The sequence below is a fragment of the Drosophila bipectinata genome, chromosome XR (genome assembly GCF_030179905.1).
Source record: "Drosophila bipectinata strain 14024-0381.07 chromosome XR, DbipHiC1v2, whole genome shotgun sequence".
Classification (NCBI taxonomy): domain Eukaryota; kingdom Metazoa; phylum Arthropoda; class Insecta; order Diptera; family Drosophilidae; genus Drosophila; species Drosophila bipectinata.
The window spans coordinates 7679557-7751645 of NC_091735.1; the positions used below are offsets into that span (position 1 = coordinate 7679557).

A 72089-nucleotide genomic window follows, 5' to 3' on the forward strand; every position below is an offset into this window, starting at 1 on the left:
AAGCGATAAGGCTAAAGTTAAAACTAAAGTTTCTCAAAATTCGATTCTCAATTAAGTAAACACCGCTTTACGGCAATATTTATCATAAACGCAGTGCGCACAAAAAACCACGACCGTTCGCTTAAGAGGAAGTGAGAGAAGTTGAAGCTACTTTAGGTAACGTAGCCGACGCGCAGTGGCTCCAAAATGCTGGATTAAGCCTAGCCCAGCAGAAGACGGAAGCGGTGCTAGTCAGCAGCCGCAAGGTGCTGAAATCGGCGACGAACCAGGTCGCCGGAAAGGCCACAACCTCCCAGCGGACCATAAAATACCTGGGCGTGATGATTGACGCCCGGCTCTTCTTCCGTGAGCACCAGAAGAAGTAATCCTCCGCGAGCCTTGCCAAGGCCATCATTGCTGTGGGCAAGGTTAAGTTTGGGTGGACAGTATGGCATATGAAGAAGAAGGATGTCGTTGCTCGCTGCTACAGGTGCCTAGGACAGGAGCGGCTGTTGCTTCCGCTGCGGAGAAAAGGACCATACGGCGGCCACCTGTAAAGGGACCATCGGTGCTTCTCATGTGAAGATACGGGCCGGAAGGACTTCAGACAAAGACTGGAAGTAGAAGCTGCCCAATGTCAGTGAAAGAAGGTGCACCAAGGATGATAGGATGCTAGTGCTTCATATGAACCTGAACCACTGTAGGGCGGCTCAAGATGTGCTGGCTCAAACTGTGCGGGAGGTGAAGGCGGACAAAGCGCTCATAAGCAAGCCACTTGGGTCTGGCCCTGACAACCGCTGGGCAGTAGACGTATCAGCCATTTGGAGCTGCGGCGCAACCGTCGCGACAATGCACTCAGTGCACAGTGCGGAGGGATACGTCAGGGCTCGGATAAGCGGGGCATTGCTTTACAGCTGCTATCTGGCACCTAGCTTAACCAGCAGTGAATTCATGCGCATTATGGACTGCCTGGGAAATGACACCAGAGGCCGTTCTGATGTCCTTGTAGCTGGGAACTTCAATGCGTGGGCGCAGGACTGGGGCTGCCCGAGGACGAATGTGAGAAGAAGAGTGGTGAGAGAAACCTTGATTGATTCTATTCGCGCGGAGCGAGCGAGAGGCAGCGACAACTTCGAGAAGCGGCACATAGCCTTCAAGGACCGTCGTAGAGCATTGAAGCAGGCCATCCGGAATAGCAAAAGGAAATGCTTCCTGAAGCTATGTGACACGGCGGAGGAAAACCCATGCGGCAACGCATATAGGATGGTGGTGAAGAGGCTGCGCGCAGGAGGCCAGTCCCCCACGGACCCGAACGCACTGAGGACAATAGTGCGAGCGCTGTTCCCAGCCGGCAGAGAGGATTAGCTCCAAACAACGCACCGGGCCCGGATTCGGTTCCTAACCGAGCTCTGAAGCTGGCTCTGGCGCTGCAGCCGGGTAGTTTTACGGAGCTGTACAACAAATGTATCCGCGGCACTTTTCCCACCAGATGGAAGGTGCAGAAGCTCCTGCTGCTTCTCAAACTAGGAAAACCACGAGAGGAGGCGTCGTCCTACAGATAAATCTGCCTGCTGGACACAACGGGCAAGGTCTTCGAGAGGGTGTTTGCGGCGAGGCTCGAAGCTGCCATAGAGGAGCCTGGAGGGCTGTCTTCTAAGCAGTACGGGTTCCGGAAAGGAAGGTCGACAGTGGATGCCATAGCAGCGGTGGTTGGTTCGCAGCGCAATAGCGGGAACCAGGTGGAAGCGTGGCTCCAAGCAGTTTAGCCTAATAGTAACCCTGGCCATCAGAAACGCCTTTAACACGGCGGCAAAACACTGGCAGCCCTAAGGCGGTTCAACGTTCCCAGAGCCATAATGAACGTTGTCAGTAGTTAATTTAGCTGCCGAGTGCTACTTGTCGACAGGGACATGCGCACGGAGTCCTACGACGTTACGGCGAGAGCGCCCCAAGGATCCTAGGACTGTTGCTGTGGGACGTCATGTGCGACGGGATCCTGAGATTGCAGCTTCCAGCGGGATGCGACGTAGGCAAAAGCCGACGACGTAGCGTAAGTGGTTGTGCCCAAGCATAGAGAGGAAGCGGAGAGAGCGGCAAACAAGGCGATTGAAGCAATGGAGCAGTGGCTCCAAAATGCTGTATTCAGCATAGCCAGGTCGGTGGAATGGCCATACCCTCCCAGCGGGCCATAAAATACCTGGGCGTGATGATCGACGCCCGGCTCTTCTTCCGCGAGCACCTGGAGTACATCCAGGGCAAGGCTGCAGCCACCAACAGGGGCCTCGCTAGGATCCTTATCAACACCAGAAGCCCGAGACAGAGAAGAAGAAGGTTTCTCGTCAGGGTTGCCTCGGCGCAAATTTTGTACGCCGCCCCCATCAGGGCAGAGTCGATGAATACGCCCAGCTACATGAGAACAGTAAATGCAGCGTACAGGCGGGGAGCCATAAGGGTAGCGTCCGGTTTTAGAACGGTTTCCGATGAGGCCATCCTGGTCATTGCGGAGATGGCCCCTCTGAAAGAGCGCGCTCGCGAGCTCAAGGAGCTACATGACGCTCGCGCCCGTTATGAAGGTGCTGGCGGCGTCCTCGATACAACCACAAGGGCAGAAGCCAAGGAGATGTCGCTCACAGCCTGGCAGGAGTTCTGAGACACATCGAAAAAGGACGCTGGACGTACACCCTCATTCCCAACCTTAGGAGGTGGGTGCTTCGAAGCCACGGGCAAGTTGATTTTTATCAAACCCAGGTCCTGAGTGGGCATTGCTGCTTCCGACAATACCTGAAGCGTTTCGGCCACGAGTAGGAAAACTGGACGTCCAGATTGGACTACATCCAAGCCAGCCGCAACTGTCATATCGACGCATTTCCGCAAAAGTATCGTAAATCGCTCTTTTTCGAAATTGAGATTTTAATGCAAAATTGTTAGGCACCTATTGTCTCACTACCCTGTGAAATATTATAACTAAAAACCCTATAGTACCGATAAAAATTAAGTTTCAATTTTATCGTATGTTACAGTGATTTTCAATGTGCGCGCGAAATTATCGTATGTCCATACGCAAATTTTTTGCATGGAAATACTTCAAACGCACAAAAATAAAGAAATACAATAACCGCTTTCTAATCGCTTAAACATCTTATGATTTTTCTTATTGTTTGCAAGAGATTAAATAAAAAAAAGCTTTTCCTGTAACATTGGATTTTTCAACATACGACACTTTTGCGGAAATGCGTCGATATGCCAAAATTAGCTTTCTTTTTATTTTTTTATTATGTCAGAAATAGAGTTTTAGATGCAGCTCCCGGGACATAAATTGGCGTTATTTTTTTTATTTGACGAAAAAAATCGAAATCGAGGTTGCCGAATGTAGATGGTGGACGACAATGCCAAGGGTAGAAAGCATGCAGCACTGCTCAGGTAATGGTTAAGCAGGTTAAAACGAGGTAATGTTTACGCACCAAGTGAGCAGTTAAACGAGAAGTTATTTGAACAACGTACAAGGCGTAATGGAGCAGCTACGGTTCCGATATGGACGACGTTGAGCTATTGCTTTGGAGTCAAATAGAGAGCGGTAAAAAGCCGCAGTCAATTTAGGAGCTGATCGCAAAATTGCCTAAGTATAAGTTTGGAGTGGGATAGAACCGCAGATAGAACCGTATCCAAAGGAAGTGAAGATAAGTGAGTACAATAAAGACCCAAAGCGAAAGTGGCTACGGGAAGACATGAAACAGAAAGAGTAGAATTACCACCCCAGTGGTTGTCTCATGTGAAAGGGAAACACGGTGTTAAGGATTGGAAGAAAGAGTTCAATCACGCCACTTTCAAAAAGCGGATGGCGTTCAACACATAACGACGGATATTTTTTACATGCGTTGAAACCGGGCACATGGCATGGCAAGAGAAGCCGTACGAACTTACGTCTACGAATGGTAAAGGAAGCATCAATACTTGCTGCATGACGAAACCGGTAGTCCCAGACAAACAACTGTTCGACGGTGGCCATAAGAGGGAGCTATTAAGCAGCCAGGTACAAGAGTTGCACGAGCTCCCCAGCCAAAATAAGCGCATGCCGCAGTCAGCGGCATCAGCGGTTACAGGAAGTAACACTTCCATGTCTCATGCATCACGCCTAAAAGGGGAAGGGCGCTTGGATAATTAGAGTCAATGTAGGTCGCCCGCTATTACCGGTTCTGCCCGAGACGCTGTTAGGGGCATGTATTCACTACTCGACGAGGGATCTTCTGTAACACTCACAAAGTTCCACACTCATGGAACCCAACGGGTGGCTATTTAAGGCTAGTAGCATTTTGGTATTGCGAAAAGATCGCATTAAGAAAGAGTAGGTGAAATAGTTTACGAGGGTATCAGTTTTATCAAAAGGGTCATCTACTAGGACATGGTCCATGATTTATCTATTGATTTCTGCATCATCGCCACGAGATCCTTCATCAGACGGCGGAAACCGGAGGTCAAGATGAGAAGCGATAAAGAAAAAAACTTCATTGAAGCCAATCGAGAGGTCCGACTCTCAATAACATGCTGAAAGGAGCACCCAATCAACCAGATCCACCCGGAGGCAATGGGCAGCCGGTAGAGAGGTGTGCCACAAATAAGCAGTGGCGACTATCCAGAATGATAGGAGATCGCTTTTGGAAGCGATGGGTGCACGTTTATTTTCCCACTTTTGTACGCAAGGAGAAATGGTGCGAGCCCATCGAGCCCCTGCATAGAGAAAACTTGGTATTCATCTGCGATCCAGCAATACCACGCGGCTTTGGAAAAGAGATATCTCGTCGGAAGTGTTTACTAGAGTTGATAGAGTGCCCAGACGAGCGGCGTCCCGCTTCGATGCTAGCTGTTCTGGCTCTCTTCTGGGTAGTCTTAATAATTGGCTTTGGGTTGTTTGTTGCCCTTGTCACCCTAAGGGTCTTTAGGTTCGCTCGTTGAGTATACTCCTTTAGGTCACTGATCCTGGCGGTCCTTCGTTTACACCTGATGTTAAATTCGGACAATATTCGGGGATACAAGTTTCATTCCTTGCGTACTGCGGCTCGCAGTCGGAATGTTCCGGGGGTGTTCTTTTTACGTTGCCACGATGACGATGCTGTCGTACAAATATGCAAAGGCGTATAGGGTCTTGACGGTCCGATGACCCTGTCAGGACATCATCGAAGTCAGAGTCAGGTCCGATGACCTAAGGCTCGCTGAAACGTCGCGGAAGCAAGGTGAAGTCAAAATGGCTTGACTTTCTAGTGGAAGAGTCCCCGCCCTAATACCGTGAATAGGGTACACTCCTGGCTATCCCGGGTCATAGGTATGTCCCAGTATCTATTTTTCAGATTCAGCAAAGATATGTAAATTTCATTCGGAAGGCGCTCCAAGATATGTTTGAGTTTACATTTAACTGTCTATAGTCCACGCACATTCACATCTGTCCGTTCTTCTTGCTAACAAGTACTACCAGCGCACTAGAAGATTTGGAAGAATTTGGAAGATTTTCTCGATCCGGTAATATCGTAGTAATTCATATACTTGGCCGTTGAAAATCTCGTGCATGGCTGATTAATATCCTTAAGACATCTTCGATATCTTTTGCAGAGTGTAAAACGTCACTTATAAAGGCCCTTTTGCAGTCACTTGGGCAGTCGTCTAACTTCAATCCCACAGAAAATATTTTGTCCAAAGTCAAGGAATTTGTTTTTGAGTCTATTCTTACTACCTTTAAAATCATTTTGAGAACTTACTTTAAATTTGTCGCTCAAAATATCCATATACAAGAAAGGAAAGCTAACTTCGGGCGGAGCCGATGTTGATATACCCTTGCAGTTAAAACCGGATATATATCGCAAACATCGGATATAGTTGTCCGATCCTTATGAGAAAATCATATTATAACCAATTCATTACAATAAAAAATCTAAAAAAAAACCAAAAGCTATCTTCAAAAATAGCAAAGTTGGTACTTCTACCAAAAACCATTTCCAATCGTTCAGTTTTATGGCAGCTATAAGATATAGTCGGCTGATCGTTTTGAAATTGGGCATGTCGAATTCTTTTGTTTTTCTTGTGTTTTTAACTCTATAACTTTAAAAACACTACAGTTATACCATTTCCAATCAATCAGTTATATAGCAGCTATAGGATATAGTCGCCCGATCCCGGCCGTTCCGACCTATATACTGCGTGCAAAAGAAAGAAGGGTGTGTGCAAAGTTTCAAGACGACAGCTTTAAAACTGAGAGACTAGTTCGCGTAGAGACAGACGGAAATGCTCATATCAACTCAGGAGGTGATCCTGATCAAGAATATATATACTTTATAGGGTCGGAGATGTCTCCTTTACTGCGTTGCACACTTTTGACCAAAGTTATAATACCCTCTGCAAGGGTATAAAAATTACCAGTACATTGCTGTCTTGTCGCGCATGTGTTTTTGGCATTTAACGACTCGCTACTAAAAATTAATTAATGCATGTGGTCTTAGTTTTGGGTATTTATATTGTTGAATGAAAAAGTTGTTTCTGATTCGTAATTTCTCTGGTTCGGACCTCTTTCGCCAATTTTGCGACCTTTCCCTACACTTCTCGAAAATGTTTTTAAATTTGTATAAAGTAATGAAAAATGTTTTATTTTTACTTTTAAAAAGTTTTAACATTCTTAAAATGTATTAGTCTATGTATCTCTTAAGTTAAAAGTATGAGTGCGCTGACCATTTAAACATTTCCTGTGCTAGTAGTGATATTTTTTTTTGCAGCTGTATATACACAGGGTACAATGGATTTTAATCTATGTTGAAGATTTTCTTATAGCTTGCTAGAGAAATGATGACCTGATGCATTAAAGGCAAAGATTAATACGCGACGACAAGATCGGTGGGATACTGATAAACCAGAAGACATATATAATACATTGGACATGTTAAAAAGACACCATTAGAACCGGGTTTCCAGGTGACGATGGTACACTGGAGGCTCCAGAGATGCATCTACTAATAATTGGCGAATGACTGTGGCTTGCGCTGTTATCGAGGCTAGATATCTATCATTCAGTTATGAAATTGGCACATAGGAATAAGGAGCCTCATCGTGAACATATGATCGCTGTGAAGCATGTGTGGCGGTATTCACAGCAACTTTGGACAGGAGACAGGATATGCGGATGACTGTGCTGGCCGATTTCCAGGCAGTCTAAGATATAAAACTGCGTGACACCACTAACCATACAGCATATGGACAACCCATTTCATACAACGAAAATGGACGCAAAAATTTCTTGCGACAGGCTCCGCAGGCCCCAGAGAGAATCTTACTCCGTATTGATATGTTATATAAATTGTTGTAATGTTACTGTGCCACTATTGAAGCACTAGTTGTGAAAAAAGTCAGACGACCTCGAAAGAATAAAGTTTGCATCTAAGTTTTCGTTTCCATAAAATATGGGCTGTTCCTATTTTTATTTAACTTCTGCTCCTACGCCACCTACTTTCCAAGCTACTTTCACTTCCACACAAAAATATATACATATTTTACACATTATTAACTTTCCGTACCAATTTTATTTTCTGCAAAAAATTTTACTAAGTTATGGTTTTTAATTTTGTTTTGAGAAAAAAAAACGGCTTGGCATTCGATAAGTTGGCTATAGCTATTCGCATTCAAATGCCATTACTTTGTCTTTCGTCGTTTCAATGTTGTGCGAGTGAGTCAAACGCTCGTTCCCTCACTCACTCTAAGCGAAACGGATACGCAGTCAATTCATATTGTATAGAGTCAATTCGAATGTTGTTTTTTGGCACTCATGCAGATGTCTAATATATACCGAATACCCACTGAATGGTTATGTCCACTTATTTTTAGCTAACAAGAGGTCATTGCAAGAGAGGTTCCCAGGCAAAGAAAACACCAAATAAATAAAATTAAAAACTCTATAATTATCCCAGCGGACCAATACGCGAACGTTGGCGAAGGGGTCGTTACAAAATTCGCTTGCGGATCCGAAAACGCACTACAGATGAATGAAATGTGAATTTGCACGAAATAATAGTAGAATATTCACCTACTTTTCGCTAGTGAATTCAAAACCGGACCCCAAATTATACAGAAAGTGCGATGATACGCAATGTCTTAACTTGCGGTTCTCTCCTATAGCTCTCCTAATACGATAGCAAACCACAAATGATGCAAAAGTTAACTCTTACGAAGCCTTCGAATACCAAATTTTCGCTAATGAATTCGAATACGATTTACGAAGACATATTTATACTTCAAAACGACAAAAAACATAGCGAAGTGCGTGCCGTTTATTTGGAAAATGTAATAACAAGAACTCTTGTAAAGTTGTGACTCTTGTCGCGTCTTTTTTCGTTGTTCTTCACTTTTTCTTTCACTTCTTTGAAGACAATACGCGATTTTAATTTTCAAACGTGTGAAGTGCTTTATTAAAAGATATAATTTATGTGTTATGTGTGTTAAATAATAGTAGAAATCGACTTTCATGTGCTTGTATTATATAAAACAAACAAAAACAAGAATGGAAACCTAACTTCGGGCGGAGCCGAAGTTGATATACCCTTGCAGTTAAAACCAGATATATATCGCTAATATCGAATAAAGTTGGACAATCCTTATGAGAATATCGGGCCGTCAGCCAACGGGTACAACAGGGGGACCTACGCGCAAGCAATTGCGTGCCGTAACTGTGTACACCGCTGGTAGTGCGACTATACTTTCCACGTGAGGCCGGCTGGTAACAGGTCCCGGTAAGGTCATGTCTCTGCCGAGGATGCTGGCTAATGGTAGTCGGGCGGGGAGAAGAACACTCCCTTCCTTAAATCACCCCAATCCAAGGTGGAACAGCATATGCCGAAGGATGCGTGTCCGAGAGGGGGCTCGGACGCTAATATGCGAACTCTGGGGGACAGGCCGACCTCCCAGTTTTAACCAGGCTTATTGTGACAAGCGGGCTATGTCTTGATGGACGAACCCCTTCCCGCCTACTCGTGGGGCCAAAATATGAATTCTACCAAAATAACCAAAAACCAAAGTGGAAAACGGAACTCCCTAAAAAAGACCGGAAATGGGGTCAATGGCCCGTCAAACTCCAAGGCCCTCAAAAGCCAAGGAGTTGCTGAGATGGAAACCCCCCCACAGAGGGGCAACATCTGGAGGCGGGACGCGCCGGTGCGGAGGAGGTTCCCAAGGCAACTTCTTCCAAAGCGGGGCTAGCTATGGGACCACCGAACGGTGTGGAGAGGAAGACCCCAGGGTCAACCTCTAAACCAACCGGCGGTGCCCCTAAGGCGAACCCTGGTCCGGAAGCGCCTCACTCGAAGCAGCGTAAAGGCTCCTACAAGGACAGAAGAAGAGAAGCCTTCATTCTGATGAGGGCGGACCCATCGGCCGAAGCCAACCCGGACCAGGCCGAGATTATTAAGTGGACAAGGGAGATCCTGCCCGATTTTAATCCGGAAAAGGCGCAAGTGAGGCTGGATCCAAACAAACATACTGGGTCAGACCCTGCCAAGGAGGCCGCGCAGAGCGCGAAAAGGCAGAGGTTCACAGAGGGAGAAGCCCCCCAGGCCAAGAAGAGGAAAGCCCAGTCGCAGCCGTCCAACCGCTCGTTCGCCGAAGTAACGAAGGGAAGAACCTTAATTGGAGTCCTGGACAAGGGCTCCAAGAATGGGCTCATCCCCAAGGAACTTTGGCGACGAGTGGTAAACGAGTTGCATGGGCGCTTCGTGGAGGAGATGCAGCGATGCGGAGGACCCCCACTAGAGTGTGAAGACGCAGGATGGTATCAGGGTAGCGTCAAGGTAATTGCCTGCCAAGACGCGCGATCGGTAGAGACCTACAAGCGTATGGTAGCATCGCTTGGAGAGGTCTACCCTGGAGCTAAGCTAGTGGCGGTTGACTGGGAGGAGATCCCAAGCAAACCGAGGGCGCGAGTGTGGCTCACAGAAAAGCCAGCCGACCCGAAAACCATTCTAACAATGCTTAGGATGTGCAATCCGACGCTCCCCACGGCGGACTGGAGAGTCGCCAAGGTCGAGGAGGCGGTGGGACTGCGGAGGCAGGTCGTCCTCACACTAAACGAGGAGACCGTTAAAGCCCTGGAGAGGACGGAGCACCGGCTGAAGTACGGATTCGAGCATGTTTCAGTCCGTATCTACAAATCCGATGCGAAGGCCAAGCCAGGAGGTATCGGTCTGGGGGCAGACACACAAGAGCCAGACTTGGAGGAGCCGACCGAAGAGGGGCATCCGGAAGGAATGTCGAATGAGGAGGAGGACATCCTGGAAGGGTACACCTCGGAGGAAAGCGACTTGGCAAGGGCACTTGGTGGAGTCGGAATGGAGGACGACTCTCTGCTGGGCTCCGAGACGGAGGCAGAAATAACTGTGGTGGAGATTTGTAAGGATGTCCCTGACGATATTGCCAATAAACCTCCACCACAGTAAAGCGGCGTCAGCTGCCTCCTACTCCACCTCGCCGAGAGTGGAGCTGATGTGGCCCTCATCCATGAACCCTGGATCCTAGGAGACAGGATTCTTGGGTTGGGGGCGTCGGAGTTCAGGCTCTGCAAAGCCGATACTACAGGTAAAAGGCGAGCCTGCATCCTCGCAAAAAAGAACCTTAACCTCTTTTTGCTACCCGATTTCAGCAATGAAGACCACGTAGCCGCAGCCATAGAGAGCCCAAATGGCCCTCTAAGGATATGTTCGGCGTATATGGGCCACGACCAGGAGGCCCTCCCTCCGCACCCGCTACTCAAACAGCTGGTGGAAGACAGCAGGAAGCACAAGATCGACCTGATCATAGGTTGCGATGCTAACGCCCATCATCATCAGTGGGGAAGCACTGACACGAACGAGAGGGGTGAGTCAATCTTCGATTTTATCCTAGGCTCCAATCTTTTGGTGGGTAACAGGGGTACAGAACCCACTTTCATAGTCAAGAACAGAAGGGAAGTACTTGACGTCACTCTTTTTACTCTGAATACCTAGTAGACAGGATTGTTAGATGGGGAGTCCTAGAGAAACACTCCTTCTCAGACCATCGATACATAGAATTAGTGGTCAATTTTGAGAACTTTATTCGACTAAAGGTACGCAACCCGAGGAAAGCAAACTGGGAGTTATAAAGGAAAAAACTAGAAATTTCCTTGGGGAAACCTCCAACAAGGGACGTTGACAGTAGAAAAGCCCTGGATGGGCATGGTGGACACGCTTACGGCAGCGTGTGCCAGGGCATTCAATAAAGCTTGTCCCAAAAGCAGATCAGACAATAACATGTCAAAGAAACCACCATGGTGGTCGCAAACACTTGCGCCCTTTAAAACCAAGGCCCGCAAGGCCTTTAATTTTGCCAGCAAGACAAACTCGGAGACAGCCTGGGAGACGTATAAAGCGATATAACAAAGAACTTCGCAAGGCAAAAAGGAATGCCTGGGCCAAGTTCTATACGAACATTCAGCAAAAGTCAGAGGCCTCCCGACTCAGGAAGGTCCTCGCAACTACTGCACCAAATGTAGGATGCATTAAAACCTCAGAAGGTAACTGGACATCGTCCAGCAAAGAAACCCTAGAGGCTCTCACAGAGGCACATTTCCCGGGATGCTCTCTAGAAGAAACAACCCTGGAAATGCAGAGACAGGAGGATAGCCCCTCCCTCCCTAACCAACTTGAATACCTATTGAGTGATAGGTATCTCAGCTGGGCAATAAATAGCTTCAAGCCCTTCAAATCCCCGGGCCCAGATGGCATTGTCCCGGCTCAACTAATTAAAGCCGGTCCCAACCTGAGATCTTGGAACAAGAAAGCTTTCTCAGTAATTTTCAGGATAGGCATCGTACCCGCAATGTGGTTGCGGACGAAAGTCGTATTTATACCCAAGGCGGGAAAACCATCTCACTGCACCCCCAAGGACTTCAGACCAATAAGCCTGTCGTCCTTCCTTCTCAAGACAATGGAGAGACTAATCAGCCTCCATATTAATCTTACTATAAATCCAGATGATATGTCGGTATCACAGCATGCGTATAGGAAGGGCCGATCCACGGAAACGGCACTCCACGAAACCACTACTACTGTCGAGGCACTTAGTGATAAGAAATACGCACTCATTGCTTTTCTAGACATAGAAGGTGCGTTCAACAACATCCTACCAAGCTCGATAATCAATGCGCTGACAGGACTAGGAATAGACGATCAATCCATACGCCTTATAGAGCAGATCCTGGAAAACAGGACTGTTGAGGCGTCACTAGGGGGAGAATCTATTCATAGATACGTCAGAAGAGGCACCCCGCAGGGAGGTGTACTCTCACCCTTACTCTGGAACGTGGCGGTTAATAGCCTACTGCGATCCCTAGAAGGGGGTGGTTGCAAAGTTATCGCTTACGCGGATGATGTCGCAATTGCCTTCTCAGGAAAATTTCCCCAGACTCTATGCGACCGCATGACGGACAAACTTAGGGTCCTCTCAACGTGGGCAGTTAGAAATGGACTAGGTGTGAACCCATCCAAAACAGAGCTCGTCCTCTTCACCAGGAAGTACAAAATACCAAACTTAAGGCTTCCAAAACTATTAGGAGAATCGCTATCCCTTAGCGATAGCGCCAAGTACCTAGGGATTATGCTAGACAGGAAACTGGACTGGAAGTCAAACGCTATGGATAGAGCTAACAAGGCAACAATCACGCTCTATACTTGCAGAAAAGCTATTGGCCTTAAATGGGGAATGTCCCCAAAAATAGTAAGATGGCTTTATACAGCGGTCATAAGACCCATCCTTTTCTACGGGGTGGTGGTCTGGTGGCCTGCTCTCACCAACTCCACAATCAGGGAGAAACTTAGGAAAACCCAAAGGATGGCGGAGGTCTGTATCACAGGCACCCTACGTACCACACCGACGGATGCCCAAGACTTCATACTCGACCTATTAACGGTAGAGATAATGGGGGTCAAGATAGCCACGCTATCGGCAATCAGGCTACGCGAGACGGGCACATGGAAATGGACTGACTACGGACATACCAAGTGAGATCTACACCACTGCACGCCAACGGGGTCTACAGACTACTGCGTACCTGTCGATAATCCCACCTTAAAATACAAGGTCTACATTCCAACAAGGGAGGAATGGGCCACACAAATCCCGGGACCAGCTGGTTGCCTCCACATCTACACCGACGGTTCAAAATTGAATGGCCAGGTGGGAGGCGGTTTCCATTGCGAACAGCTGTGTTTAAATGAGTCCTTCAGACTCCCCGACCACTGTAGTGTTTTCCAAGCAGAAGTAATAGCTATCGGAGAAGCACTCAGAACCCCAAAATTTATTGGAAATCAGGACACAATCTGTATCTTTTCAGACAGTAAAGCGGCACTCAAAGCCCTTGACGGTCTTTCATCCAACTCCAGGACAGTGAATGACTGTCGCAGATCTCTTAACGAAATGGCAGAGCAGCATGACATACACCTCATATGGGTACCCGGGCATAGGGACCACGAGGGTAATTGCGCCGCCGACGAACTAGCAAGAGCAGGTACTACCAATCCTCTCCTACCGGAGAAGGAACCAGTAGGTATCCCCTTAGCTACGTGTAGGCTAAAATGCAGGGATCACTTTGACCGCGCATCACTGAGGAAATGGAGAAATCTCCAAAACTGCAGGAACTCCCGCATGATATGGCCCATCCGATCTAGGAAGAGGTCAATGATGCTTATTGCCCTGAATAGGCAGGACTGTAGTCTGGCGATCAAGGCCATTACGGGACATTGGTTAATAGGAGCACACGCGGCTAGACTAGCGGTGCCACATTATGACTACTGCAGGAGCTGTGGAGACGAAGAAGAGGAAGAGCCAGTTGCACACCTCCTGTGTCAATGCCCTGCGCTGGGGCGCATCCGACTCAAATTCTTGGGCGCAGCAATACTTACAGACCTTACAGACCTCGCGGAGGTCGCTCCACACAGACTCGTAGCTTTCATCCGTAAATCTGGATGGGACCGCGACCCGTTTCAGGAAGGATAGAGCACCCTTGGGCACATAATTAGTAGGAAGGGAGAGGTCCTTTTGTAGGATCCTTGCCTGTGCGGTACCACAAGGAGCCCCAGCGGCTCAAGTGAATGGGGGTCAGAACCCTCATCGACTCCTCAACCTAACCTAACCTATGAGAATATCATAGTAAAATCAATTAATTACAATAAAATATCTAAAGAAAAAGTTCCAAGTTTCTATTTTCAAAAATACAAAAGTTGATATATCTACCAAAAACCATTTCCGATCGTTCAGTTATACGGCATCTATAAGACATAGTCGGCCGATCGTTATGAAATTTGGTAGGTCGGGTCAACTAACCAAAAATAGAATCTTTACCAAGTTCCAGCTTTCTATCTTCAAAAACACAAAAGTTGCGTCATTTCCGATCGTTCAGTTATATGGCAGCTATAGGATATAGTCGGCCGATCCTTATGTCCTTGATCCTTAAATTTGGCTTGTCGTATTATTTTGCCAAAAATAGCTCTCATGTAAAATTTGAACTCTCTAACTCTAAAAACACCAAAGTTAAGTGTACCATTTCCAATCAATCAGCAGATATAGGATATAGTCGGCCGATCCCGGTCGTTCCGACTTATATACTGCATGCAAAGGAGAGAAGGGTGTGTGCAAAGTTTCAAGTCGATAGCTTTAAAACTGAGAGACTAGTTCGCGTAGAAACAGACAGACAGACAGACGGATAGACCGACATGCTCATATCAACTCAGGAGGTGATCCTGATCAAGAATATATATACATTATAGGGTCGGAGATGTCTCCTTCACTGCGTTGCACACTTTTGACCAAAATTATAATACCCCCTGCAAGGGTATAACAACCTCATTCATGCTTCTAATAAATAAATTAGGAACAGAGTATAAAAAGTGTATCAGAGGATTCCTCTTAATTTTTAAAATGAGAAGCTTAACAAAACCAATTTATGATTTTAAATATTGTATTTCATATATGAAACAAATTTCTCAAGTGTGTCACAACAATTTGGAATGGAGGACGAGTTCGACCGAGTTGCGAAGAGGTTTATATGCATATTAAAGATGTTCAACATATACACTGCTGGTCTTGGGTTATAGCAAAGATTATAAAGTACATATATGGGACATCAGGGCCCAAAACGGTCAACTTTTTTTCGTCGAGCTTGTTGGTGAGGGGGGAACGCACATGCATACCACTCTATTTTTAGAACTCTTTACATGTATCCGTCAACAAAAATGTGAACCTTGGTATGTATGAGTGACTGCTCCCACGACGGTGTAAAAATGTTTTGGCTTACAAATTTCAATTTCAATTTCTCGTTTCTGTTTTCAATGCGCCGATGTGGTAGTTGGTAGAACAAATAGTATTTTTAATCGCCGCAAATTGAGAGAGGATGGTAGCGTAATGCATAGAGTAGTTACTCTATGTATAATTTTTCTGTGTTCAAATCCTCGTAAGGCCTTGAACATGTTCTTTCTTTTAAAATTTTTTTTTTTTTATTTTTCTTTAATTTTATTATTTTTCTTAAATTTTACAATTGTTAAATTGTTTAATTTCTCATTATCTCCGGCTAATAAAATTTCAAGGGAGTCCATCCGGCATTTTGTCATCCGACACGTCCGTCACTTATTTTTACATAAATTTTAATAAAATGCAATTAAAAATAATATTCATAAAGTGATTATAAAAAGTGAAAAAAATAATAAATAAGTAATAGTAAATATAAAAATACTGAGAAAACTAAAGCTTTCTAAAAATTGAAACAACCGCCCGCTAACGAAAACGAACCCAGGACCCCAAGAATGAGGAGCGCGCACTCTTCATCTAGGCTACCATCAAAGCTGATCTAATGATACTTAAAATTGATTTTAAGTAAGCGCTAGAATCCATACCAAAAACTGAGCTGAAGAGGAAGGATTATAGAAGATATTTCTGATCTCTTTGCTTTCACACTGGTTAGATTTGAACATTTCAAACTTTCATCGTTCCAAAGATGTTACGATCTAAAAATAGAATTCTCTCTTTCCCTCTCTCATCTGCCAGCCGTTTGTCGTGGAACCCGCTCTCAAATGTTTTCATTTTTTCCGTCGTGGAACCCGCTGTAAAAATGAAAACATTTGAGAAAACCGCTGTTAAAATGAAAAAATTTGAGAGCGGGTTCCACGACGCGGCCTGCCAAAATGCCGTAGAACCCGCACTTATAGACATTTTTACAGCGGGTTCCACTACGAAATGAGACAATATTAAGGTGACTTTACAATTTTTTATTTTTTTTATTGGATTATAAATTTAGGAAAACACATTAAAAGAATAAAAATATAATTGAAATATCAGTACCACTTCAACCTCCGAAGAGACAAGTCGTATTAGAACACTATCGATCCCGCGTTCGCAAAAAACCCATTGAGCTTATCAGCAAAAGTTGAAAAACAAATATTAAACACAAAACAAAACTAAAAAGACAACAACAAAAAACACACCATTTCTTACCACTCGGGCGCAAGCCCTTTACAAACAACCATGCACGAACCACCAGACATAGCCAAATACACTACGAGACCGTATCAACTAGGAGAACCCAAATTTATTGTCATCAAAAGCAAAAATGAATCCTCATTTAAAAATGTTTCACCTTTCATCATCGAGAAATCTGTGGATTTCGCCTGCGGAGGAAGAGTTGATTCTGTGAAAAAACCAGAGACGGCGGACTTTTGATAAAAACAAAAAACAACACACAAGCCACAAAACTCCTAAAACTTACCAAAATCGCAGATATGGATGTAACAGCTACCGAACACAAGACACTTAATTTTTCAAAAGGCGTTATCTACTGTAATGACCTTAGATACATAAACGAAGAAACAATCCTCCGAGAACTAAAACCACAGAAAGTAATTGAAGTCAAAAAAATAAAGAAGCGACAAAACACCAACAATAACGCCAACACCAACAACTACAGCAACACCATCAACAACAAAAACACCAACAACAACAACCACCCCAACAACAACAACAACCTAATAGAAACCGGACTCATAATAATTACATTCGAAACCCATCAACTCCCTGAAATACTGCGAGTCGGCTATGAAACTGTTCGCGTACGCAACTATATCCCTCTGCCACTCCGTTGCAGAAAGTGCCTCCGCTATGGACATCCTACAACCATATGCAAGAGCACCGAAAAATGTTTAAACTGCTCAGATGAAAAACACACCAGCGAAGGAGAACTCTGCAAAAACGAAAAAAAATGCCTAAATTGCGTAAACAATCCTGAAATCGACCCCCAACACAGCCCTTTGGACCGCAAATGCCCCACATTCCTCAAACAACAAGAACTCACTGCCATAAAAACCACCGATAAAGTCGATCATAAAACTGCTCTGAGTATCTACTTTGAGCGACACGGATACAAAACAAAAAACTCTTATGCAAACACACTTACAAACACCACAACCACAATAAGAACTCGAGCTCCAAATACGCCCACATCAACATCTGCAAATGCACAAACTACATCCACATCCTGCGATCACAACCAATCAAACACACCTTCAACCTCATCTGCATCAACCAAAACAACACCGGCACCGGAAAAAATACTCCAAAAACACAACCAACACGACCAGGACGACACCGAAGCCATGGAAACGGACAACATGAACCCCACCAGAATAACAACCTCATACGGATCTCAACTCGCAAAGGACCTTAAACTAAAAATTTTCCCTAAAGAAAAGTCAAACCCTTTGTGTACTAACTTCAAACCACCCAAATCAAAAGCCAAATCCTCTAACAAAAACAAACATTCCACTAACAGCGACAGCGAATCGGTTTAAAAGCCACAGATCTCCTATACTTTAAGGTTCAACCCTAGAACTTTTTACACTACCAGTATGTCACTAATTTTAATTCAATGGAACATTCAAGGATATACAAATAACTATAATAATCTCCTTATCCTGATTAAAAAATACTCTCCGCATATCATTACACTTCAAAAAACTCACATACAATATACTAACAATATACCAATCCCAATAAAATACACTCTACTAACAAACATAGCCACCAATAGATTTGGCGGCGTAGCGCTATTAGTCCACAAGTCAATCCAATATTCCATAGTAAACATTCCAAACGACCTTGAATCTCTAGCAATACACATTAAGTCCCAGAAGAACATGCACATAAAAACAACATACATTGCCCCAAACAGAACTGTCACAAACAAAATGCTTGAAGACACTTTGTATAATAACCAAACACCATCACTAATTCTAGGAGACTTTAACGGATGGCACCCTGCCTGGGGTTCCCCGAAAGCTAACTCTCGAGGAAAATCAATACAACAATTTATTGACAACACACAGCTTACCTTACTAAATGACAAATCCCCCACACATTTCACAACACACAACACATACACGCATATCGACCTTTCACTTTGCTCAGCAACACTAGCCCCACACGCCAAGTGGGAAATACTTAATGATCTCCATGGCAGCGACCATTTTCCGATAGTTATCTCTTTATTCCCTCCAAACACTATAAACAAATTCTCAAAACCATTTTTTATATTAAAAAAAGCAAACTGGGAGCAATACGAGACTCTCACACACAAAAATAACGAAATTTTCCCCACTTCACCAAACGTCAACAAAGAAGCCGCACAAATTAACAAAATTATATTACATAGCGCAAACATTTCCATCCCACAAACCTCAGTAAATACAAAGCCCTACAAGGTCCCCTGGTGGAACAAAAAACTGGCACAACTAAAAAAAGAAAAACAATTAGCTTGGAAAGCACTTAATCGCAACATAAACCTTACAAATATTATAAACTACAGACGCTTAAACGCCAAGTACAAGTTCGAAATCAAAAAAAGTAAAATCGAAGCTTCCAGATCCTTTACATCCACCATACAACCAGAAACCCCTTCATCTAAAATATGGAGCAACATAATACGCTTCTGCGGTCTTAACCCAAGCAAACAAATCCACGCCATACATAACCCCAAAAACAACACTACAACAACAGATACTCTCGAAATAGCCAACTCCCTCTCGCAACACTTCTCAGAGCTCTCAAGCGACCTAAACTTCTCAGACGAATTCCGAAATAACAAATATAAAATCAACACAACCAATTATACACCGACCTCAACAGCCAAAACTATCGAGGAAAACATAAGTCACCTTGAATTAATTGCAGCACTACAAACTCTTAAAGGATCCACTCCAGGATTAAACAGAATTTCGTACGAAATGATACGCAACAGCTCCCTTACCACTAAAAACAGAATTAAAAACCTCTTTAATCAAATTTTCGACAGCCACATACCTCAAGCCTACAAAATAAGCTTAATCATACCAATACTCAAACCAAAAACCGACAAAACAAACATCTCCTCGTACAGACCCATTTCCCTCAATTGCTGTTTAGCAAAAACACTGGACAAAATCATAGCTAAAAGACTTTGGTGGTTTGTGACCCACAACAAACTTTTAAATGCAAACCAATTCGGCTTCAAAAAAGGCAAATCGACTTCGGATAGTCTCCTATACGTAGACCATCTCATAACGAAGTCGAAAAGGCACACCTCCCTCGTCACTCTTGACTTTTCAAGAGCCTTTGATCAGTAGGTGTGCACACTATAATTGATCAACTCCAGGAATGGAAAACAGGCCCTAAAATAATCAATTATGTAAAAATTTTTGAAATGCTCAAACGTAAAATAATAGTCAGAGTCGGTCCGCACTTGTCAAATTCACTCCCATTATCCAACGGTATCCCACAAGGATCACCTATATCGGTAATCCTATTTCTCATCGCATACAATAAACTCTCAAACTTAATATCTCTACACAAAGAAATTAAATTTAACGCTTACGCCGACGACTTTTTCCTTATTATAAACTTCAGAAACAACAAACACCTCAATTTTAACCTAGACAACCTTTTACATGACATAAGCAGCTGGTGCTCATATTCAGGGGCATCTCTATCCTTAGCTAAATGCCAACACCTCCATATATGCCAAAAACAAAATTGCATTAGCCATAAGCTGTAGCAATACACCAATAAAACAAGTAACAGCACTCAAAATCTTAGGGATTACCATAAATAGTAAATACAAATGGGACACACACATAAAATCACTTCTTCCATCACTAAATCAAAAATTGAATATCATAAAATGCCTTTCCAATCTCAAATTCAACTGCAACACTCAAACACTACTCCACGTCGCGAAAGCAACAGTCATAGCAAAAATTGAATATGGCCTGTTTCTATACGGACAGGCTCCGAAAAGCGTGCTTAACAAACTAAAAACCCCCTTTAACACCGCAATCCGTCTAGCCCTTGGCGCCTACCGAACTACACCCATAAATAACTTGCTACACGAAGCCAACATCCTCCCATTAGAGCAAAAACGAGACCTTCAAACAGCCAAACTCACAAAAAACCTTATATTTTCCAAAGATACACCAACACACAAACTTGTCAAACAAAGAAAATCAAAAAAGAATACATCAACCATAGACCGCACAATAAACCTCTGTCAAGCACTAAACCTACCCTACGAACCCGCTAAACTACACAAATACCAGCCACCTTGGGATCTCCCAAACCTCATAGACACAACATTTAGAGCGCACAAGAAACAAACCACAACACCAGATACATACATGAAACTATACAAACATACCAAAGACAGCCATAAAACACACAAATTCATATTTACGGATGGATCAAAAATGAACTCCACTATATCATATGCTATCACAACAGATACTTATATTATTAAATATGGTATCCTACCCCCCCACTCATCAGTACTCTCCGCAGAAATAATAGCCATATTAGTAGCGATCGACCAAGTCAAATGCACAAGGGGAAAGTTCATGATCTGCTCTGACTCTCTCTCAGCAATTGACGCCATAAGAAACACAAATAACAACAATTTTTACCCCAACAAAATTAGATCACTCCTTACAAAACTAGCCCCAAAAATTAAAATATTGTGGATCCCTGGTCATATAGGCATAGCAGGCAATGAGCTAGCCGACCAAACAGCAAAATCGACATGCAGCATGCCCCTTATTTACACCCCAAACATAAATTTAACAGACATAAATAGACACTTAAAACTAGAATTCCTAACAAGAAATGAACTAAACATAGAACATTGCAATCAATGGTATAAAAACATTAACAAAGACAATTCAAACATCGACAATTACTGCAGATCCTTCCATCCCAATTCGAGCAGACTCGATCAAATTAAAATAATACGCCTTAGACTAGGCCACACAAAACTGACACACGAGCACTACTTCAATCAAAACCAAATCTCACCCTGCCCCTTCTGCCAAGGCGACAATACCTTACCCCACCTATTAAATTCATGCCCATCACTCCTTCCTATTAAACTATCTATCTTCAAAAATACAAACCCATTAAATCTCCTTAACGAACTTAACACTGATAATTTAGAAAAAATCTTAATTTTCTTAAAAACTTCAAACCTATACCACAAAATTGAATAACCCATATGTACATAACAAAATTTACCAACTAAGTAGCCTAATTACAACGAACAATATGTAAATAAAATAATAGACTTAAATAGCAGTAACCTTAAAAGCCGAAGGCCTCGCTGCCAGCGCTTTACCAATTAAGTTAGTCTAGTTTTGCAAACTTCTCTATCTTTAATAATAAATAAATAAATAAATAAATAATATAAATAGATTTAAAATTAAAAAAATATGGCTGTCCTGAGTCTGGTTTGAAATCGTTTTACTTTGCAGACCAGCCAAGCACTCTATCACTCGGCTATTTCTCATTCGTTGTCGCGCGAAAAATTTCTCAAAACTTCACTTGTCGCGCAATGGAACCCTCTCGTTCCAGCGGTTTCCACTGCTGGAACCCGCCATTGAAAATGTTTCTCTGTATGAGATGTCCCATCTATGTAATTCATAATCTTTGGTTAGACGCACTCAGTTTTCCCAAAAAAATTGTTATATATTTTTTATTTTACTGATTATTGAAAACAAGAAGGGAAAGCTGACTTCGGGCGGAGCCGAAGTTGATATACCCTTGCAGTTAAAACCGGATATATATCGCAAACATCGGATATTGTTGGCCGATTCTTATGAGAATATGATAATATAACCCAATTTATTATAATACAAAATCTCAAAAAAAGTCCCAAACTTCTATCTTCAAAAATACCAAAGTTGCTATTTCTACCAAAATCCATTTCCGATCGTTCGGAAATATAGTCGGCCAATCGTTATGAAATTTGGTAGGTCGGATTAACTGACCAAAAATATAATCTGTACTAAGTTCCAGATTGGCCGTCCGCCAACGGGTACAACAGGGGGACCTACACGCAATTGCGTGTCGTAACTGTGTACACCGCTGGTAGTGCGACTTTACTCTCTAATGGTAGTCGGGCGGGGAGAAGAACACTCCCTTCCTTAAATCACCCCAATCCAAGGTGGAACAGCATATGCCGAAGGATGCGTGTCCGAGGGAGGGCTCGGACGCTAATATGCGAACTCTGGGTGACCGGTCGACCTCCCAGTTTTAACCAGGCTTATCGTGACAAGCGGGCTATGTCATGATGGACGAACCCCTTCCCGTCTACTCGTGGGACCAAAACATGAATTCGAACTTACCAAATAAAAACCTAAGTGGAGAACGGAACTCCCTAAAAAAGTCCGGAAATGGGGTCAGTGACCCGTCAAACTCCAAGGCCCTCAAAAGCCAAGGAGTTGCTGAGATGGAGAACCCCCCCACAGAGGGGCAACATCTGGAGGCGGGACGCGAGTTTTGTTAACGTTTTATGTTAACATTTAATTCAATATAAACAATGTTCTTTTTATTTGAATTCGTATAATAGTTTTTATTTTACTTTAATGATCTTGTCTTGTTCACATCTTGGTTCATTCTGTGCACGAATGCTTTCCAATCGTCGAGCGAGCTTTTTAATTATTTTATGGAAGCTTTTAATCTTGCACTTTTGAATGCAAGCAAGAAAGAAATGGAGAACAAGAACTTGGACTACATAACTCGCGCCGGTGCGGAGGAGGTTGCCAAGGCTTTTTCTTCCAAAGCGGGGCTAGCCATGGGACCACCGCTCGGCGTGGAGAGGAAGATCCTAGGGTCAACCTCTAAACCAACCGGCGGTGCCCCTAAAGCAAACCGTGGTCCGGGAGCGTCTCACTCAACGCAGCGTAAAGGCTCTTACAAAGATAGGAGAAGAGCAGCCTTCTTTCTGATAAGGGCGGACCCATCGGCCGAAGCCAACCCGGACCAGGCCGAGACCATTAAGTGGGCAAGGGAGATCCTCCCCGATTTTAATCCGGAAAAGGCGCAAGTGAGGCTGGATCCAAACAAACGTACTGGGTCAGACCCTGTCAAGGATCTCGAGCAAAAGCCAGAGGTCCACGGAGGGAGAAGCCCCCCAGGCTAAGAAGAGGAAGGCCCAGCCGCAGCCGTCCAACCGCTCGTTCGCCGAAGTGACGAAGGGAAGAACCTTAATTGGAGTCCTAGACAAGGGCTCCAAGGATGGGCTCATACCATAGGACCTTTGGCGACGAGTGGTAAACGAGTTGCATGGGCGCTTCGTGGAGGAGATGCAGCGATGCGGAGGACCCCCACTAGAGTGTGAAGACGCAGGATGGTATCAGGGTAGCGTCAAGGTAATTGCCTGCCAAGACGCGCGATCGGTAGAGACCTACAAGCGTATGGTAGCATCGCTTGGAGAGGTCTACCCTGGAGCTAAGCTAGTGGCGGTTGACTGGGAGGAGATCCCAAGCAAACCGAGGGCGCGAGTGTGGCTCACTAAAAAGCCAGCCGACCCTAAGACCATCCTAACTATGCTTAGGATGTGCAATCCGACGCTCCCACGGCGGACTGGAGAGTCGCCAAGGTCGAGGAGGCGGTGGGACTGCGGAGGCAGGTCGTCCTCACACTCAACGAGGAGACCGTTAAAGCCCTGGAGAGGACGGAGCACCGGCTGAAGTACGGATTCGAACAGGTTTCAGTCCGTATCTACAAATCCGATGCGAAGCCCAAGCCAGGAGGTATCGGGCTGGAGGCTGACACACAAGAGCCAGACTTGGAGGAGCCGACCGAAGAGGGCACCCGGAAGGAATGTCAGATGAAGAGGAGGACATCCTGGAGGGGTACATCTCGGAGGAAAGCGACTTGGCAAGGGCACTTAGTGGAGTCGGAATGGAGGAGGAATCTCTGCTGAGCTCTGAGACGGAGGCAGAAGTTACTGTGGTGGAGAATTGTAAGAATGTCCCTGACGATCTTGCAAATAAATCTTCATCACAGTAAAGCGGCGTCAGCTGCCCTCCTACTCCACCTCGCCGAGAGTGGAGCTGATGTGGCCCTCATCCAGGAACCCTGGATGCTTGGAGACAGGATTCTTGGGTTGGGGGCGTCGGAGTATAGGCTATGCAAAGCCGAACCTTAACCTCTTTTTGCTACCCAATTTCAGCAATGAAGACCACGTAGCCGCAGCCATAGAGAGCCCAAATGGCCCTCTAAGGATATGTTCGGCGTATATGGGCCACGACCAGGAGGCCCTCCCTCCGCACCCGCTACTCAAACAGCTGGTGGAAGACAGCAGGAAGCACAAGATCGACCTGATCATAGGTTGCGATGCTAACGCCCATCATCATCAGTGGGGAAGCACTGACACGAACGAGAGGGGTGAGTCAATCTTCGATTTTATCCTAGGCTCCAATCTTTTGGTGGGTAACAGGGGTACAGAACCCACTTTCATAGTCAAGAACAGAAGGGAAGTACTTGACGTCACTCTTTTTACTCTGAATACCTAGTAGACAGGATTGTTAGATGGGGAGTCCTAGAGAAACACTCCTTCTCAGACCATCGATACATAGAATTAGTGGTCAATTTTGAGAACTTTATTCGACTAAAGGTACGCAACCCGAGGAAAGCAAACTGGGAGTTATAAAGGAAAAAACTAGAAATTTCCTTGGGGAAACCTCCAACAAGGGACGTTGACAGTAGAAAAGCCCTGGATGGGCATGGTGGACACGCTTACGGCAGCGTGTGCCAGGGCATTCAATAAAGCTTGTCCCAAAAGCAGATCAGACAATAACATGTCAAAGAAACCACCATGGTGGTCGCAAACACTTGCGCCCTTTAAAACCAAGGCCCGCAAGGCCTTTAATTTTGCCAGCAAGACAAACTCGGAGACAGCCTGGGAGACGTATAAAGCGATATAACAAAGAACTTCGCAAGGCAAAAAGGAATGCCTAGACCAAGTTCTCCACGAACATTCAGCAAACATCAGAGGCCTCCCGACTCAGGAAGGTCCTCGCAACTACTGCACCAAATGTAGGATACATTAAAACCTCAGAAGGTAACTGGACATCGTCCAGCAAAGAAACCCTAGAGGCTCTCACAGAGGCACATTTCCCGGGATGCTCTCTAGAAGAAACAACCCTGGAAATGCAGAGACAGGGGGATAGCCCCTCCCTCCCTAACCAACTTGAATACCTATTGAGTGACAGGTATCTCAGCTGGGCGATAAATAGCCTTCAGACCAATAAGCCTGTTGTCCTTTCTTCTCAAGACAATGGAGAGATTAATCAGCCTTAATATTAATCTTACTATCAACCCAGATGATATCTGGGATCACAGCATGCGTATAAGAAGGGCCGACCCACGGAAACGGCACTCCACGAAATCACTACTACTGTCGAAAAGGCACTTAGTGACAAGGAATACGCACTCATTGCTTTTCTAGACATAGAAGGTGCGTTCAACAACATCCTACCAAGCTCGATAATCAATGCGCTGACGGGACAATCAATCCATACGCCTTATAAAGCAGATCCTGGTAAACAGGACTGTTGAGGAGTCACAAAATACCACACTTAAGGCTTCCAAAACTATCAGTAATCCTAATCTAGGGATTACGCTAGATAGGAAACTGGGCTGGAAGTCAAACACTATGGATAAAGCTAACAAGGCAACAATCGCGCTCTATACATGCCGAAAAGCCATTGGCCTTAAGCCATTGGCATTGGGGAATGTCCCCAAAAATAGTAAGATGGCTTTACACAGCGGTCATAAGACCCATCCTTTTCTACGGGGTGGTGATCTGGTGGCCTGCTCTCACTAACTCCACAATTAGAGAGAAACTTAGGAAAACGCAAAGGATGGCGGCGGTCTGTATCACAGGCACCCTACGTACCACACCGACGGATGCCCAAGACTTCATACTCGACCTATTACCGGTAGAGATAATGGGGGTCAGGATAGCCATGCTATCGGCAATCAGGCTACGCGAGACGGGCACATGGAAATGGTCTGACTATGGACATACCAAGTTAGATCTACACGACTTCACGCCAACGGGGGCTACAGACTACTGCGTACCTGTTGATCATCCCACCTTAAAATACTAGGTTTCCATTCCAACAAAGGAGGAATGGGTCACACAAATCCCGGGACCAGCCGGTTCCCTTCATATCTACACCGACGGTTCAAAATTGAATGGCCAGGTGGGCGGTTTCCATTGCGAACGGCTGTGTCTAAATGAGTCCTTCAGACTCTCCGAGCACTGTAGTGTGTACCAAGCAGAAGTAATAGCTATCGGGGAAGCACTTAGATCCCCAGCACTTACTGGCAATCAAGAAACAATCTGTATCTTCTCAGACAGTAAAGCGGCACTCAAAGCCCTTGACGGATTCTCATCCAACTCCAGCACAGTAAATGACTGTCGCAGATCTCTTAACGAGATGGCAGAGCAGCATGACATCCACCTCATATGGGTACCCGGGCATAGGGACCACGAGGGTAATTGCGCCGCTGACGAACTGGCAAGAGCAGGTATTACCAATCCTCTCCTACCGGAGAAGGAACCAGTAGGTTTCCCCTTAGCTACGTGTATTCTAAAATGCAGGGATCACTTTGACCGCGCATCACTGAGGAAATGGAGAAATCTCCAAACCTGCAGGAACTCCCGCATGATATGGCCCATCCGATCTAGGAAGAGGTCAATGATGCTTACCGCCCTAAATAGGCAGGACTATAGTCGGGCGATCAAGGCCATTACGGGACACTGGTTAATAGGAGCACACGCGGCTAGACTAGCGGTGCCACATTATGACTACTGCAAAAGCTGTGGGGATGTAGAAGAGGAAGAGGCAGACACCTCCTGTGTCAATGCCCTGCGCTGGGGCGCAGCCGACTCAAATTCTTGGGTGCAGCAATACTCTCGGACCTAACAGACCTCGCGGAGATCGCTTCACGCAGACTCGTAGCTTTCATCCGTGAATCTGGATAGGACCGCGAGCCGCCGCAGGAAGGATAGAACACTCTTGGGCACATCAGTACATGTGCGGTATCACAAGGAGCCCAAGCGGCTCAAGTGGATGGGGGGTCAGTCACTGGCCACGCATCGGCGCCTCAACCTAACCTAACCTAAGTTAGGATTTCTATCTTCAAAAACACGAAAGTTGAATCATTTCCGATCGTTCAGTTATATGGCAGCTATAGGATATAGTCGTCCGATCCCAGGCGTTCCGACTTATATACTTCGTGCAAAGGAGAGAAGAGTGTGTGCAAAGTTTCAAGGCGATAGCTTTAAAACTGAGAGACTAGTTCGCGTAGAGACAGACGGAAATGCTCATATCAACTCAGGAGGTGATCCTGATCAAGAATATATATACTTTATAGGGTCGGAGATGTCTCCTTCACTGCGTTGCACACTTTTGGACAAAATTATAATACCCTCTGCAAGGGTATAAAAAGATAATATGCATAAAATTGGTTATTTAATAATACTTCAATTACAATATTCAAAATATTATAAAAATATAACATAAGTTGTGTTTTTAAACTTTTTCTTCATGCAACTTAAATGAAGGCACATTTTTCTTGGTCAATAGAATAGACGCACATAGACATATTTTTTTTTTTAAAGTAACTTATTTTAATCTTAAATTTGTAGTTGGTGTTTATATTTGATTTATTAGAAAATAAAAAAAAATTTCAGTAATGAGTGCTTATTCCTTTGTTAGTAATAACTTTATATATCCGGTCCTTCAAAGAATAATACAGGGAATCTATGTATTTCAACGAAATCTCGCTCCAAGCTCGTTTAAAAGCTGCAGTTAATGTTTCCTTATCTTCGTATTGCTTTCCTCCTTCGTATACCTTCCGCGTTAGCCAGCCCCAAACATTTTCAATTACGTTAAGACCTGGAGAGTATGGTGGCCATGATATTAACGTTTTGACTCGAAATAAACGACTTTACTACTCGAGCGTTATGAATAGGAGCATTGTCTTCTTGAATAATCCAAGGAATTGGTCCAAAGAGATCATTTAATTTTGGAATACGGACTCCAACAATGTTTTGAAGCGATCGCCGTTCATCTTTTGATCGATACAAATCAAGTCAATTGTTTCATAAAACGTGATGGCACCCCACACCATTAGTTCACCTTCTCGGCTGTGGTGGCGACTTAAATATATATCTCATCTTTTCGCCAATCGTGATAATAATGTTGAACGCCATCGGGGACATCTAAATTTAAACTTTTTTCATCAGTAAAAACAACAGAACGCCAATCATTACGCCGAGTGTCCGTTTGAACATTCCACGTCATGTATTGTTTCGCGAATTGAAGCCGTTTTTCTTTGCGTGTTGCATTCAGAGAAGGTTTTTTCTTGATTTTTAATCGCTTTAGGTATTCTGCATTTCTGATTATACGCTAAACAGTATAAGGGCTTGCTTTTACTCCGGCTAATTCCTAAATCTTAGCTGCGGACTTAGTCGAATTTGATGTTTTTCCATATGAAGTTTTTTCCATATTCCTCTGGATCTTTTAAATATCTATCAACAATCCTGGAGCTGCCATTTATCTTTTTGGCAATGTTTCGATTAGATAGTCCTTGCGAGTGTAAATTTTGAATATTATAATTGAATTATTATTAAATAACCAAAGTTTTTGCATATTAACTTTTTTTCAATAATCATTAAAAAAAAAATATATAACAAATTTGTTTGGAAAACTGAGTGCGTCTAACCCAAGACCAGCAGTGTAAATACATAAAGTGTATTTTTGTATAAATTTATATATGCACAAATCTAGAGGCAAAACACAATTTTACGCCCGTGCATATATACTCGAATTCTCGAGCTCCCGCTGACCCGCTTAAGCGAGCACAAAAACACATAAACATTTTCATAAATCTTTTCACTAATACATCACAATCATATCAATGTATTGTGTGCCGATCAGTGCTTTATAGAGAAGTGTTTTTCACTGCGATACTTTTGACAAAAAAGGATATAAATCGGCAAAAACGAAAAATATAATTGGGTTTACATTTTTTATTGGAAATTTCGTAAATATTATATCTGCATAGTGAATTTTTCATTATATACAAATTATATGCAAATAAAAGTTACAAATATTTTACATTTATAAAAACTGTTCATTTAAAATATAGTTACACTTGTGCTTTTCAAATTTCAGAGAACGTGGCAAACAAGAAAAATTTTTAAGACACGCATATGCTTGCTCTTCCATAAACAGCTGATCTTTGGTTTTTCCACAAGCTACTTGTGCCCATTTCGGATCAATGATGTTTTCACTTGAGAAGTCACGAGGCTTATGGTATGGTCTGTTTTCTTTTCTGCCTTCATCGAACGGTAAGTCCTGTTCGCTACATAGAGGATCTTTCATAAAGTTGCTAGGCGATGTAAGAATTTTACTAGGAGTTTCTGTTTCAAAGGGTTGTGTTTTTTTGCTATATACCACATTGGAAAGTTGATTTGTAGTCCAAGCTGAAAGTAAAGATTTCCTCGCACGCGTCAGATGTGGAGACCGTACACTTAAGTTTTTTTCTGCATTAAACAAAATATTTTGAGTTATGTTTTGTTTAACGTTGTTGTTATTTTGAGAAGTTTGTGAATCGTTCAGTTGTTCCTCATTGATAATTTCAGCAAGATCTTCCACTAGACTTGACGGACTAGACGGTTCATATCGTCGACCGTGCCTTTTTTTGCGTAGGGCTGCGAGTGCATTTTTAAAGGGCGTTGGAGTCCGTGGTCCAATTTTTCCTATGGGTATAAAATAGATTTGAAATAGATTTTTATTATGAACAAAAAAAAATTTATTTTACATCGGGCGGATCCGAACCTTTATGTTTTGTATTACTTTAGATCAGTGGTACCCATATAAATCCATTCACATGATACATTTACATGTTTACCGATCGATCCCCTAGTAGGAATTGATTTAGTCTTCCATAAGTTCTTTAAAACATATTATTTACAATTTATACCGGTCTTCCATAAGTTCTTATTAACACATAATTTAAAATTTTTATGAGTGAGGGGCAAAATATCATTTAAACATACCTCACACAAATAATTATATGTGCATTTTTGCTTATTTTTCATATTCACAGTTAATTTTTTATGTATTGAGTGTATAATGTTTGTCGTCATAAATGTATAATGTTTTCTTTTGCTATGTGATAAAAATTGCTGCATTATAATCTCTTTTGTAGTACCGTTATTTACAAAATATGTTGGTGCCTCGGGTATTGCATAGTTAATATATATATATATACATATTAGAGTTCTACATTAATAGCTAAAAAACGACATTCAAATGCACAACCTTAAAAATGAATTGAGATAGAATGCTGAGGCGAAAATTAATGAATGAGTGAGTGCGACTGTGTAGGTCTCACTCGCACAACATTGGGGGGATGAAACCCGAATTGAATGAGGTAGAGTTACAGTTCGCATTCGAATTGTTTCGAATGCATTCTAGAATGTACGATAGAACCATGCATATTTTCCTGTATTTTTAGACGCTGTTAATAAAATAATTCAAAAGTGGAAGTAAGTCATTATTTTTTTTCAGAAATATTCATTGTTATGTTGTATATTTTATTTTACATATTATACTTATAAAAATATAAAAATTTATTCAATATTTATTAATAAATATTTTTCCAGCACAATTTTGCCGCTATAAGAAATTTTGTAAAATAATTTAATTTGGAAAAACTTAAGAAAACTTAACAAACAAGAAAGGAAAGCTAACTTCGGGCGGAGCCGAAGTTGATATACCCTTGCAGTTAAAACCGGATATATATCGCAAACATCGGATATTTTTGGCCAATCCAGATGAGAATATGATAATATAATCCAATTTATTATAAAATCAAAATCTAAAAAAATCCCAAACTTCTATCTTCAAAAATACCAAAGTTGGTATTTCTACCAAAACCATAGACGCAAGACGTATTATTTTTCCAAAAATAGCTCTCGTGTCAAATTTGAACTCTCTAACTCTGTAAACACAAAAGTTATACCATTTCCGATCGTTCAGTTATATGGCAGGGTGGATACAGTCGGCCGATCCCGGTCGTTCCGACTTATATACTGCGAGCAAAGGAAAGAAGGGTGTATGCAAAGTTTCAAGACGACAGCTTTAAAACTGAGAGACTAGTTCGCGTAGAAAAAGACAGACAGACAGATGGACAGACGGACATGCTCATATCAACTCAGTAGGTAATCCTGATCAAGAATATATATACTTTATAGGGTCGGAGATGTCTCCTTCACTGCGTTGCACACTTTTGGAAATTATAATACCCTCTTCAAGAGTATAAATATATCACATAAATGTACGATGAAATACCTCACGAGTGGGGGATTTTGAATACCTAACCTTGTTAGCGTGTGGGTTCGAATAGAAAATTTCCTAAACTCGTAATTATTACACAGCTCCGGTAAATTGGTTTATCGCGTACTTTCTGTCATCAATACGCTTTTTAATCGGAATATAAAATAGATTGAAAAAAACAAATATGGAAACCTGAATTCAACACGAGAGAGGGGGGAGAGATCTAAACTGGGGCTCGCATGCATGGAAAAACCAACTTAGAAGTTTCACTTCTGCCGTGCGTGAGTCTGACACACACAGTTTTTTTTATTCTGCTTTCTTAGGGGGTAGTAGGGGGCTTCGGTTGTTTTTTTCCCAAGCGCAAAAGTAACCGCCAAAGTAGTGTGGGAACCGGCCGCGAGATGCGAAGCCAGCATTTACGCTTTTCAGCGTATTTCTCTCTCCCTATATTCTTATATGTAACTAGGTTTAGTTTTGATTTCGGCACTCGAAGCGATTGGAGAGTGGAAACTAAGAACATTGTTAAAAGTATAATTCCGCGTGTAAATTTATGGAAGTGGTGCAGTGTTACATTGGCGACGAGGTAAACTAAATGGAAGTTAAATTAAAATTGCTATAGGTAATCATAACCACTATAAATTTGAACAAAATCGATGAATAAAAATAGGTCACGTACATGAAAGAAAAAATTTAATTTTTTTAAAATTTATTCAATCGAACCCGTTTTTTTTTTTTTTTGCATCGCCTCTTTCGCTTGGTTTTGGTGTTTCAGTTGGGTTAAGAGAATGAGAACACGGATAAGGGGAAGGCGAGGGAGTGATAAACGAAGCTAATGACGATTTTAAGAAAAAGAAAGATAAATATAAACAAAAAAAAAAACAAGAAAGGAAAGCTAACTTCGGGCTCAGCCGACGTTGATATACCCTTGCAGTTAAAACCGGATATATATCGCAAACACCGGATATTGTTGGCCGATCCCTATGAGAATATTGTCACATCATTTATCTTTAAAAATACGAAAGTTGGTATTTCTACCAAAAACCTTTTCCGATCGTTCAGTTATATGGCAGCTATATGATATAGTCGGCCGATCCTTATAAAATTTGGTAGGTTGGATCAACTGACCAAAAATATAATCTACTAAGTTCCAGATTTCTATCTTCAAAAACACAAAAGTTAGGTCATTTCCGTTCATTCAGTTATATGGCAGCTATAGGATATAGTCGGCCGATCTTTATGAAGTTAGGCATGTCGTATTATTTTGCCAAAAAAACTCTTCATGTAAAATTTGAACTCTAACTCTAAAAACACCAAAGTTATACCATTTCCGATCAATCAGTTATATGGCAGCTATAGGATATAGTCGTCCGATCCTGGTCGTTCCGACTTATATACTGCGTGCAAAAGAAAGAAGGGTGTGTGCAAAGTTTCAAGTCGATAGCTTTAAAACTGAGAGACTAGTTTGCGTAGAAAAAGACAGACGGACTGACGGACGGACGGACAGACAGACATGCTCATATCAACTCAGGAGGTGATCTTGATAAAGAATATATATACTCTATAGGGTCTGAGATGACTCCTTCACTGAGTTGCCCACTTTTGGACAAAATTATAATATCCTCTGCAAGGGTATAAAAAAAAAATAAATAAAGGTAACTTCGGGCGGAGCCAAAGTTGATATACCCTTACAGATAAAACCGGAAACATAAAGTTGGTCGATCCTTATAATAATATCATAATATAACCAATTTATTACAATAAAAAATCTAAAAAAAAAAAAAAGTCCCAAACTTCTATCTCCTTCCATCACTGCGTTGCAAACTTTTGACCAAAATTATAATTCCCTCTACAGGGGTATAAAAAAAAAAGCGAACAGTATATTTAACAAAGGTTGAATAAACGAATAATGAATTATCTGACAGTGGTAAGAGGCAGAGTCTCAAACCAAACAAAAAAACAATTTTATGTCAATTTTATGTTATCTCGCAGGACGATTGGATGGATCTACAGTCAAGAAAAGCAACGGTTTTCAATATTCGTATGAGACTCAAAAACAATTTAAATGACAATCACTACTTGGACGGAAAACTGCAACTAAATTAAATATTTTGCGAGTAGGGTTACCGGTAAATCACATTGAAGCAGTCACGTCGTTTCTTAAGTGAGATTAGACTAGTGGGTATTAGCGTAAAACTGTCAATAGATCTACAATGTAGATTCTACATGTTTGAGAATAGATCCGGTGAAACAACCTTCGAGACGCACTCCTGTTGCGTTGAAAGAAAAAGTCAAAGCCAACCTGGAGAAAGTACGCAAGCTGGATATAATCGAACCGTTTAGTGGCCCCAGTCCTTAGATCTCACCCATGGCATTAATAGAAAACGTCGAAGTCCGACTATGTTTGGATATGAGACAGGCCAATCGCGCAATCCGCAGGGAAAATTACCCGTTACGTGCTTTCGAAGCTTTCATGACCAGGGTGAAGGATGCAAAACTGTTTTCACGGTTGCATCTGAAAGACGCGTACCATCAATTAGAATTAGAGGAATCAAGTACACAAATAACAACCTTTATAACACATCGAGGATTATTCAGATGCAAAAGATTCATGTTTGGCATAAACACAGCTACAGAAATTTTTTAAAGACGGTTCGAGGAGATCTTTCCGATATTTTTTAAAAGTACAATGTACTTTTAAACAAAAAAAAGTGTATTTAAAAGACAAAACGAATAAAATTCCTGGATCATATTTTGACAAACAAAGTGATTGAAATAGATCCGGAGAAAATTTTGGCGATTGGTTCATTTCGCGCTCCCAAAGACAAAGAAAAAACGCGTAGTTTCCTGGATTTTGTCACGTACGTGGGGAAGTTTATTCTAGACCTGGAGGATCTAACTGAACCGTTACGGGTGTTGTTAAAGGTGGATCAAAAGTTTCTTTGGGGACCTAATGTTAAAGTTAGCGTTAGCTAAGATTCCAAGTCGCTCATACTTTGACCCTAAAAATAAAACTCGACTGATAGCTGATGCGAGCCCTGTTGCTTTGGGAGCAGTACTGCTTTAATTGAAAAATTGTATAAAACGGGCAAAGCGATTATAGCTGATTGTTTATCCCGTTTCTGTGAAGGAGGACTATCTACTTTTTATGACATTAAAAGCGAACAACATACTGCGAGTTTTTGAGAACGCCGCACCCATACCAATAGCTATGTCCGAAATCGCCGAAAACAGCGCTAAGGATGAAGAAGTCGTCGACGCAATGATGTGCCTTCAACAGATGAACCCTGAGCCTGCAACCTCACATCAACTGTACCATTGGAACCATCATCCTAAGAGGAGTACGCATTGTCATCCCCACGGCACTAAGGCGCATGGTGTTGGTGCTAGCTAGAGGTCTGCCGGTCTACATTCTTATTGCCTCACCCATAGAATACTTCCGGATGGAATAGAATGAATGAGTGGTAGAGATACAACGAATTGAGTGAGCGAGTAAAAGAGCATTTTAACTCATAGGCATTCTCTTGCTTTGAAACCGAGTGAGTTGGGGTGGGAAGTAAGAGTGCTTTTGGAATGAGGAATGCAGCCAAATGTCTCGAATGGTTTTTAACACATTCTACGCATTCATTTATTTTCTTCTGTTGAGCAAAACGCTTCTTTTAATACTTCTTTAATAATGAAGGAATTAACCGAAAGGTGTATTATAATGAAAGTGTTTTTTTACTTATGATTTTTAACTGTTATTATTACTTCCTTTTTTATAGTGTTTTTATACCCTTTTTATAATTGGGTATTATAATTTTGTCCAAAAGTGTGCAACGCAGTGAAGGAGACATCTCCGACCCTATAAAGTATATATATTCTTGATCAGGATCACCTCCTGAGTTGATATGAGCATTTCCGTCTGTCTCTACGCGAACTAGTCTCTCAGTTTTAAAGCTGTCGTCTTGAAACTTTGCATACACCCTTCTTTCCTTTGCACGCAGTATATAAGTCGGAACGACCGGGATCGGCCGACTGTATCCTATAGCTGCCATATAACTGAACGATCGGAAATGGTATAACTTTTGTGTTTACAGAGTTAGAGAGTTCAAATTTGACACGAGAGCTATTTTTGGAAAAATAATACGTCTTGCGTCTATGGTTTTTGGTAGAAATACCAACTTTGGTATTTTTGAAGATAGAAGTTTGGGATTTTTTTAGATTTTGATTTTATAATAAATTGGATTATATTATCATATTCTCATCTGGATTGGCCAAAAATATCCGATGTTTGCGATATATATCCGGTTTTAACTGCAAGGGTATATCAACTTCGGCTCCGCCCGAAGTTAGCTTTCCTTTCTTGTTTGTTAAGTTTTCTTAAGTTTTTCCAAATTAAATTATTTTACAAAATTTCTTATAGCGGCAAAATTGTGCTGGAAAAATATTTATTAATAAATATTGAATAAATTTTTATATTCTTATAAGTATAATATGTAAAATAAAATATACAACATAACAATGAATATTTCTGAAAAAAAATAATGACTTACTTCCACTTTTGAATTATTTTATTAACAGCGTCTAAAAATACAGGAAAATATGCATGGTTCTATCGTACATTCTAGAATGCATTCGAAACAATTCGAATGCGAACTGTAACTCTACCTCATTCAATTCGGGTTTCATCCCCCCAATGTTGTGCGAGTGAGACCTACACAGTCGCACTCACTCATTCATTAATTTTCATTTTCAAGGTTGTCCATTTAAATGTAGTTTTTTAGCTATTCATGCAGCCCTCTAGTGCTTGCCCATGAAGTCCACCGGGCGAATCGGCAATGAAGCGACGACTAAGGTATGGTGGGCCCAAATTGACCGGAACACTTAGAAATTTGTGAAGGATTGTCTAGACTGCATCCTAGTATCCCAAGCGACAAATCTGCCGCCAATGAAGAGAACAGAGTTTCCAGATGGTCCGTGGCCATTTCCGTCAGTCGCAACAGACCTACTAGGGCCACTTTTGAATAATGAATACATACATGTTAGTTCTCATAGACTATTACTCTAGGTCAGTGGTCGGCCCGGCCCTATCCCGCGGGCATACGAAATTTCTCTGCCCGAGCTCTGCCACACACACACACAGTATAAGTGTGTGAAACGTCATGCTTGCATCCTACTTTCTGATTTTCGTTACTAATACTAATGCGTTAAAATCATATCAATATATTGAGTGCCGATCACTGCTCTAGGTACATCACAACCAATTATACAGTGCGACAAAAAAATAAAAGTTGGAGGAACTTTTGAAGAGACCTAGTAGGAATTGTTCATTAGGTCGAGTATAGTATAAAACCATGTTTGAAATTTTTCCTACACCCTCAAATCTTGATTTATTTTGAAAAAAACGGTTTTTCGAAAGTGTTTTGCTCTTAAAAATTCCTGAACGCGCAATTTTAGCCCGTCTTTAAATTTTTTTATGTTTTTCAATAGTTAAATGTTGTAGCTTTTGAAAAAAAAATACATCTTCAATTTATTTAAACAGAAAGGATACAAATTTTACAAAAGAAACTGACTTTTTTGAATTTTTGTCACGTTTTTCAAACTTTGACGCCATTTTTTCGGTACAACTTTCAAGAAATGGTATCATTCTTAACACATATTAATATTGTCTCATTAATCCTGAATAAAACCAGACCAATTTCATTACGAAATTATGAAAATTGTTGAAGTTATTACGCTTTTCCCAAAACAAGTCAATTCAAATTCGAGCGCACCGTAACAGTATGTAAGTACCAGTATGTAAGCTAACAGAAAGATAGAAACTCAATGGAAGATTATTCTTGTCAGTCTTATTTTTATTGATTTCATAGCTTTTATCAATGCTTAAAAATGCTATCAATGTTTAAAAAAAAAATGTTTGCATGATCTTTTGCGTTTATAAGAAGAGTCAATGGGATGCAATATGTCAATTAAAATTCATTTTTTGCATTCTCATTTGGAATTTTTCCCGGACAATCTTGGTAAATTGAGTGACGAACAAGGTGAACGATTTTACCAAGAAATATCAATGATTGAAAAACGGTTCGCAGGAAAAAACCATGTTAGTATGATAGCTAACTACTGCTGGTCACTTAAACGTGAAACTGATGACTCTCAATAATTATTGAAGCATGCAAGGACATTTTAAGTAGGCTGGGCTACCCAAAGGAGTTGCGGACTGATAATGGTAGGGAATACATAAGCGGGGAATTTCGGAACTTTTGCAAATCGTGCGGCATTGAGCAAATCACAACACCACCTTATTGGCCACAGACAAATGGTGAAGTAGAAAATATAAACAAAGCCCTAGTCAAGCTTATTAAGATAGCCCATATGCACAATAAGGACCTAAAATATGAAATCCAAACCTTTACACTCATGTACAATATCACGCCTTATGGGACGACAGGCACGCCTCCAACAGAATTAATGTTCAACAGAATACAAGATTTAGTAAGAGAGTTTGCCGATTCAGCAGAAAGGGATAGAGATTGTGTAAATAAAGAAACAGGAAGAGAAATGGAAGACAAAAGAAAGAGAGCAAAGAAAGTAAACGTAAACATCGAAGACAAAGTGGTCCTCCAGAATGTAGTTTTTCCCCACAAACTTACACCTAACTTCGACACCACGAAATATGAGGTGATAAAAAAGACAGTTACATGAGAAACATGAGATCCTGTTACTAGGTTTAGTTTTGATTTCGGCACTCAAAGCGAACAAAAAAAAAATGAATTGCAGAATCAATTACTTTTAACTTTAAGGGGTTATATACAGTTGTGATATATGAAAAAATCGATTTATTGCATTTATTGATTTTATTGCATATTCTTTAAGTATATTTTATTGGGAATACTCTCACAAAAATTCATAACGATCGGAGCATTAAAACCGAAGCTGTAGCTATTTATAGCGCACTATCTGCATATAAAACTTGAACAAACTTGAAACTTTAAACGCGATTATCTCAGAATCTTTTTTTTGGGAAATTACCTTTGCGGTGGACACGATTACTAAAAAACTACTAATCCGATCAACACCAATTTTTGACCACTTATTTATTATGATATTAGCTAGTCCGTGAACAAGGGATTTTCAATTTATTTGAAAACTCCTTTTTTAAAGCACAAAAAACAAAAATCTTATACGTTGAAAAAGTACATTTTTTCTTAAAAACGTCGCCATTTTTTTTTAAATCAAAATTTTTAAAAATCCCTCGTTCACGGACTAGACAATACAATATACTAACTAAACTTTTTTGAATTTTGGATTTCGGATGAACCGTTTTCGAGAAATCTTGTCCACCGCAAGACACCATCGAAAAAAGACGATCCGGGAATTCGGCTATAACATTTTTGTTATGTAATATTTTTTTATGAAAAAATTTAATTAAGTACCCAGAAACATGTACTAAACAACGTCGGTAAAACATTTTTCATAAATATTTTCTATGGTGTCAAAAAAAAATCGATAAAAATCCATATTTTTGGGCGGTACAACTGTATATAACCCCTTAAAGCAGTGGTCGGCACCTCAATACATGGATATGATTTGAACGCATTAGTGTTAGTAACGAATAGCAGAAAGTAGGATGTAAGCATGACGTTTCACACATTTATACTGTGTGTGTGTGTGGCAGAGCTCGGGCAGAGAAATTTCCTATGCCCTCGAGATAGGGCCGTGCCGACCACTGCTTTAAAGGTTGCTTAGAGTGTGATTGGAAGAGATGAGTACCGTGTATATAATAGTCGGGAAACTCGGCTATGGCCGTCGCTTCTTGTTTTTACTAAACATTTTTTTTCTGTCTCTCTCTTTCTATGCAAAATCAGTTTCTGTCTATCTCAGTTTTAAAATTGTCGATGTCAAATTTAGATTTAGGAATCGCCGACTATATCCTAAAGTTGTCATATAAAGGATTAATCGAACTAACTATGTAACTAACATAACTATGTTTTTCAAAGTTTGACACTTGGAATTAGATTATATGGATTCTACTTTTGGCCAATCGGTGCGACCTTCCTATTTCCATAAGGATCAGGCGAAGATATATATATCCAATTATAGATATATATAATTGGGCAATTGAAGATTACCTTTGGTATTTTTAAAGATAAAAGCTTGGGACTTTTTTTTTAATTTTTATTCCAAGAAATTGATCTTATAATGAAATTCTCATAAGGATCGGCCAACTATATCCGATATTTGCCATATATATCCGATCTTAAGTGCAAGGGTATATCAACTTGGGTTCCCCCCTAAGTAATCCTTCCTTTCGTGTTTAAATAAGAAATATATCGACTATTTTAAACTTGAGCCACTACTGACGATTTTTTATGTTTGGAAATATTTTAATTTAAGGCCGATGTCTCAGTAAAAAGAGAAAACTATGTATGAATGAGTTCCAAACGAATGTTTTTGTTTTTTTATACTCTTGCGGAGTGTATTATAATTTTAATCAAACTATTTTAATCTATTATTTTATACATATAAATATTTATATATACAGGGTGGCCCATCTAGCGTTTGCTTTTTAAACTATTGATAATTTTGACTTTGACATTTTGAATATCATTGTCAATGTGTCAGATATTTACTATGAGTTTACTAGAGTAATAGAAGTTAGTATTTAGTAAGTTTACGCTCGAAAAAAATTGGGAAATATTAAAAACTTTCTTCCAATGTGGAGAGTTTTCAACCGAAACTGCAAGAAAATTGCGGTCAAAATTCGGAAAAAATAAAGCGCCTTCCATACAGTTTGTGGATAGTTTTGTGACTCGTGTGCGTGAGACTGGATCGTTGCTGGATAAAACAAGACGCTTACGTGCTCGTCCAGTTCGGTCGGTCGAAAATATCGCTGCGGTGGCCGAAAGTGTCAATGATAATCCGTCGACGTCAACTCGGCACCTGGGTCAAGAGTTGGACATTTCGCGCACTTCCCTGCAACGGATTTTAAACAAAGACCTCAGTCTAAGGCCATATACGATTTAATTGGTTTAGCAGCTTAAGGGGAGGTTCTTTTGGATTTTTTTGAAAAAATCGTTTTTTTTTTTTTTAATAAAATGAAAGTTACATATGTGTAGGACAAGGGTGGGCAAGCCCATGGCTCCTCGGGCTCTCAAGGCTCAAGGCCAGACGATCGAGTCGCGCGATCAATGAGCCGTGAAGATTTACAAAAACAATGCTACACAAATTCCGAGGCAGGTAGCGGACCCGACCCCGCGGTCCCGAGTTTGCAACAACAATTATTAGGGGTCCGTTTGCGCACAACGCGACGACAACCATCGCGAGGGTGGTGGTTGTTGTTGTAATTTGTTGTTTGGGCGAGCTGCGGCTCCGACCGTTAGATTTCGTGCCCACCACTGGTGTAGAATATACGTGCCAAGGGATATTTCGATACGACGCGTATTTCTTGAGCTAGAGCGTTTCAAACATACCCATGATAACAAGAAAGCTATCTAAAGGCAAAATTTCTAAAAACTTTAAACCCGTTTTTCTCGGAACCATGTTTTCAAAGCTCTTGTCGCGCACAGGGCTCGTTCTATTGATCCGATTTCCTTCATTCAAAAAATTTAAAAGTACGTACTTTTTTGTATGCTTTATACCTAAAATTGGCATAAAAAATTGTTTATTTATAATTTTTAAACGAGATCAAATTGAAAAAAAAAGAAAGTGTCAATTTTTTTTTTAAACGTCCATGAAGTTGGTTTATTTTTACCAAAATTAATTGTCGTTAGGTATAAGTCATAGGAAATTCCATCAATTTTAATAAATTATATACATTTCAAATTTAAGTTCACTACCAGCGGCCCTACACTCGACAAAGCAGAAAAATAGAGGTCTACGAGATCCGCCATTTTGAATTTCCTGAATATTGAATATTTTTTGTAATCGTTAATAAACAACGAATCAAAAGTTCAAAAGCATAAGTTCGTATGTCTTTTCATTTTCCCGCAATCCATTCTCAAAGTTTGCTTAATTTTCGGAAAAATTCAAAAGAACCTCCCCTTAAGCCGCATGACCATCCGCATGACGCGTTTTCCGTTGACGACCTAAGTTGAAGTCGCCATCAGGGCCATTGAGGGCCATACATAGAAAAAGTGTTTAAAAATTGGCTCGACCGAATGGGTTTCTGTAAAGCCAACAGATGCAGCCTCAGAGACTATGAACGAAGTGGTGTTTTATCCAATAAAAAAAATGGAATTTTTTTTTTTTTAATATATACTTGTTTTTTTATAGTATTTTAGAACGAAAATCTTTTGTGGGCCACCCTGTATAAACTATATGTACATATTTTCTTGATCAGTATCATGCTTGTTATAACAAAGTTTGAGTGCCCGAATGGGCTAAGGTGCTGAGCACGTGTTTTTCGGTGCGTCTCACTTGAGCTGTAAATTAGAGCTGTAAACAATTCAATCTTTTATTTGATGTAATCGATCTTTTTGGATGAGCGAAAAACTCGATTCTTTTTTTAGGGAATCGATGCCTCGGAAAGTTTGGTCAACTTACAAAAAAAATTTTCAGGCGAATCGAATTGGATAAATGTAAATAACCGAAAAAATTATTTTAAAGTTATAAAACTTATGTAAACTAATAAATATCTCAAAATATATTGTTATTGAATTTTATTTTTGTTTGCAAAGGTAAATTTTCTATTTTCCTCACCACGTCTTAAGCAAAAAATGCTTTTTTCGTGGAAAAAAAATTTTGTTTTTCGTTTTCGATTTTAAATCGATTTAATCGATCTTTTCAAAAATTGAATCGAAAATAATCGATTCTTAAAAGGTAGAATTGTTTACAGCTCTACTGTAAATATGTATGTTCCATTTCAAAATAATTCCATTCCATTGATAATAAAATATTCCTTTTAAAAAATTGTTTTCAGTGCTGGCAATTGCACTCTTTTATAAGTGCAATTGCACTTCTGAATAAGTTCAGGAGAGCAAAGTTTATGCAGAAGGTGAAATGGTTCGTTGGACAAAAAAAAAGTTTTGTTTCGTCGCGCCGTGTTATTACTATTATATATATTATATACCTTAAAAATATTTTAAATATCTTACCCTTAAGAGGCGTTTCAATGGATGGGCTTCCCATTTCTTTCTTGATCTCTTTACCAACACCATTACACAACTTAATTACTGGAGTGCTAGCACAAAAATGCATATCTTCAAAAGTTGTCAGACATGGAGATTTGAGAAAATGACTAGGTGAGAACGGTAAAGGTTTAATTGGTGTATTATCATGTTTGCAGTTCACACCCGAAGTATGAAGTTCTGGACCAGGAATGTTTATCCGGGAACGTTTTAATATGTTGGGAGTGTGGCGAGCAAGTGGCAGTTTTCCAGCAGAATTATTAACGCTCGATAGAATCATACCATGAGGTTCAGCTAGGCTAGATTTTTGTTTCAAGGGATTTAATAAGTTCTTACTATCTTCAGAGTTGAAACCCAATTTAATGTCAGCTAACTCTTCAGTATTTCTTTTCTGCTGAAAATGTGATTGTTCTTTACTGAAGCCACCAGATTTTATTAAAGTAATAAGATGGGTTCTTGAGCTCCTTAAGTCATTTTCAGAGGAATTATTGGACGTTCGCGCCGCATCATATTTTCGACGCATTGTTGAGTTCCAATGATTTTTTATAGCATTATCCGTACGTCCTGGCAGGAGTTTTGCTATTTTCGCCCATTGATTTCCAAGTTGAGTGTGGGCCTGATAAATAATTTGGTCCTCCTTTTCAGTCCATGCTGATTTTTTGATATTTGGATTGAGATGGTTGTGCCATCTTTCACGACATTGTTTTCCAATACGCCCATTAAGATATCTCGCTATCAATGTCCACTTTTTGGGTCCAAAGCTCCGTACAAGTTCAATAACTTTTTGGTCTTCGTCACGCGTCCATGGACCTTTTATAAGCTCTGGATTTAAGACTTTGGCCCATCGCTGCTGTACCTGTTGTTCTAGCCTATCCTTAAAACTTGGGGCTATTATTTCCCAATTTTCTCCATGCTCCTCAACTAAAGATTTCAGCAAGACATCTTCCGATTTTGACCATCTTTTCCCGAACCCATAATTTGGATGGCATGGCCCAATGTTGGTGACTTTTAAATCTTTCTTTGTCGAAGACTGATCTGAAGCATTTATGATGAAAGATTTTTGACATTCTATTGAGTATTGAAGAGGATCCGAATAATTTTCATGGTTTATTGAACCCATTCCAGAAAATTCACTGGTACCTTGAGATTCTGAAACAATTACTTCTGGTCCTTCATTAATATTCTCAAAGGATTCGGATTCCTCAGAGTTATTAGAATTTCGATCACAGTCTAGATCAAAGTGGTTATTTCTCATATCTGTCATCTTGTGATAAGTTTAATCAGTTTTTTCTATAGGTTTACAAAAGTGAAAAATTTCTGGATCCGTTCGAGCTGATCGCAAATAAAAATGAACGTTGCCCGTGCAATATAGGCAATTATAAATATTTACAGTGCCAGCATTTTCCCAATTGTGGAACTGAGTGTAATGTGCGCAAATATCACTAAAGGAGTAACTTTTAAATTGAGTTTTACACGTCAAACACTGGATCAGCTCACCAAGATGGAGTCGATCTACGCAAAATAATGGAAAGGTAGCATCACTTTCCGTGTACTCAAATTGTTCATCTATGTTGCTAACTTTGAACAAATAGCTACACGTGCGTTTTTCATGAAAATTTGACTCTCTGTTCATTGACATCCTCTTCAGTCTTTATACACATTATTTTATTTTCTTTGTGTTCTAATTGATGAATGATATATTCTGGCGTCGATTATTAGGTAATTATCGAAAAGTTTATACACACATGTCAAACAGAAAATATTTATTTTGTTCGTTTTTGAAACAAAGGGAAAGAGTTATATTGTATTGCAATACAAAAATTCTTCCATTTGGTATTTAAATTAAAAAACCTATGGTCCAGTTTTTTTACATATGAAAAAAAACAATCAAATTAGAAATCGTCTTTGAATGAATAATTATTTAGAATCATTTCAGCTTAAATATAAATATATAAATATGTGTTAAAATATATTTGAGTGTGAAAACATTTCAGCCTTGATTGACGCTCGACTTGCTAGGCAAATAAGACACTTGCAGAAGGCACTAGCTCTCAAGAATTCCAGTTAAATAATAAAAGGGCGCTAAAGGGAAATTTTTGTAAAACAACAAAATTCTATTGCTTAATATATTATACTTTTGCATATTTGTTTGCATAATTTTTTATTGATATGTATATTTTTTATTTGAAGTCTAGTGCTCAGACCGAAATTCGCATTTAAAAATTTACATGGGTATGCCAACCAACACCAATGAAAGTTTTGCACGCCTAGATTCCAGTGTGAACTAACATTTTCAAGTTACGCATTACGGTCATAACCTGTGTTGCCGTTATATCCTTTTTTCCGGACAGATCTGTCCGGTTTTTAACTGCGTCAGCCCGAAAAAATTTAAAACATCCCCTAGCCTTTTATCTGTCCTTTTTTTATTTTGGCCTGGCCTTTTTATCTGCTCTTTATTTTTGTGTAAAGTGCTGAAAAGTAATCCAAATGTACATTACTTTTATATTAATAGCAGCACTTGATAATTAATGCAACCCTGTTGTAATCGTAAATCGTATGTATCGATTAATACCATTTGTTACTTTTATTGTGAAATTTGTGCGGGAAAGATGCCAAAAGAAATTTACAAGCAAAAGTTTTGTGATTCATGGCTAAATCCACCGTATCTGGTGCAGTGGATGTGTCGTGCAAATGCAGAAGTTCAGCGTGTTATTAGCCAAGCTAATTTGGTAAAAACCAAATTACGCAACCAACTGCAAATAGAAAATTTAAATGCAATTTTATCGATGAGATAAATATTTTAATACTCTTTTGTATCACAAATTTATTTAAATTGTTTTTTTTTTTTTTAGGTTTGGGCTACGCAAGAAAGGCGATGTTCTAAACGATTTGGCCACCCATAAAGAGTGATATTACATAAAATTTATGGAAAAAATATTTTGTCTTGTTTTTTGTCCGTTTTTTTTAATTTTTGTCCTTTTCTATCCTTTTTTTATAATCAATCTAGCCTTTTTCTGTAACATGCTGACGGCAACACTGGTCATAACGGCCAAATTCAATTAAATGACAGCTATCAAACTCCATATAAAAAAACGGTGTAAAAAAAGGAAGAAGAATTTTTTGCCTCCTAGATTTTGCGGGTACTGAGTTGACGAAAATTTTTGTTATCGATTTTAATCGTGTTGCCGATTAAAAAAAAGTTTTTGGGCGAACTGAGTACTTGGTTTAGAAACTAAAAACGCTTAAAAAAAATAGCCGACGAAGTAAAGTTAATTAATTCGATATGGTGTAAATTATAAATCTAATTAAATTAGTAAATACACTTCTCGTCATTTTGCTATTTTCATTTTGAAAATATCGGTTTTAAATTATATATTTATACCAAATAAATAAAGGCGATACGGTCCTTTGTTTTGTTTTGACAGCTGATAGTTTTTGACTTGTTTGACATCATGTTGACCATGGAAAAAAACGATTTTCGTTCCCTAATAAAACATTATTTTTTGAGAGGCAAAACAGCGACGGAATCTAAACAAAAGTTAGATAAATACTACGCGGCTCATTCTCCTTCAGATTACACCGTGAAATATTGGATTCGAGAGTTCCGCGGTGGCCGAAACTTCACTACCGGTTACACAGGAAATCCATGAAATGGTGTTGGCTGGCCGGAAAGTGAAAGTTCGCGAGCTAGCAGAGGCCGAAAGCATACAGGGCATACTGAGCATACAGGACATATTTTGAGCGATATTTCGTAGATGAAAAATTATCCGTATGTGCTGCATGGCCGCGTATGCTGATTCCAGACCAAAAATACAGCATGCTGGTGCGGAATCGGGTGGATTTTTGGCGTCGATTGGTGATTGTTTATGAAACCTTCATCCAATAATACACACCAGAAAACCGAATGACTGCTCAGCAATGGACTAAAGCCGGCACGAGTGCTCCGAAGCGGCCGAGCGAGGTTAAACGGGTCGGAAAAGTCATGGCGTCCGTTTTCTGGGATTGTCGTGGTATACTCTTCGTGGACTATCTCGAAAAAGGAAAAACCATCAATAGCGGGAACTACTGTGCATTATTGGAGCGATTGAAGACCAAAACTGCTGCGAAACGGCCTCACATGAAGCGAAAAAAATTTTCTTTTTGCAGGACAATGTACCGGCACACAAGTTTTACAACCATGGCTAACATCAACGATTTAGGACTCCAAATGCTTCCTCATGCACCTTATTAGCCCGATTTGGCTCCCTCGGACTTTTACCCTTCCCAAACCTCAAAAGATGACTCATCAATAAAAAATTCAGCTCGCGGGAGGAAATCATCGATGCTGCAGAGGAGGAAATCATCGATGCTGTTTTACAGACCTTCCGGAGAATTACGTTTCAGATGGGATCAAAAAGTTGAAAAATTGCTGGAATAAGTGTATCGACCTAAAAGGAGACTACAATGAATTAAAAATAAAACAGGAAAGGAAAGCTAGCTTCGGGCGGAGCCGAATTTGATATACCCTTGCATTTAAAACCGGATATATATCGCAAACATCGGATATAGTTGGCCGATCCTTACGAGAATATGATAATATAACCCAATTTTTTATAATATAAAATCTAAAATAAAGTCCCAAACTTCTATCTTCAAAAATACCAAAGTTGGTATTTCTACCAAAAACCATTTCCGATCGTTCAGTTATATGGCAGCTATAAGATATTGTCAGCCGATCGTTATAAAATTTGGTACGTCGGATTAACAGACCAAAGATATAATCTGTACTAAGTTCCAGCTTTCGATCTTCAAAAACACAAAAGTTGGGTCATTCCCGATCAATCAGTTATATGGCAGCTATTGGATATAGTCGGCCGATCCTTATGAAATTTGGCATGTCGTTATGTTTTACCTTTCGAAAAATAGCTTTCATGTTAAATTTGAACTCTCTTACTCAAAAAACACCAAAAAACACCATTTCCGATCAATCAATTATATGACAGCTATAGGGTATAGTCGACCGATCCCGGCCGTGCCGACTTATATACTGCGTGCAAAGAAAAGAAGGGTGTGTGCAATGTTTCAAGTCGATAGCTTTAAAACTGAGAGACTAATTCGCGTAGAAACAGACAGACAGACGGACAGACGGACATGCTCATATCAACTCAGGAGGTGATCCTGATCAAGAATATATATACTTTATAGGGTCGGAAATGTCTCCTTGACTGCGTTGCACACTTATGGACAAAATTATAATACCCTCTGCAAGGGTATAGAAATGAAAACATCTACAATGCTTCTATTTATTAAAATTCCTTAAAACTTTTAAATTAAACAAGCAAAAAATAAAAAAATTCTTAGAAATAAATATAAATTAACAATGGTAATATAAAAGCTTTCTCAAAGCGCTTAAAGCTGAGTTGATCGATGGTTACGGCAAAGATGGGAGTGTGTTCTTATGACCATGACCCTTTCTTTCATGGTGCACCTATCGGAAGAGGTCTGGCTGGAGCTAGCTTATCTAGAGACGTGGTTTCTCTGGCTCTTCCAATGCACCCGCCAACAATAACTTACAAGTTTGACGATAAACAACACTTAAACATGCACAACATGAAAATTTACACAATATTAAAGTCGACAAGCAATTAGTATCTAACCTAAGAGGTTGAGGCGTCAATGCGGGGGGGCATGTCACTTGATCTTTTTTTAAAGCGGATGGGCCATATCATGCGAAAATTTCTGCAGTTCTGTCGATTCCTCCATTTTCTCTGTGCTACCAGGTCGAAAAGAGCCTTTCAGCCTACACTTTGCTAAGGAAATGCCTACTAGTTCTTTCTCCGGGAGAAGTGGGTTGCCCTTCTTAATTCGTCAGCGGCGCAATTTTCCTCGTGGTTCCTATGTCAGGGCACCCATATGAGGTGGATGTCATGCTGTTCCGCCATTTCGTTGCAAGATCTGCGACAGATCTGCGATTCACAGTCCTAGAGTTCGAAGAACATCCGTCATGAGCCCTGATGCCGCTTCACTATCAGAGAAGATAAAAATAGTTTCTTGAATGCCAGCAAGTGCTGGGAATCTAAGTACTTCCATGATAGCTATTACTTCAGCTTGGAACACACTACAGTGGTCGGAAAGTGTGAAAGAGACGTTTAGACAAAGACGCTCGCAGTGGAATCCGCCTCCCACCTGGCCATTCAAATTCAAACCATCCGTGTATATATGAAAGGAACCCGCTGGACCCAGGATTTTTGCGGCCCATTATAGCTTAAGGTGGTATGATCTGCGGGTATACAGTAGTCCGTAACGGCCATAAGCGTGAAATGGTATAAGCCCATTTTGGTGCCTTTAGTACTTTTCCATAGACCCGCCTCGCCTCATAGCCTGATTGCCGATAGCGTGCTACCTTGACCCCCAATATCTCTAAAGGCATTAGATCTACTATGATGTCTAAGGCGAAAGTTGGTGTGGTACGGAGAATACCTGTAATGCAGACCTCCACCATCCTCTTCGTTTTCGTAAATCTTTCCCTACTTATGAAATTTGTTAGGTCTAGTAGCCCCTGTATAAAGCCATCTTACTATTTTAGGAAATGTACCACATTTAAGCCCAATGACCTTGCGGCAGGTATAGGGCGCGATAGCCGCCTTATTAGCTGTACCCATAGTATTTTGCTTCCAGCCCAGTTTTCTTTGTAGCACATAGTACATAGTACATAGGAAGTAATGTACTTGGTGTTACCACTAAGGGTAAAAGTTTACCCTGATAGATTTTTTTTGTTCGCGGTTTTTCAGAATTTTGGCAATGGCTTGTGCATCAATTAGAGCATCAGCTGGCATTCATCATAAAGCCTAAAGGCCCAGACAACCGAGGAGCGCTTGAGAAACGATTTATTAGTGCATGTTAAGCTATTTGTAATTTATTAAGTTAGGAGGAGTTAGCAAGGAAATTTAAAATTCTATATTTTAAACAGGAAAATTATTTTATAGAGTAGAGACCATTGTAGTTCGATCATAAGACACTAAAAGGGTCGTGCTGTGCATTTGTCGAACTACAATGGCTAAGGAATAGAGGACTAAAGTTTCTAGTCCTTCCATTAGGAATGTTCAAATTAAAGCGTTTTAGCAAATGCTGGCTATCTTCTATATATCCCCATTGATTAGGTTATGAAGAAAAACTACACACAGCATTGTCCTACGATTGGGTAAACTTGGTAAGTTTATTAGTAGGAGTCTACTAGTATCCATCCTACTTTAAGATGGAAGATAAAGATTCGCATCCCAGTTAAGACCTCTAAGTGAAAATGTTAAGAAGTTCTTTTGTACGGATTCTATGCGATCCTGTCTATGCGATTGGGGACTTCAGACACATGAACCGTACTCCAGTATCGTGCCGACCAAAAAAATGTATAAGCTTTTAGTAATAAAGGGCTCGTTAAATTATTTTGACCAACTTTTTTGAAAATATGGTCAGAAACTTTAAGTTTAGTGGCTAATAGCACGCTGAGATCATAAACCTGAGTTAATTTCTCTAAGGCAATCCCATAGAGAGTATATTTCTTTCTTCAAAAAACTTTTTTGGGAATTTCGAAACATGGATGGCAGCATTTCTTGCTGAAATGTTCAAGAATCTCCGTAAAATTTTTCACCAAAATTAATAATCTGAACTCTGAATTATTTTCATAGTTTGAATTTGGAAGGGTTATTTCTTCGCAAATTTCATTCATTTACTTTCCATTTTTTATGTGATTTTACGGAAAGACATCCCAGTGTCACGATATGCTAATATTCTGACTAGCTCTTCATCCGAAAAGTATCTTTGTTGAGGCATTGTTACTGATATAAAATAAAAATTAGATTTCAGAAACTAATTTATCATCGGATCTATCTATTTTTTTAATAAAAAAGTATCTTATAGCAAAGATTATAAAGAACAAAAATTGGACATCTCATATAAATAAAAATTTTCTATGGCGGGTTCCAGCTCTGGAACCCATTTTTATACCTTTGTAGAGGGTATTATAATTTTGTCCAAAAGTGTGCAGCGCAGTGAAGGAGACATCTTCGACTCTATAAAGTATATATATTCTTGATCAGGATCACCTCCTGAGTTGATATGAGCATGTCCGTCTGTTTGTCTATTTCTACGCGAAATAATCTCTCATTTTTAAAGCTATCGACTTGAAACTTTGCACACACCCTTCTTTCCTTTGCACGCAGTATATAAGTCGGAACGACTGGGATCGGCCGACTATATCCTATAGCTGCCATATAACTGATTGATCGGAAATGGTTTTTGGTAGAAATACCAACTTTGGTATTTTTGAAGATAGAAGTTTGTGACTTTTTTTTAGATTTTGTAATATAATAAATTGGGTTTTATTATAATATTTTCATAAGGATCGGCAAACTATATCCGATGTTTGCAATATATATCCGGTGTTAACTGCAAGGGTATATCAACTTCGGCTCCGCCCGAAGTTAGCTTTTCTTTCTTGTTTTCTTTAATACTACAATTAAATTTAAATAAAAAATAATAGTTATAAGAAAAAAAAGGTTCGAAGTCCTTAGGAAGATTTGAACCCAGAAAAATCGTACATCGAGTCGAAGCTGTTAGGCGAGAGAGAGTGCGCTTTGGAGATTTACTTCCGCAATATCGATACTCGCGTGAGTTATCGAGCTTGGTCGTTCTAACGAGAACTTATGAGGATTGCCACAGTACCCCCTCCTAGAGTTCCAGTTGAAAAAAAAACTTTGCTAGGAATCGTCGTCCTGATCTTGGCACTTGCTCAGGTGTCTGGGCAGTTGGCGCTGTCGTCTGGTCCTGTGTCGGAGGCGTTTCGTCTTTGTAAGCTGGTTTAAGTCGATCGATGGAAACCTTGTGTTTGGTCATTGAGCGTTTTCAATGCCGTAATTAAAAATCAGAATTTAATTAGGTTCAACGTTATAACTTTATTCAGGCCGCATATGAAATTAGGATTTATGAGGATTTATGGAAAATATGGGAAATCCAATTTAGGATGCGAGCGCAGTAAGGAGATGGACGAGAGTGGCGCCAACCTTGCAGAGTAGGCTGAGCGGATGCTCGCTAACTATAACGCCGAATTAGCAAAGCCGAGCGGCCGAAAGAGAGTCGGCTTGCGACCAGCAAAACATCAGTTACTAATTAATTGTTGTGTTTAAATTAGTTGCTTGCTGCTTGGCCCGACATTCTCCCCCCAGTTGGGGCTTCTACTCCAACTTCATCCTTTTGCCCCAAAAGGCACAGCTTAGTCACTGCTCGCTTGGTAATTCCAGATGAGGTTTTTATCACCGCCACTCGAAAGATACCATCCCGAACAGGGATTAACTCCATTATTCTCGCAAGCGGCCATTTCATCGGATTTCACCACATGATGAAATTTCATTTCACCACATCGTTCAGTGCCAAGGCAGGACCGGAGGCGCGCCATTTGGAGCGCTGCTGGAGAAGACTTAGGTACTCCTCCTTCCATCGGGACCAGAAAGACTGCTGTAGGAAAGACACGCGCTGCCAGCTGTCCAACCGGTTGAAGTTCAGCTTTGTGACATCAGGCTCGATAAAGCTGACTGACGGACCACCAGTTAAAAAATGAGCTGGGGTCAGAACATCAAGGTCTGCAGGATTTTCTGAAAGAAACAATAAGGGTCGTGAATTTATAACAGCCCCAATATGGCACAGCAGCGTTCGCAGCTCCTCGAATCCCAGAACTGCAGATCCGACAGCTCGGTAAAAATGGTGCTTGGCGGTTTTAACAGCCGCTTCCCACAGACCACCGAAATGCGGAGATCGAGGAGGAATAAAATGACATTCGATGGACTCCATAGCGCAAAACTCCAGCAGTGCCCGTTGATGCTCTTCGCTTAGAAATAATCGGCGCAGCTCCTTTAGCTCGTTTTTGGCTCCAACAAAGTTGGTTGCGTTGTCAGACCAAATATGTTAAGGCCTTCGGCGGGTGCATATAAAACGCTTCAAAGCCTGCAAAAAAGACATTGTGGACAGATCCCTTACAAGCTCCAGGTGGACGGCTTTGGTAGCAAAACAAATGAAAATGCTAATGTAAAATTTTACTGGAGCCTTATTACGCACTTCCGGCTTATAATAGAACGGTCCACAAAAAGCCACACCGCTAACTCTTTGCTCCGGGAGATCAGCCATAATGTGCTCCAACAGTCGAGGCTTAGTCCGGAAGCATCGGATGTATTTGTGTATTGCCTTCGTCACGGTTTTTCTTCCCCCCAATTGGCCAATATTGGGACCCAATAATTGCCAACAGTGCGCGAGGTCCCGTATGTAAATTTCGCTCATGGAAGTCAACAATTATAGCCTGCGTAACTGGATGGCTTCTTGGAAGTATAATTGGATGCTGACTATCAAAATCCAACGACGAATTTTTTAGCCGACCGTCTACGCGTAACAGTCTAAATTTGTCCAAGAAGGAAGAGGATGAGGCAAGGGCACTGGATACCGCTATGTCTTTTCCATTTTTAAGAGCCTTTAAGTCCTCCCAAAACGGCACACGCTGCACTAGCCGCAATAACAGCTGTGTTCCAGATTTTATATCGCTAGCCGTAACACCGTGGTGGTGAATTCGTTAAGAAAACTTTTATACGTACGCGAATACCCTCTGCAGTGCTGGAAACGAATTAGCGTACTAAGTAACCGCTGTTATATCCACGTACGGAGACTGAATGAGCAGGACCCTTGCACGTAACTCTAGGGTTGATCTCTCAGATGGGACCGCGGTTGGCCACGCCTCTTGGGATCCAATGAGAAACGGAGGACCATGAGACCACAGCTTATTCTCAACCAATTCATTGGGAAGAGCACCACGCGACAGGATATCTGCTGGGTTCAAAGAAGTGGGAACATACCGCCACTCCATTTCTCTAGTTAGCTTCTGAATGGTCGAAACTCGATTGGCGACGAAAACATTAAACCGAGAGGGTTCTTCTCGAATCCAAGACAGAGCCACAGCAAAATCGCACCAGCAAAAATACTTTCCAACGTAGACCTTCAACTGCTCTACTTCCGACATAAGTCGAGCCAACAACTCGGCCCCGATAACTCCAGCTTAGGCACCGTAACAGTCTTTAACGGCGCAACTCGAGACTTCGAATAGAGTAAATAGCGTGCAGATCTTGCGCCCTTGGACACGACATAAACGCATGCCCCATACGCCTCAATGCTGGCATCACAGAATCCATGGACCTCCACCTCGGATTTCGATGTTAGCACCCATCTACGGAATTCGGCGCGCTGCGTACTAACAAAGCTGCTACAAATCATATTCCAGTCGCAGTGAAGAGCTTGAGGAAGACTTTCATCCCAGGACAACTTCTCACGGCACAGTTTCTGGAGAAAGATCTTTGCCTTTGAAATTACAGGACCAACAAGGCCTAAGGAGTCATAAAGCCGAGCGACTGAAGAAAGCACAATGCGCCTAGTGGGCTTTGAGATTGACTGAATCCCTTCAAAAGAATATAGCAAGCGGTCAGTTGCAGGATCCCAAGCAAGACCCAGTGTCTTTGTTAAGTTGCTACCATCATCAAACTTTAGGAAAGACTCCCGATCTTCTTCAGACACCTTATCCAGCACGTCAGCAACATTGGAGCACCACTTCCTTAACCGAAAATGGCCTTTGGCAAGGATCGCGGATGTTTGCTGCATTATGCTAAAAGCTTCATCTATAGAGTCGCCTCCGGAAAGCAGATAATCCACATAAAAGTCGCGACGCAGAATTTCGGCCCCCTTTGGAAACATTATTTGCTCATCATCTGCCAACTGATGCATTGTCCGAACTGCTAAAAATGAGGCAGGCTTCGTTCCATAGGTTAAAAAACAGCTTAAAAACCTGTAACTCATCCTGGGTGGAATCCCGCCAAAGAATACACTGAAGATAGCTGTCCTCAGGAAAAACCCTGACGCAACGATACATTTTACAAATATCTCCAGTAATGGCCACCCGATGGCATCGGAACCTTAACAGAATATGCAGTAACTTTGGCTGAATAACTGGGCCAGACATCAACACGTCATTCAATGAATATCCAGAAGTTTTGACAGCAGATCCATCAAAGACAACCCTAAGCTTGGTTGTTGAACTGTCCTTCTTTAAAACACAATGGTATGGAAGAAAGTACTGACCAGTGACGCTCGAATCAGAAGGGACTGGAGACATGTGACCCAACTCCAAATACTCCTTTATAAAGGCAGCATATTGCTCCTTTAATTGAGGACGGCGACAGAGCTTCCTTTTCTGCAGCAATGGCAGGCCGACTGAGAGCTTAATTTGCCCAACACACAACAGCTCATAAAACAGACTGGCTCCGATAAGAAGGTCGATGCGCTGTGGGCGGAAAAATTCAGGATCAGCCAAAGAAAGATTGCCAGGAATATTCCAACTGGAGACATCCAAACTGAAGCTAGGCTGCAGGTCCGTGATATTGGCGGCGATGACGGCGTTAACCAGGGCCGAGTACTTGGAACAGTGGGAACGTAGGAGAACATCAACAGAGAATCCATCTGTCGCAAAGCCGGTATCTCCAATACCAGACACCGCCATGAATGATTTGTACCTCCGAAGCTGCAGCTGACTTGCCAGCCGGGAAGTGATCACGTGCACCTGAGATCCAGAATCCAACAGAGCTCGGCATGGAACAAGGGATCCAGCGCGACTACGAACAAAAATGTTCGCTGTAGCGATGTATCGCCGCTGCGACCTTGAGCAACTAGTGCATTAGCAGTGGACGGCGAAGAGACATTATATGGGACCATCCACCGCATAGAGCACAGGTAGAGGGAAGCGAATTAGTAACAATAAAGGATGATCTACTATTATTTGCACCTCGACGCCTTCCCACATGAGCGCCCGGGGCGTATGCAGCCATGGCCACGTCCATAACCTCCAGCGACCGCTGTTCCAAAAATTCGGCCATCGACTCCCAAGTAGGGATGGCGTCTGAACCTGAGGAGTTTTGACTCTCCTCCCACTTGGCCTGGGTAGCTGGGTCCAACCTTTGAAGCAGAACTTGCACGATGATGCAGCTGGCGATCTGAACTGAAGGACCCAAATTCTGTAAGGCTCGCATATGGGCATTGAACTTGTCCGAAAGTCCTCGAAGAGCTGCTATTGAGCCACTTTCCAACAGACTGAGGCCCAGAATCTCGTTCACGTGTGCCTGAAATATTAAGCGACGGTTATTAAATCGTTTCTCCAATAAATTCAGCGCAACATCATAGTCTCGTCGGAGACTTCCAAGGAATGAACTGCTTCGAAAGCGGACTCCCGAAGGCAAGATCGAAACCTTTGCAACTTTTCCACCTTACTAATACGAGGATTGCTGCCGACGATGGTAGAGAAGATCGAGTAAAATTCAGCCCATTCCGAGTAACCACCGCTGAACGTAGGGAGCGGCAAAGGAGGCAGCACTTGAAAACTTTGACCTAACCCTGGGTCAGCCTGCATGGTGGACATTCCGTTGGCAAGGGTGGAGTGGGCAGCAATTCGAGATGAGCGAAGGGTCGTCTCGTGCTCAATTTCCGCCTGCATCGTCGCTACGAGCTCCGAAACGGTCCATCGAAGGTCACTGCTGATCTGCAAAATGTGCAAATCCTCAAGCTCCCCGTGGATGGCCTTGAAGTCGTTGAACATGGTGGCTATCTGACCATGTCGCACGTGTAGCATGGCATCATCCACCTTGGAAATAGGCTGAAGAGCTCTTTGGATCCTCTGTAAGTCCTGGAGAATACCCAGAGCCTTGCACTTTAAAATAGCACTCCGGGTTGGAGTGGGTGCTCCTGTGACGGCGCCGCTGGAGTTCATGATTTATTATATTGAGTTCCGAACAACCCTAAATAAATTTTATTTGCTCGCGGCGAACACGAACTGTTCCACTGTGCGCTCAGAACCGTAGCGGAATTGTGGAATGTTTATGTATATGAAGCTATATGACTGCTATGAAGCAGTCTTCATCTAGCTTTCTTTGAGTTCGGACGTCTACTTTTTCGCATATGTCGCCTCTCGTTTGCACCGAGTGCAGTGCAGAAGTTACTGCTACCCAACTTCGTGGGTGTGAGGCCGTTCGGTGCGCGTCGATCTGCCGGCGTGCCTATCACACCGCTTGTGTTGATTTGCCCTCGGAGGCTATAAAACTACTTATTAACATTCCGAACTTAATGTGGCAATGTGATAGCTGCGTCATTGGAAATGATTCGCATTCTAAAATTGATGAGCTAAATCATAAAGTTCTTTATCTGGAGTCCCGCTTCGAAAGCCTTAATGCCAAAGTTGACCTTGCCCTGGTAAATGGAGCGGCCGTGCCCGCTGGACGCGCCTCCTCGGCTGGGGTGCATGTTGTTGCTCCCCCTGCAATGCCCACCAGCACTGGGAGCATAAAGGCTACTCTGGGGCAGGCCACAACGGCATCTAAGGGGGCTGTTCCGAAGAAGAAGCGGATCAACCCTAATAGGCGCATTGTGGGACAAGCTCCCAGTTGCGCTCAACTTCAAGTGCTCCCCACCTTGAAATATCTTCATGTGGGTAAATTCGCGACGTCTACCCAACCGGATGCACTGTGCAAATTTGTCGCAGATAAGCTGAACGTGGAGCCCAGTGATTTAGTCTGTGCTAGGCTGATCAAAAAGGATGCTGACATCAACGCCCTCAAGTTCGTCAATTTTAAATTGGGAGTTCCGGAGCAAAATTTCCCAACAGTCTTTAATGACGATTTTTGGCCTATGTCGGTAAAAGTCAGCCGGTTTGTTCATAGAGAGCCGGCTAAGGTTATTGACCTCCCGGCGATTCTACCTTTACCGCATTTGCAATCTTCAAAAAACCCCCAGTAAGCGGCGCCGCTGTCGCCGTTACATCTTATTCTTCTCAAGCTGCAGTTCGTCACCCCGATTGCTCTTTCCTGCGCTACCAACAACAATCGGCGTGGGCGTTCATGGTAACGGTTGACGCTGTCTTCAATTCCTCCAATAATTGGCTTCGTTTGCTGATCGATATTCTTCAACAACAACAACTTTTTTCAAGGCGAGTTGTTTATTTCTTATCTTCACTTGTGGATGCCCAACAACAACAAGACGATGGTAATCGAGACGTTGGCAGCGCATCGCTTATCTTATCTCTTTTCGCTGGGCCACTCGCTGGTGCTTTCTTTTCGCCGATGGAAGATGTTTATTTACGTTTTGGACCCGTGGGTGGATCTTTGCTGCGTTTGGATGTGCCTGACTATGAACGCTCAATGTTTTCACCTGGCACGGAATCTGCCTTGCTACTGGACTCTCGCAGGTCTACTGATGAGTCTAATGGAAATTTCTATGTGTCCTTGTCGGCTATTTTGCAAGCTATGCGTATTGGATATGCCTCCACATGCACCAGTACCAGGAGTGCACTTTCACCATCACCGCCTTGCCGTCCAATTCCCAGTTTGGACTGTAGCTACTCGTCGTCCTTGGACCCTAATAAAAGCCTAAAAGTTCTATTCCAAAATATATCGGGAATGAGAACCAAGACCCGGATGGTATTCCTCAATTCTTCTGCCTGCGATTTTGATGTAATCATCCTTGTGGAAACCTGGCTCAATGACAAATTCAACTCCTCTGAGTTCTTCGAGCCTAATTTGTACCATGTATTTCGAAAGGACCGAGATGCATTCAGTACCCAGTGTGAGCGAGGTGGAGGTGTGATCATCGCTATCCGTCGATCTCTTCAGGCTACACCACTGCGCCTTCCGGTGGCCGGCCCTATACTGGATCAGCTTGCTGTTTCAATCCAGGGCTTCCATGGCCCGTTCGTCATCATTGCATCATACATCCCTCCGAACAGCGCATTTAGTATATATCATGCGCATATGGAAAACATCACTAGTGTCTGTGCTAGAACGTCGGACCCTACCGCTTTGATGGTAGCTGGCGATTTCAACCTGAGCTCCATTGTCTGGTCTTGGGACCCGGAATCTCCCTGCATGCTACCTAGCAACGTTCACCAGAGTCATGAAATTGTAGTTTTAGATGATATTTTTAGTCTGGGCCTCTCCCAAGTAAATAATATTTTTAATGATTTATCCAAAATTCTTGATCTTATATTTTTAAATAATTTGATTAATAGTAAAGTAGAATTATGCAATGTACCATTAAGTCCTTGTGATATGCACCAAAAGCCGTTGGTAATTAATATTGAGTTTTATAGTTTTTTGCCTTCTGCTTCCCCCATTCCATATTATCATCTGAATGATACTAACTTGTCACTTATTAACGCCTCTATTTCAGCCTTTGATTGGGTTTCCCTTTTTTCGGGTGGCTCAATCGATGATTGTTATACTAAGTTCTTGGTTGCCCTTTTTAATATTATTGATACTTATGCCCCTGTGAGGGTACGAAGATCCTATAGGCTTCCCTGGTATACAAAAGGTTTAAAAAACTTAAAGAATAGAAGGGATAAGCACTACAAACGATTTATATTGACAGGTGAGACTCGAGCAGGAGAGCTGTACCGGCAATTTAAGCGGGAATTTGATTTCCTTAATAAGTTCCTCTACAATCAGTATATATCCGATGTCGAAGCAAGCCTTAGCTTGCTTACCAACTATCGACCTATAGCCAAAATTTGCAACGTCGCTAAGATACTGGAGCGGATAGTAACTAAAAAATTGACTTTTCTGGCTCGCAATTTTATATCCCCCAACCAGCATGGTTTTTTGCCTGGGAGGTCCACTACCACTAACTTAGCGGTCTTCTCTAAGCACTGCTTTGAAGCTTTTGAAAACCGATTTCAGGTTGATGCCATTTACACCGACTTCTCCAAAGCCTTCGACAAAGTCTGTCATGCTGCCCTTCTGGCCAATTCATTCCTGCCTATTAAGTTGGTTCGAGTCTTATCTGGCTGACCGACCTTGCCACGTTACTATTGGAGACGCTATCTCAAGTCCATTTGTCACCTCCTCTGGTCTTCCAAAAGGCAGCTCTCTTGGACCTCTTCTATTTATCATTTTCATTAATGACATCTCGTCATGCTTTCGTCATTCGTACTTTTTAATGTATGCGGATGACCTTAAAATCTACAAAGCGATTAGCTGCATTAGTGATAGTTACTTGTTACAGGAGGATATATCCAGAGTTTACTCATGGTGCTCCCGCAATCTTCTTCCATTAAACTTATCTAAGTGTATGTTTACCCGTTACAGTAGGCGGTCTCTTGAAATCTGTACGGGTTATTCCATCAATAATTATAATTTGGCAGCTAAAGAAGAGGTGTTAGACCTTGGTGTCTTATTCGACAGCAAATTTAAATTTTCGGGTCACTTAGACTATATTTTACCTAAAGCGTATGCTATGCTGGGCTTTGTTAAGAGGCACGTGAACCAGTTCAAAAGTCCATACTCGAGCCTTAGCGTCTATGCTGCATTCATTCGGTCGAGGCTGGAATATGCCTCAATCATTTGGAACCCGGAGTGTAAAGTTCGTTCCAATAGAATTGAGCGACTCCAGAAAAAATTTTTAAAATTTGCACTTCTGCCTCTAAGGTTTCAGGATCCTGTTCCTTCATACCAGAGCCGTTGTTGGGACTCGTTAATTTTAATGTTCCTCAAAGGGATCTTCGTACCTTTGCCCCCTTCGGGTGAAGTGTCATAGGGCCAATTATCTTTTAAATGAGCCGATAGAGCGGGCTCTTTCTTATTTTAATTCTTTGCCGCCTAGCCTCCGAATTGAGTGGGGCTCTGATAAGGGTGTGTTAAAACGCAAGTTATTAAGGCATTTATTAAGTTTTTGTTAATTTTGTAGTTTTATTTATTAGGTGTAAGTTGTTATGTTATGTAGCCATGTAAGGATTTGTCCGTTGGCGAAATAAATAAATAAATATACGCAGCTATGTGCGAGCGAATGCACTTGCGTTGTGGATCGTATGTTTGTATGAAGTCTATGCGCGGGCGAATGCACTTGCGTTGTGGATCGTAAATATGTATGTGTGCTTGTGAACTAACGTTTATGTTTATGCCTGTATGTATGTATAATATAATAATATATTATAATTTGTTTATTATTGTAAACAACTTATTAGCCACGTATGATAATTTTTCACATAACACTGTTTACAAAATTGTTTTGTTTTGTTTTAGTAATTTGTTTATGTGTATACAAATATATTAACGATCACGTCGGGGTTCACCAATGTTTGGTCATTGAGCGTTTTCAATGCCGTAAATAAAAATCAGAATTTAATAAGGTTCAACGTTATAACTTTATTCAGGCCGCATATGAAATTAGGATTTATGAGGATTTATGGAAAATATGGGAAATTCAATTTAGGATGCGAGCGCAGTAAGGAGGTGAACGAGAGTGGCGCCAACATTGCAGAGTAGGCTGAGCGGATGCTCGCTAACTATAACGCCGAATTAGCAAAGCAATTAGCAGTTACTAATTAATTGTTGCGTTTAAATTAGTTGCTTGCTGCTTGACCCGACACCTTGTTTTCCTTTGTGTGGCCTTTGAGCGTTAAATATTTGTCGATTTTTGTTACCACTTCGAAGGACCCTCGTAGTTTGCTGCCAACGGGGTTTTCAATCAATCCACTCTGACGAAGACGTGGGTACAATGGTTTAGATCCGGGTGCACAAATTCTTGCGGTGTATGATGGTGCACTGGCATAGTGGTGGCAGTTGAGACATGGTTTTTTGAAGAGCGTCGGTGTGTTTTTGTGTGCTCGGTGCAAAAAATCCGCTTGGCACCGGTAGTGTGGTGCCATAAACCATTTCAGCTGGGCTCAGCCCGATGTCGCTTTTGATTCTTGTGCGTAGGCCTAATAGGATTAAATGCAGGGAACTGCTGTTGATTTGATCGACGCATTTTAAAGCAGCTTTTAACGCTCTGTGCCAGGGTTCGATCACACCATTGGCTTGCGGGTGGTACGCCGTCGTACGCAGGTGCTTAAAACCACAAATTTGGGAAAGCTCTTGGAATAATGTAGACTCGAATTGTCGACCTAAATCGGTTTTGATGTAGAGAGGAATTCCGTACTGAGCGAACCAGCCCGATATCAGTGCGTTGGCTACAGAGCAAAGTCGAGACCCTGTATCACGCCGTTTATGTAACGCGAATAAGTTTCACTGCGTTGCGCAGACCGAGCGTCATGAACAAAAATTCGAGTAGCCCAAAAGACGTAATAATTGCTGTTTTGGAAATATCTTGTGTTTCGACAGGAATCTAGTGATATGCTTTTCGCAGGTAGATTTTCGAAAATATCTTCTTACCGTATAAGATGCTCGTTATAGGACATAGGATATCGATCCGGCACTGTTACGGTGTTCAGTGCTCGGTAGTCACCGCACGGTCGCCACCATTTGCTTTCTTTACCAGGGCCAATGGGCTGGACCAGTTGCTATTTGAGGAACGGCATATTCCTTTCTCAATGAGGTAGGAGAACTCGGATTGTGCAGCTTTGAGTTTGTCTGGCGCTAGTCATCGGGCGCTGGCGTGAGTAGGGCCGTTGGTCGAGATGAAGTGCGTTACTTCGGACGTTGCTGGCAGCCGGTTCGAGTTGATAGTTGGGAGATCGCGATATTCGTGAACCAATGTAGCGGATTGGTTATTCCTGCAGTAAGAAAAAAGCGTGTTGATATTTCGTTGAGGCGCGTGACATTTTGATTCGAGCAGCGTAGCTCGATCGATGAGTTTGCGTTGTTTCATGTCAACAAGTAAGTCTAAACGTTGAAGGAAATCGGATCCAATGATAGCGCAATTGACATCTGCTATAACGAAGGTCCAACCGTTGTTTCGTCGCAATGCTATGCGACGTGACGTAATGCAGTGACAATGCTATACGTTTTTCTCGATAGGTTTGTATTTTCGCGCCATTGGCGGCGAAAAGAAGCTTTAGAGTAAGCATAGTTTTTGCGTTTTTGCAGGGTGGCATCACTGAAATGTCGGCACCAATGTCGATGAGAAACTGCGTTTTGGAGAAATTGTCGTTGGTAGCGAGGCATGCAATTGTGTTGTGGTCTTCTTTGAATTTGTCCGCCTAATTCGAAAACATTTTTGGTTTTTAGTTTTTTTCGGATGAAAAAGAGCATGGTTGGCGACATTTCTTAGCGGCGTTGCCAAATTTGCTGTGGTACCGTCACATGTCTGAATCTATGACGCTGTTGCGATCCGTTCGCATTCTGTTCTTGCGAGAACGGTTTTTTAACAACGTGTTGATCTTTTGTTTGATGCGGTGTAGACGATCGTCGAAAACAGCGCTGCTGGTTGGCGCCAATTTGGCGTCGGCGATGCGTACCTGATGTAAATCGCCAACTTCCATCACTTTGTCTGCCAGCTTAGCTAAGATTGCTAGGCTGGCGTTCGATGCTTGCAAGATCGGTTGCACTTGTGTTGGTAAGCGCTGCAGCCACAGTGCTTTTAAGAAAGATTCGGTAACTTTGTTTGCGGCGAGTGCGTTTAACTCGTTGAGCAGTTTTGTGGGGGGCTTGTCACCAAGGTCGGTCTCCGATAGTAACTTTTGGATTTTTTTTTGTTCGCTTTCGCATAAGCGTTCCAGAATGCACGATTTTAAATTTTCGTACTTGCCTGTGCGTGGTTGGTTACCGATGGCGTCAGCAATTTTCGGACCAACCCCGGTGCTTCAATTGACGTCAGGATTGTGTTAAATTTCTTATCTTCCGAGGTTATTCCCGTCAAAACGAATTGGGCTTCGATTTGCGATAGCCATAATGTTGGATATTCGGATCAAAACGGCGGTATTTTAACAGTAACGCGGTTGATAACTGCGTTAAAATCGCGAGTAACAATATTGTGAAAAACCTCGGCGTCGTCTTGTGAGCGTCGTTGTTTGCCATTGCAATCACCAGTGCTCGCCTGTATATAGTGATCACCAGGGGCGGATACAGGTATCTGCCTGGGGGAGAGCGATCATAATTATACCCTTGCAGAGAGTATTATAATTTTGATCAAAAGTGTGCAACGCAGTAAAGGAGACTTCTCCGACCCTATAAAGTATATATGTTCTTGATCAGGATCACCTCCTGAGTTGATATGAGCATGTCCGTCTGTCCGTCTGTCTGTCTGTCGGTTTCTACGCGAACTAGTCTCTCAGTTTTAAAGCTTTCGACATGAAACTTTGCACACATCCTTCTTTCCTTTGGACGCAGTAGTAAAATATAAGTCGGAACAACTGGGATCGGCCGACTATATCCTATAGCTGCCTTACAACTGATTGATCGGAAATGATATAACTTTGGTGATCTAAGAGTTAGAGAGTTCAAACTTTACAAGAAAGCTATTTTCGAAAAAATATTACGAGATGCCAAATATCAAAAGGACCGGCCGACTATATCCTTTAGCCATATAGCCATACTTTCGTGTTTTTGAAGATAGAAAGCTGGAACTTTCGGCAGAATTTCCTACCCTATACTCGCGTGCTATGTAAAATGAGAGTTTTCCCACCACTGGTTTAGAAGTTGCGCCACGAACCTAAAAAATACTAAAAATAGGCTCTTACTTAAATATAAAAAAACCTGCAGTAGTATTGATTTTTCAAGGTATTCAAACAACTTATTCTCCGCCTGACACCTTTGCTTTTCGATCATCTCTCTATGTCAGCATGCCTTTATTAAGCGTCGCTCCACCACCACAAATTTACTGGAGTTAACATCCTTTGTCATGGATGGATTTTGTAAGGGATATCAAACCGATGTTATTTACACAGGCTTTAGCAAAGCGTTTGAATCAGTCAATCACTCACTCTTGTTGAGTAAACTGAATATTCTGGGATTTTCTACAGACCTCTTTACGTGGATCTCCAGCTACTTAGATGAAAGAACACAATGAGTCTTATTTAAAAATGTACATTCCCGTTCGGTCCGTGCTTTATCTGGCGTCACTCAAGGAAGTCATCTTGGCCCGTTATTATTTACTCTTTTTATTAATGACTTGCCCCCTGCTTTAACGAACTCTTTAGTTCTTATGTATGCAGATGATTTTAAGCCTTTTTTTCAGCACAATTCCATCAATGTCCAATGCAGTCTTCAGTCTGATCCTGAAAACTTTCAAAAATGGTGTTTAGCAAATGATTTTATGGATCAAAATGCAAGCTTATGTCTTTTTATCTTTATTGCCCTCTGCGGGCTATGTTTACTCTATATGGGATTGCCTTAAAGAAATTAACTTAGGTTAATGATCTTGGCGTCCTATTAGACACTAAACATAAATTTTCCGACCATATTTCCTTAATGGTCAATAAGGCCAAAGGTATCCTTGGTTTCATTAAAAGGTGGTCGAAATAATTTAACGAGCCCTATATTACTAAAAGCTTATACATTTTTTTGGTCCACACGATACTGAAACGCGGTTCATGTGTCTGGAGTCCCCAATATGGAGTACATCAGGACCACATAGAATCCGTTCAAAAGAATTTCTTAAAGTTTTCACTTAGGGGTCTTAACTGGGATGCAAATTTTTATCTTCCATCTTATAGTAGTAGACTCCTACTAATAAACTTAATAAACCAAGCTTAACCAATCGTAGGACAATGCTGGGTGTAGTTTTTCTACATAACCTAATTAATGGGAATGTAGATAGCCAGCATTTACTAACATGAATAATTTTTAGCATTCCCAATAAAAGCCATTTTAGTTCGACATTTGCACAACACGACCCTTTTAGGGTCTTATATTCGAGCTACAAAGGTCTCAACTCTATAACATCTCTTTCATGGCGTTTCGGCCCATAGTGCTGTGCAGAAATTGGATTCACTCACCAAGTCACTCTCACTTTTGTCTTGTCAGATGCGGAGAGGCCGCTTCCGGACTCAGGGAGGTCCGCGCCGGAGTCCCCCAAGGTAGCGTGCTGGGCCCTTTATTATACAATGTCTACAGGGCCGATCTCCCAGTTTTGCGGAGCCCCAACATGATGGCAGCGACCTATGCGGACGATACCGCCTTCTTGGCCGCTGCTGACAACGCCTCAGAGGCAGCTGCTGTCATGCAGGAGCACCTAGATCTTCTCGGCGATTGGCAGAGAAGGTGGAATATTCAAGTGAGTAACGATTAATCCACCGCCACCCCATTTGGCACCGGTCCAACACAGCTCAACAGCTCCCCCATCCCACAAGTATAAAACCCAAGATACCTGGGCTTCACGCTTGACAGGAGGCTTACTTGGAAGCCACACCTAGTCACCTAGCGAAAGCAGTGTGAAGTAAGATTGAAGGCCTACTATTGGCTGATGGGTAGGAGGTCGAAGCTAAGGACCTCTTCGAAAATCCTAAGCTACAAGGCGATTATTCGGCCAATTTGGACATACGGGATCCAACTTTGGGGCACGGCCAGCAAGACTAATATTCAAACTATCCAGACGTTTGAAAATAGAGCCCTCCGACGTATCGCCACTGGGGCCCACGTCTACCACGACAACCAGACAATCCACGAGGTGCTTGGCTTGCCATGGGTGAAGGAGGAGATCCAGAGAAGCAGCAGCAAGTACATTTATAGACTACACAACCACCCCAATGAGTTGGCTGTTGTCCTCGACAACAGCGAACAGATGCGGCGGCTGCGCAGAACTTACCCAATGGACCTCATCCGGAATAACTCTTAGACTTTGTTATTTTTCCACCTCTAACTTAAGTTACACATGAGCCAAGTTTTCTGCCACAATATTTAATGGTTCTCCCTGTTGGACAGTTTTAAATAAAACCACACCTGTCATAATAAAAAAAAAGAAACTTTTGTCTTGCTATCTTTGTACACATCACATAAAATGTTACAAATTTTATTACTCTCTGGCAGGAACACTTTATTTAGATTTCTTACTAGATTTACATAGATTAGATTTAATGAATTGATGTTAGAAGCAGGTGGCATCGCCGTGCATAAAAGTAGAAATTGAATAAAATTTCAATTAGCGATTTTGAATTATCCATTTTTTGGATCTGAAGAATTTAAGTCTTTTTTACATTTAAGTCCATCTTTTACTTTTGTTTACATTCTATGAAAGTCTGACCAGACAAAAATACGTAATTTTATACGGCTTTACTAAAATCAAAGAACGTAATGATATGTGGCGCATAAATAGGGATTATTTGTAAGGTCTGCAAAATAATTCACCTTATCAAACAAATATCGTTGTGTAAAAGAGATGAATGTTTTCAATTTTATTTGTTGCATTATTTTTTTTAACAAATTATTTTCCAAGAACTGAAAGGTAAATATAAAATTTAACTAGCTACCGTTAGTTTTATTGAAAGCTGTATGGCAACTTGGTGTACACATCGATATAATTGAGCTTCAAAAGCAAAGATTATGAAGTACATAGATGGGACATCAGGGCCCAAACCGCTCAACTTTTTTCGTCGAAGGCTTGTAGGTGAAGGGGGAACGCACATGCATACGTGGCGTACACTTTAGTCCGCCGCCAATGGTGAGTCTTTGCCACATTCGCCTTTTAGTCATTTTTCTAGTTTTAAGTATATTGGTATAGTGAACAATAAATATAAGAACATTAAATTGGTGACCCCTACGTGATCACCAGTGGCGGATACAACAAGAGGGCGATCTACCCAAGGTTGATTGATTAACCAAGGAACAACGCGCATATCGCAAATGGCTTATTATCTAAAATTTACCATCTGCAATTATAAAATGATAATAAAGTATCGTTTAACGATTTATCAATGTTTCAAATACATAATTTCACAATAATTAAACTTGTACGCAAGAAAAATTGACTCTCAGCAGACAAATTAGTTGAAATTAACTCTGAGAATCGAGTCGCTTCAACGATGGTTTCCAAGTTGAATTGACCAGAGATGACAGCTAAAACAAATTGCTACTTCGAAATGAAGATGTCGTGACTGGCACCAGGGTTTGCAATTACTACTCTGTAGCAACGAGATGCATAGAAATATTGCTATACAAAAATATTTTTGTATGTGCTACTGGTCTATCGTAGTTTTGTTTTTGTTTTTTCACCTGATTTTTATGCACCGTCACTGTGTGACCACTTTCTTTACCTCTATCTTCCTTACCCACTTTCTTTACCCACTTTCCACAAATATTAATAAGTAATAATATTTAATATTTAATTCATTCAGAAACAACAAATAAGTATTAATAACTCCTAATTAAATCAAAATTAAAAAAATTAAGCTTTTTTAAATTTATTTAGTAAATATTTAATCGTCGTCTTCAAATAAACTCAAGTTGTCGATCGCATTATCTAAGTGTGTTGAGTTTAGGCGAACAAGGGGTAAACAAAGTTACCGAATCTTTCTTAAAAGCACTGTGGCTGCAGCGCTTACCAACACAAGTGCAACCGATCTTGCAAGCATCGAACGCCAGCCTAGCAATCTTAGCTAAGCTGGCAGACAAAGTGATGGAAGTTGGCGATTACATCGATTTACATTTCGACGATCGTCTACACCGCATCAAACAAAAGATCAACACGTTGTTAAAAAACCGTTCTCGCAAGAACAGAATGCGAACGGATCGCAACAGCGTCATAGATTCAGATTCAGATAGATTCACAGCAAATTTGGCAACGCCGCTAAGAAATGTCGCCAACCATGCTCTTTTTCATCCGAAAAAAACTAAAAACCAAAAAAGTTTTCGAATTAGGCGGACAAATTCGAAGAAGACCACAACACAATTGCACGCCTCGCTACCAACGACAATTTCTCCAAAACGCAGTTTCTCATCGACATTGGTGCCGACATTTCAGTGATGCCACCCTGCAAAAACGCAAAAACTATGCTTACTCCAAAGCTTCTTTTCGCCGCCAATGGCGCGAAAATACAAACCTATCGAGAAAAACGTATAGCATTGTCACTGCATTACGTCACGTCGCATAGCATTGCGACGAAACATCGGTTGGACCTTCGTTATAGCAGATGTCAATTGCGCTATCATTGGATCCGATTTCCTTCAACGTTTAGACTTACTTGTTGACATGAAACAACGCAAACTCATCGATCGAGCTACGCTGCTCGAATCAAAATGTCACGCGCCTCAACGAAATATCAACACGCTTTTTTCTTACAGCAGGAATAACCAATCCGCTACATTGATTCACGAATATCGCGATCTCCCAACTATCAACTCGAACCGGCTGCCAGCAACGTCCGAAGTAACGCACTTCATCTCGACCAACGGCCCTACTCACGCCAGCGCCCGATGACTAGCGCCAGACAAACTCAAAGCTGCACAATCCGAGTTCTCCTACCTCATTGAGAAAGGAATATGCCGTCCCTCAAATAGCAACTGGTCCAGCCCATTGGCCCTGGTAAAGAAAGCAAATGGTGGCGACCGTGCGGTGACTACCGAGCACTGAACACCGTAACAGTGCCGGATCGATATCCTATGTCCTATAACGAGCATCTTATACGGTAAGAAGATATTTTCGAAAATCTACCTGCGAAAAGCATATCACCAGATTCCTGTCGAAACACAAGATATTTCCAAAACAGCAATTATTACGTCTTTTGGGCTACTCGAATTTTTGTTCATGACGTTCGGTCTGCGCAACGCAGTGAAACTTATTCGCGTTACATAAACGGCGTGATACAGGGTCTCGACTTTGCTCTGTAGCCAACGCACTGATATCGGGCTGGTTCGCTCAGTACGGAATTCCTCTCTACATCAAAACCGATTTAGGTCGACAATTCGAGTCTACATTATTCCAAGAGCTTTCCCAAATTTGTGGTTTTAAGCACCTGCGTACGACGGCGTACCACCCGCAAGCCAATGGTGTGATCGAACCCTGGCACAGAGCGTTAAAAGCTGCTTTAAAATGCGTCGATCAAATCAACAGCAGTTCCCTGCATTTAATCCTATTAGGCCTACGCACAAGAATCAAAAGCGACATCGGGCTGAGCCCAGCTGAAATGGTTTATGGCACCACACTACCGGTGCCAAGCGGATTTTTTGCACCGAGCACACAAAAACACACCGACGCTCTTCAAAAAACCATGTCTCAACTGCCACCACTATGCCAGTGCACCATCATACACCGCAAGAATTTGTGCACCCGGATCTAAACCATTGTACCCACGTCTTCGTCAGAGTGGATCGATTGAAAACCCCGTTGGTAGAAAACTACGGGGGTCCTTCGAAGTGGTAACAAAAATCGACAAATATTTAACGCTCAAAGGCCACACAAAGGAAACAAGGTTTCCATCGATCGACTTAAACCAGTTTACAAAGACGAAACGCCTCCGACACAGGACCAGACGACAGCGCCAACAGCCCAGACACCTGAGTAAGTGCCAAGATCAGGACGACGAATCGGATTCCTAGCAAAGTTTTTTTTCAACTGGAACTCTAGGAACTCTAGAACGACCAAACTTGATGAAGCACGCGAGTATCGATATTGCAAAATTAAATATCCAACGCGCACCCTCTCTCGCCTAACAGCTTCGACTCTATATACGATTTTTCCGAGTTCAAATCTTCCTAAGGATTTCGAACTTTTTTTTTCTTATAACTATTATTTTTTATTTATCTTTAACTGTAGTATTAATAAAAAAATTAAAAATTATGTCTGGCTAATACAATTTCAAGCGAGTCCATCCGGATTTTATCATCCGACACGTCCGTCACTTATTTTTACAACAATTGTAATAGAATGCAATTTAAAATAATAATAAAGTAAATATGAATAATGTGAAAAAGAACAAAATATTGATAAAACAAGAAAGGAAAGCTAACTTCGAGCGGAGCCGAAGTTGATATACCCCTGCAGTAAAAACCGGATATATATCGTAAACATCGGATATAGTTGGCCGATTCTTATGATTACATCATAATAAAACCAATTAATTAAAATAAAAAATCTAAGAAAAGTCCCAAGCTTCTATCTTCAAAAATACGAAAGTTGATATTTCTACCATATACCATTTTCGATCGTTCAGTTATATGGCAGCTATAGGATATAGTCGGCCAATCCTAATGAAATTTGGTAGGTTGGATCAACTGTCAAAAAATAAAATCTGTACTGTTTTTTGTATCTTCAAAAAAACGAAAGATGGGTCAGTTCCGATCGATATGGCAGCTATAGGATATTATTATTATTATTATTATAACGAAATTGCCAGCAATTATAAAGTGCGGGTAATTTTTGTTTGTATTAAGCAACAGCTACAAAGGCCTTCTGCTTAAACTCTATGTGACATTTGACTCAAATATAGATGTATATGTATATGTGTACTTAATTTAGGTTTGTATGTACATTCGAATTAAATTTAAATGTTATTATAGAGGTTAATGGATTTCAGAAATTGGATTGTTGTGGATATATTCATGGGGTCTACTATTTCTTCTAAAGATTGTTGGAGGAATGTCTTTGCTCAATATATTTAGGGCATTCAAGGAATATGTGTGATAGGGTAAGGTTTTGACTGTATTGTTGGCATGTGGGGGGAGGTGTTTTGTCAAATAGGTGGCAGTGAGTCAGTTTAGTGTGTCCAATTCTGAGTCTCATAAATTTAATGGTGTCTAATCGGGAAGTAGTTGGCTTTAAAAGATCTATATTGTTCTGTTTTTTTGTGTTGATTAGTTTGTAGTGAACAGATGTGTTGTTCCAGATTAGGTCGTTTTGGGCTTTCATGTGGTTACTAATGTATTTAAGAGTATCGTGTATGTTGTAATTTTGTTCTGATATTAGTGGCAGTGAGAGTGCTTGCTTAGCAGCTTTGTCTGCAAGCTCGTTGCCTATTATGCCGCAGTGTCCTGGGACCCATATTAGTGTGTATTTGTATTTGTATTTTGACATTATTTTTCTAATTTCTAATATGTAGTACCTTGAGTTATTTGGGTTTTCCAGTGCTGTAAGGGCTGAGAGTGAGTCAGTGCAAATAGCGAATTTTCCTTTTTGTCTTTCCGCATATCTGCATGCGTGGAGAATGGCTGCTACTTCAGCGGTGAAAATGGATGAGTAGGGAGGAAGTATTTTCTGAGTTATGACCTGTTGTGAGGATGTTACGCTGTAGGCAACTCCCTTGTCCGATTTGGAACCGTCTGTGTATAAGAATGTGTGATTTTTGAGAGTATATTTTATCTCTAGGAAGTTTTTATTGTAGACTATTGGTGGTGTGTTTGGCTTTAATAAGGTGTGTAAGGATTTGTTTATATTCGAAAAGATGAAGGACCAATTTGGCGTGGTTTCTTTTTTATTAGTTATGGGGACAGGGTGAAGTTGTAGTGCTTTGCAGTGGTCAATAGTGTCTTTTATTGCTGATGTCAGTTTTGGGATTCGTTTTGTTTTCGAAATTTTTTTT

At 41.4% G+C, this 72089-nt stretch overlaps 2 protein-coding genes and 1 long non-coding RNA gene across 3 annotated transcripts; 1 reads left to right on the top strand and 2 right to left on the bottom strand.

Moving 5' to 3' along the window:
• Positions 1–29387: 29387 nt before the first annotated feature.
• Positions 29388–44090, bottom strand: Myb (proto-oncogene like protein Myb). The gene is made up of 2 exons (XM_017245759.2): positions 42794–44090; positions 29388–30139 (listed from the first exon to the last, which is right to left on the bottom strand). The coding sequence occupies exons 1-2, from the start codon at positions 44088–44090 to the stop codon at positions 29499–29501; spliced, it is 1938 nt and encodes a 645-aa protein (XP_017101248.2). The 3' UTR covers positions 29388–29498.
• Positions 44091–44102: 12 nt separating this feature from the next.
• On the bottom strand, positions 44103–44465 carry LOC122321378 (uncharacterized). The gene has a single exon (XM_043211245.2). It carries the CDS (start codon positions 44463–44465, stop codon positions 44103–44105), a length of 363 nt encoding a protein of 120 aa, XP_043067180.1.
• Positions 44466–45170: 705 nt separating this feature from the next.
• On the top strand, positions 45171–45763 carry LOC138927817 (uncharacterized). The gene is made up of 2 exons (XR_011444295.1): positions 45171–45555; positions 45679–45763. It is a non-coding gene; the product is annotated as an uncharacterized lncRNA (long non-coding RNA).
• Positions 45764–72089: the final 26326 nt, after the last annotated feature.

Excerpts from the sequence above, each read along its gene's own strand:
- LOC122321378 (XM_043211245.2), bottom strand. The coding sequence starts at position 44,465 with ATGTCAATGAACAGAGAGTCAAATTTTCATGAAAAACGCACGTGTAGC.
- Myb (XM_017245759.2), bottom strand. The coding sequence starts at position 44,090 with ATGACAGATATGAGAAATAACCACTTTGATCTAGACTGTGATCGAAAT. Across the intron at positions 30,140-42,793 it reads CATTGAAACGCCTCTTAAGG|GAAAAATTGGACCACGGACT; the intron begins GTAAGATATTTA and ends TTATACCCATAG.